The following is a 72,089-nucleotide window of genomic DNA, read 5'->3' on the forward strand; positions in this document are numbered from 1 at the left end:
ATATGTCGAAGATGACCATGGGCAGTAGAGTTAAGAGCAGACATTCCAACTGCTACGAAAACTTGTAGTATTGACACTTGCGTGGCTGCGTTTACTCAGGGTGCTAGATCGTTACTTGCTGTTACGCAGTATACGTCATTGTCAGTGTAAAACTTACATACTTAAAGTGGGTTAAAGTTTAAATGCTGTGTGTTTTCTTCTGAGCAGAAGGTCATACATAATTTTATTTTTTTAGTAGCTCATGTTGTACTGCACCATCAGAAGTGTGCGTGTCACAGATTATACTTCTCTAGCGTAGATTATTTGAGGACTAACTGTTCCGTGGAAGTTAATCATTCTGCTTTCTTAGATGATTGAGAACACCTTGCGTAAGATGAGAGTTGCGGTAGACACCTTTTACTTTCCGATGCCTTTTATGAAAAACGGATCATTAGGTCCACGCAATATACGGAAGTTAGTAGTAAGATGGTATACTTTATTGTTACTTGCATTTGCAGTAAAATTCCATATAAAAATTTTGAAGAAAGTCATTAAATATTAGACAACGACACTTGGTTAGTACAGAGGCATCACATGTGGCTTGTTCTAGATGTACCATACCGCAAGGGTCTCCCAAACCGTATTCAGTATATCTGCGGGAAATTTATTTTCTTCCGTCAAGGATACACTTGGCCTTCATAAACTGCTAACGATCGTTTTGCCAAGGTAAAACATAGTATTCTAATTTTCTGTTGTAGAGAGGGGAATAAATGTATCTACTATTTATTTCACTAATGGGAGGATGCAGACTCTTACTGAGAGTATATCCAACTCTTCGCCACAGTGAAATGATGTATTCACGATAAAAGAAGATTGCATTCCGTATTTTACATATGTTCTGTTCACCTTTGTGCTTAGTCCTTATAGCGTGGTAGATACATTGCCGTAGATGACAGCAGACAGTCATATACGATGAAAATTTCTTTTAACGAAAAGTATTACAACAGAAGTTTTTGCTTTCTTCAGTATACAAATTTCATCCATGAAGTGTTTAATACGTTCTCAAGATTTAATGAGACTCTCCTTCGTTGTTGAAATCTAATGCCACTCTTTACGATATACACTCCTGGAAATGGAAAAAAGAACACATTGACACCGGTGTGTCAGACCCACCATACTTGCTCCGGACACTGCGAGAGGGCTGTACAAGCAATGATCACACGCACGGCACAGCGGACACACCAGGAACCGCGGTGTTGGCCGTCGAATGGCGCTAGCTGCGCAGCATTTGTGCACCGCCGCCATCAGTGTCAGCCAGTTTGCCGTGGCATACGGAGCTCCATCGCAGTCTTTAACACTGGTAGCATGCCGCGACAGCGTGGACGTGAACCGTATGTGCAGTTGACGGACTTTGAGCGAGAGCGTATAGTGGGCATGCGGGAGGCCGGGTGGACGTACCGCCGAATTGCTCAACACGTGGGGCGTGAGGTCTCCACAGTACATCGATGTTGTCGCCAGTGGTCGGCGGAAGGTGCACGTGCCCGTCGACCTGGGACCGGACCGCAGCGACGCACGGATGCACGCCAAGACCGTAGGATCCTACGCAGTGCCGTAGGGGACCGCACCGCCACTTCCCAGCAAATTAGGGACACTGTTGCTCCTGGGGTATCGGCGAGGACCATTCGCAACCGTCTCCATGACGCTGGGCTACGGTCCCGCACACCGTTAGGCCGTCTTCCGCTCACGCCCCAACATCGTGCAGCCCGCCTCCAGTGGTGTCGCGACAGGCGTGAATGGAGGGACGAATGGAGACGTGTCGTCTTCAGCGATGAGAGTCGCTTCTGCCTTGGTGCCAATGATGGTCGTATGCGTGTTTGGCGCCGTGCAGGTGAGCGCCACAATCAGGACTGCATACGACCGAGGCACACAGGGCCAACACCCGGCATCATGGTGTGGGGAGCGATCTCCTACACTGGCCGTACACCACTGGTGATCGTCGAGGGGACACTGAATAGTGCACGGTACATCCAAACCGTCATCGAACCCATCGTTGTACCATTCCTAGACCGTCAAGGGAACTTGCTGTTCCAACGGGACAATGCACGTCCGCATGTATCCCGTGCCACCCAACGTGCTCTAGAAGGTGTAAGTCAACTACCCTGGCCAGCAAGATCTCCGGATCTGTCCCCCATTGAGCATGTTTGGGACTGGATGAAGCGTCGTCTCACGCGGTCTGCACGTCCAGCACGAACGCTGGTCCAACTGAGGCGCCAGGTGGAAATGGCATGGCAAGCCGTTCCACAGGACTACATCCAGCATCTCTACGATCGTCTCCATGGGAGAATAGCAGCCTGCATTGCTGCGAAAGGTGGATATACACTGTACTAGTGCCGACATTGTGCATGCTCTGTTGCCTGTGTCTATGTGCCTGTGGTTCTGTCAGTGTGATCATGTGATGTATCTGACCCCAGGAATGTGTCAATAAAGTTTCCCCTTCCTGGGACAATGAATTCACGGTGTTCTTATTTCAATTTCCAGGAGTGTAGATCTCTTAAACTCATGACTGCAATTTTGACGGTGCAGTTATTATATGGCTTGAAAAGTAGATCGAATATCTCCGTTATTAACACTGCACTAAGCTTCTCAGTGTACTTAGTTGCATCAAAGAAAGACCGAAGAGAGAGAGAGAGAGAGAGAGAGAGAGAGAGAGAGGGAGACTACACTAGAGAGATTTCTGCTTGATAATGTCTGCTTTTCCTTATTTTAGTTGCTGTACACAAATGTGCAAGTCAGTTTTTGTTCCTTAAATTACATAGGGAAACAAAAAGGACTTTTATGAACAAACTGCTGTCTCAGAATAAAATTAAACGTATTCGTATCTACACATGGTTTTGTATTTCATATTGGTTTATAGCCCGTATATTCGCTCTATGGACGACCTCCATGTGAAACGTGGTGCTTTAACAGCAAAAAAATACCTGCTCCTCGGACAGAGTTATATTATATGGCGCAAGGCTATATTTTGGTACGTTTCATTGCACGAGTGTGAAGAGACAGATAAATGTTTTAACCATGTTCGTGCTTTCTCTTACACTCCTCTGTGGAAGTATTTGCGTGTGCGTGAATTCGTCTCTCTCTCTCACTCTCTGTCTGTTTCTCTGCTACTCTCTCTCTCTCTCTCTCTCTCTCTCTATCACTGATTGTGTGTGTGTGTGTGTGTACGCTCGCGTACTGGCAAGTTTTATTGCTCTGGCGCAGATTTCGTGTTAGTGAAAAATTTCAGGAAATGGAGGTTTTACTGAGCAACTGTAATAACAAACAGAATTATTGTGCTTGTAAACAGCAGTTACTAAAAATGATAAGTGTAGAAGAACGAGAAAATTCTACTTTAAATTTATTTTCTAGCTAATGGGTTAATTGGAACGTGCAATTTGGCATATGACGCTTAGGATGACACACTTTACATTATGTAGGTAGACGCGCATACATTTACACGATAGTAAGAAAATATAGGAGTATCTGTTTAACGATATAATTATAATGATTGTAATACAAACAGAGAACTACGAGAAGGATTATTAATATTAACAAAACGTGACAGATTCTATGACTTTTGTAAGAAGCTGACACTGTTCTCTCGCATTGCTGATTATGGTTTGTAGGTAATCAGTGAGAAGTAACTGCAAAGATCTCACTATTTCATGAGTTGAGACATTATTTTATTTATGAATCGTGAAAATTGTATCTAGTCCGATATTTACGAACACGTTACTCAACAGACGACTGATTGCGAAACATAAGAAAATCGAGTACACCATTGATCATAACCTGCGCTAGAATTACTTTAGAATGCATGTTATAAGTATTATTGATTTAGGAATACTATATATGAGGACGGATACTTGAGAATTGTTCGAAGAGGAATGTTTGATCAAATACTGTGAGTGGATACTGTGTTTTCGCACAGTGCTTAGGCAGTATAGTACAGCGGGGAAGTGTAATGTGACCAAAAAGTATTGAGTCGTTAAAAATCTCAGACAAGAATTAGTGTCGAGAACTAAGTGCTTGGTAAATCAAGCCTCAGAAACGGAGTACAGGAATGTTATAAATACGCCTAGTTAGAAAGTAACGCGCATGGCCAGCATTAAGTATGTAGAATGAACATTTGGTTTATTAAAGATAAGATACTTGGACACAATCTGCTTAATGAGACATTAAATAATTAGTCACATCCATAATGAATTTTGTTAAAATTCGCGTTATTGAATTAAAGGTTGTTAAGGGAGTCCATAACCCGACAGAAATACCTAAAAATCTTTATTATTTCTTCGATATTAACGGTTTTGAAAACTACACGCATTCTCAGATGTCTGAAATGGTGCCGTTACTTTGTCAGAGTTTTAAGTGATAAGTCGTCAGCGTGTACAACGCACTAGAGTGGTCGATGTTTTGTTCCTTCTTTGACAAAACGATTTGTATGAGTATGCAAGAAATGGTTGATGGTAAACATTACGCATCGAATACAGCACGCCAACATCTTACAATAATCCTCGCAACGATTATACTGCCAGACAGGCGCCTTAAAGGCTTTATTTATTAAAATGATTTATTTATTTGCTTCTAAAGTGTGTATCTGACGCTATGACTGTTGAGAGCATTATTATGATGATGTGCTCGTGTCCCATATTCGGTTACAGGGTGTATACACGGTGTGCGTGTGCATGGTGTGCTGCTCGGACTTACTACAAAGAATTCTTACATCCAGAAAACGAAGAAACAATCGATCACTGGAGCAAATTGTCTTTGGAGCACATAGCAAGAGCAGACAAGATGTTATTGAAGATACTGACAATATAACAAAATATTCTAACCACATGCAAATGAATACAGTTTTCCTAGACCTGTAAAGGCAATAAAATACGAGGCGTGTTTTTTTAAGTAAGTACCGTTTTGAAATTAAAAAAAGACGCGCTAAGATGTCTTAGTAATTTTATTTTTACATGAAAGCCTGTAGCTTAATCTACGCACTGACGCCATTACAGTCTGATTCTTCCTTGTTTACGTTGTGTACTGAGTGTTTAAGATGCCTCCGATAATCGTAAGTCCCGCCGACTGTGAAGTACGGGCTGTTATAAGATTTCTTAGTGCTATAGGCCTAAAAGCGATCGATAGTAATCGTGAGATCTGTGCAGTTTACGGAGAAAACATCATGAGTCATGGAATGATAAGAAAGTGTGTGAGAGCATTTAAAGATGGCCGCACAAATCTGCATGATGAACAACGGAGTGGGCGTCCTTCGGTCGTTAATGAAAGTTTGGTGCAGTTGAGGGAAAACAGACGCTTTACGATTTCTTCCTTGCGGGATGACTTTCCTCATGTTTCTCGTAGTGTTTTGTATGGCGTTGTGACCGAGTACTTGAATTACCGAAAATTGTGTGCACGTTGGGCACCGAAAATGTTGACGGATGTGCACAAAACCAAACGTTTAGACAGTGCATTGACTTTCCTTGAGCGGTACCACAACGAGAGTGATGATTTCTTAAGCCAAATTGTTACGGGCGATGAAACATGGGTGGCCTACGTCACACCAGAATCAACGCAACAGCCCATGAAAGTTGAGAAAGGGCATCGTTTTGCTGCAAGACAATGCCCGTCCGCATGTGGCGAATCAGACCAAAGACCTCATTGCATCTTTTCGTTGGGAAACTATAGATAATCCTCCGTACAGCCCCGATCTTGCGCCCAATGACTGCCATCTGTTCCTGCACTTGAAGAAACATCTGGGTGGTCAGCGTCTTCAAGACGATGACGAAGTCAAAACAATGGTGATGCAGTGGTTAACAAGTCAGGCGGCAGACTTCTATGAGGGGGGTATTCAAAAACTGGTACAACGTTATGACAAGTGCCTCAATATTGACGGAAAATATGGAGAAAAGTAGATTAAGGTACAGGCTTTCACGTAAAAATAAAATTATTGAAATATCTTAGCACGTCTTTTTTTAATTTGAAAAAGGAACATACTTAAAAAACACGCCTCGTATATATTTTTTAATTTTTTTAAAAGTATTTTTCGGTGGTTGTGGTGTCCTTCACAATCTTACGTTTAATAACAGTAGAAACAAGTCAAAATTATTATGTAATAAATGTCGTGTGACTAGTGACTCCCGTCGGTTAGACCGTTCGCCGGGTGCAAGTCTTTCGATTTGACGCCACTTCGGCGATTTGCATGTCGATGGGGATGAAATGATAATGATTAGGGCAACACAACACCCAGTCCCTCAGCGAAGAAAATCCCCGACCCAGCCGGAAATCGAACCCGGGCGCTTAGAATTGACGTTCTGTCGCGCTGACCACTCAGCTACCGGGGGCGGACAAAAATTCTTATGAATTGTTACTCTAATTTACTAGTAATCTATCTTTATTTTTTAATCGAAATCAACATATCATGTTTAATGAAGTACAATGGAAGAAAAATGTCATGATTCTCCTATCGTGATCACATTCTACTGATTTATTAAGCAGGCGATATTCGCATATTTTTACGTTGAGTGGTGTAAACTAGAGAGATTCAGCTTGCCTTAGTAAAACGTACAGGGCAGCTGTTAAGAATAATTAACTTTGTAGAAACTCAATCTTGATTTTCGTCTGCAGTGTTCCTTCCAAGCGCGTTTCACGAACAGAATAAAAGGTTTGATCTGCAGAGTCAATTTTCAGTTAGACGTATCCTGTCCCACGAACCTTACGACGATATTTTTCGTTCTTTCTTCGCTAGGCTGATTGTAGTGATGATTTATAGGTATCTCTATTTTCGTCCTCCGCTACTCGCTGCAGCGCCGCTTATGGATAAAGGCTGTAGGCAGAATCGAAAGTTTCATGCACGAAGTTGATTAGACTCTCCGGCGCCGCGACGTTATAATTTATAAAATCATACGCCTCAGGCCAACGCGGCCTGGCATTATTTTCTACACGCAACACTGCGTGCCGCCCGGAGTCGGCTGATACATCTCGGCGCTTTCCTCCTTTTCGTTGTTAACTGTAGGCCTGTGTAGGCCAGTACGTCTTATATCACTACTACCATCACCTACAAGGAATTTCATTCCGTAGGCAGTGGTTTATATTTTTACTTGACAAATTCAGCTTGTTACACCATTAGTAGTGCGCTTCCTGGTTTCCTCGGAAACAACAAATCGGCTGAACAGCCCTGAAGCACACCGTTAATTAGTCACCGACAAAACCTGCTAGATCATAGTTAGACAACAATTTGGCATTATTAGTGTAGTGCTGATGTGTGCAGTGAATACTGATCTGAAATCTATACCCTCATATAGGTTAACAAGGTGTCATCAGCGCTCTGGATCCGAAGTCTCTCAATTGCGACAAAACAGCACGTTTCCACTTCATTTACCTGTCGTGTTCGTTAGTTCTCGTGTAGTACCACTTCACAGTATCACCAAATAACCAACATATAAGTTCAGAATCGGTCATTTGTGTACAATTAGATGAGCATGTAAATGAGCCACATAAATTTCATGCCCTATAAGGGGCGTTCAAACAAAAACAAGACAGATCGAAAAGAAGTAAGTAAGCTCTTTAATATTTCAAAAGTAATCGCCATATCCGTTACTAAATTTATCCCTCTCTTAGACAAGACGGCCAGTGCCTTCATGGAAAAATCCGCTATTTCGACTAGACTGCAGAAGTTTCGCTAGAGCGCTCTTACACATCCTCCTTACAGTCCTGATCCCTCTCCATGCTATTCACATACATTTGGAGCGCTGAACAAAGACATTCGCAACCGTCGATTTTCTTCGGAAGAAGAGGTGCACATTTGGGTACAGTCATGATTCCGGAGGCAGCTGTAAACATTTTTCGATGAAGGCACTGACCTTGTCTCACAGTGGGAAAAATGTATCAGAAATTGTGGCGATTACTGTGAAATAACAGAGAGTTTACTTACTTGTAGCCCCATATGTACCGCTTTCATTTGACTTAACGTTATAGTATGACGAACTGTTTTAGAATCTAGTCCCTGGAAACTGATCTTGAACCTCGAAAAATACAATCTGCATCATCTAAGAAATTTTTCTTTCTGTAATTCTTGATGCGCAAAAAACATTTTACTAGGAAGTGAGAAACCATCCTACACAGGGTACATCAAAAATAATGATGACAGCTGACACGAATGGAAGTAAACAATAACAGAAGGAAAAACTTTCCACTAAACACGGGTACACAAATGAACATTGTTCGTGATAATTTCAAATTTGTTTCCCTTAGAGCTCCTACTAATATGAGTACGAAATGTTGGGCAAAGGTTTGTGAAATGTAAACTCTTCGATTACGTCCCTATGTGACTGAGATCGAACATCACACGTGGCAACGGTAGTTGAAACCTGTAAATTGAGGCACTGGCACATTTTGCTGTTGATACAAGACGATTTTTATTACTGGACTTACCGAGTAGGGCCTGTATCTTGCCATCCTAGATTATCTTACCTCCATTCTCTGGATTATCCTGTCAGGGGAGTCACGAAAGTGTATTCTACAGTTCTACCGTTGATACATTTGAAGAACCGAAGCACAGAATCGTGAGATCTCATCAAGCTTTATAAATTAATTCGAAAGAATTTTTAGCTCACTGCAGAGAGCATTATTGCATCCAGATGTAAGGAAGACGCATGGTACACCTGCTTTAACAGGTACCAGTGTACAGTAAACTGGGATACGTGACGTGCTGAAATAGTATCGTATTTCTGGTTAAAGCAGGTTACGGGTGTAATTTGAGCCCAATTAGATGGGATTTGATGTAAAACTTAACATTCAAAATACATTTGCAGTACGTGGAACAGTCTCTCTTACTAAAATCGGTGTCGGCTTGCAACCACTTGTTTGAGAGCCCACTTTTACACGGCAGTTTCTATTGCTGTATACTTCCGCCTATGTCAGTTTTCGCTGTATACAATGTAAAAAAGTCAGTTGTTTCCTCCATGTACCATTCCAAATTATTTCATTACGGTATCCCCAGAAATTTACAGATCATTTTGGAGGGAAGAATAAGTGCAATGTGTTATGATGCTCTAGATATTTGCATAACGTAGCCGGCGGAGTGGCCGAGCAGTTCTAGGCGCTACAGTCTGGAACCGCGCGACCGCTACGGTCGTAGGTTCGAATCCTGCCTCGGGCATGGCTGTGTGTGATGTCCTTAGGTTAGTTAGGTTTAACTAGTTCTAAGTTCTAGGGGACTGATGACCTCAGCAGTTAAGTCCCATAGTGCTCAGAGCCACTTGAATCATTTTTTTGCATAACGTAATCTGACTGCAACTTGAAACCAAGTCCAAAAAAGTCGCTTTCATTCAACAAATTTATGAGTATGGTGCCCACTGCCAAGAATATCTCTATATTTTCCTTTATAACGGTGTTCTGTTCGTTGCAGAATGCGCGAGTTAGTAATGAACCTAACAACATCAACAGATAACGCTCTTGAGTGGTATTGTGTCGGTAGCTCATAGAGCCAATCTTCCGACCAGATGGGCGTTTCAGACGCCGATCTCCTATTCCAGAGGAACGGGGTTCAAATCACTGACATTCCAGATCTAGGTTTTCCGTGGTTCCCTAAACCGAATAAAGCGAATCCTAGTATGCTTTCTTTTAAAAGGACAAGATAGATTTCCGTCCCTATCATTGTTCAAGTCAATGACCTGGTTGCGTCAGGACATAGCTCCTAACCTTCCCTTATTTTAAAACCAAACAAATTGCAGTGAATCTGGATTTGCCTCCAGTGTAAATAGTTCAGATCCCGGTTAGCCTAACATGATTTAGTTACAACAGGTTTGAGTAAACAAATCACTGAAGATTCTGAGTGCAAGATTAGATAGCTTCAGGAGATATATGGAAGTACAATAACACACCACTGAAAGTTTACTGGTTTTTCTTTTCTTTCCTGTGATTCTTACCACACTAAAATGTATGGAACTGGAAAGTTATTCAAATATCTATTTGTAAATCGATTATTGGAGTTTTGAATATAGTTTCTTCCATTCACGATTGCGTCTTTGATTTTGTATCTCTGTTCTTCCTTTCCGTCTTCCTTTATTTCCGCAAGATAGTTGATACCATGTTTGCCAGTTTAGTAGCGTACTCACACTTCTTAGAAGGTGACCAACTCTGTTTACCACTGCCACTATCGAACAGGAATGTGCGACCCTACTCCCCTCGCTGACAACTTCCCAGACTTACCAGTTCCGTGCCTCTGAGCTAACATCTCATGGAGTCTGTAATCGTTAATATTACAGTGTGAATTTAGCAAAACCGTTGTGAAAATTATTTACACAGAGTGTAACGGGTATAAGTGGAGAAGTTTTTATATGTCGTACCCCAATATGTTAACACAACAGCTGTTTTATTATTTTTTTCCCTGAGTCGAAGATCACAAACCTTATAAACTGATGTTTTCTGCACTGTCGTAATTGCATCACTAAGTTGACTACGCCTGTCAGTATAGACTAACCATTTTGCGTCCTCACGTCCACACCATCTGATCTGCTACCCACGGGAAATAAGTATTAATGGCTTGTTCTTGTTACATGTAATAGAAATGCCCTGTGGCTAGGGCCTTCGTCGGATAGACCATTCGCCTGGTGCAAGTCTTCCAAGTTGACGCCACTTCGGCGACTTGCGTGTCGATGGGGATGAAATGATGATGATAAGGACAACACAACACCCAGCCCCTGAGCTGAGAAAAATCTCCGACCCAGCCGGGAATCCAACCCGGGCCGTTAGGTATGACAGTCCATCGCGCTGACCACTCAGTTAGCAGGGGCGGACGTTACATGTAATTGGAGATACCAAACAAACTAAAAGCATACTATTCCTAATAGCAGTAATTATTAGTCTGCAAATGAAATAAATACTGGTATAATGTTGTTCAGTACTCTTAACTCAGTCACTAATAGAAAGTATCTGCACTTAAACCCGTTAATACTGTATATGTCCTATGAAATTTCCAGTATACTTTATGAGATCACAATATGACATTGCTGTTGTAATAACAGTCAAAAACAAAATCAAAAAGATCGCATGGAAATAGGCGGATGGTACATTTTCCCAAGTTCACACAAGCAACTTCCATTTTGCTAAGTTACAGAAATATTTGCCATTTAGAACAGTTGCTACAACACCTCTAGGCTGTACGATATTTTACCAGTCAAGGAAAGGTCGGAATGAAACCACACTATTTTGAAGACAGACCGTAACATATAAAACCAAACTAACTGAAACAAACAGACGTAGTTACGAGTGTTTTAAAATACCGAAAGAACGAATAACAGACTAACTATAACCTATGTTGTTGGTTATGTAACATTTAAACGAAAATAAGTTAACACCTCTGACGCTTGACGTAGGCTACAATCTTCTAACACAATCATACTTCGAAAAATAACTCAACGACTGAACTATAGTAGCTGTTAGCTAAAAATTATTGATAAACACTTTTGAATATTAAGTGAAAGATAACTCTCATGAAAAATTTTGTTAATAAAGAAGGTAATACGTCGACTTTATGTGGAACAGGCGTGTGTATTGTTTTCCCATAGAAGTCCAAGTTGTGGGTTCGTAATCAGTAAATACACAAAGCTTTGAACTTTACCCTAAGTTAATTCCAGCGAATATTCGCTACAGGAAGAACAATGAAAATGAGATACAAAAATGTTCGATACGTTCGCTACGAGAGAAACTTAAAATAGGAAATAACTTAGAAAAATATTAATAATAAAAGCAGAGAAGCCGACCATACCTCATCCATACGCTTTCTGGATGCAGGAGCATGACAGAATCCTCTCGAGAATTGAGGCGAACAAAGTGATCAACGAAATACTAAGTTTCAGAGCTCTTCTACTTTTCAGCCGAGCCAGTATTCAGGATGTAATCAAATTCCCGAAACGTGACTCAGTGACGCTTTAATCAAGCCGATCGCTCGAGCATGATTCGCTACACAAGAGCTGTGTTGAAACATGAAATGCTAAACTTGTGGGAATGAAAATCGTTTTAAACTGAAAACAGCTGCGCCAACGCACTTGTTGTTGTTGTTGTGATCTTCAGTCCTGAGACAGGTTTGATACAGCTCTCCATGCTACTCTATCCTGTGCAAGCTTCTTCATCTCCCAGTACCTACTGCAACCTACATCCTTCTGAATCTGCTTAGTGTATTCATCTCTTGGTCTCCCTCTACGATTTTTACCCTCCACGCTGCCCTCCAATACTAAATTGGTGATCCCTTGATGCCTCAGAACATGTCCAACCAACCGATCCCTTCTTCTGGTCAAGTTGTGCCACAAACTTCTCTTCTCCCCAATCCTATTCAATATTTCCTCATTAGTTATGTGATCTACCCATCTAATCTTCAGCACTCTTCTGTAGCACCACATTTCGAAAGCTTCTATTCTCTTCTTGTCCAAACTAGTTATCGTCCATGTTTCACTTCCATACGAATACTTTCAGAAATGACATCCTGACAGTTAAATCTATACTCGATGTTAACAAATTTCTCTTCTTCAGAAACGCTTTCCTTGCCATTGCCAGTCTACATTTTATATCCTCTCTACTGCGACCATCATCAGTTATTTTGCTCCCCAAATAGCAAAACTCCTTTACTACTTTAAGTGTCTCATTTCCTAATCTAATTCCCTCCGCATCACCCGACTTAATTTGTCTACATTCCATTATCCTCGTTTTGCTTTTGTTGATGTTCATCTTATATCCTCCTTTCAAGACGCTATCCATTCCATTCAACTGCTCTTCCAAGTCACTTACCTGAAATTATAGCGTTAATTAGTGGCAAACAAGTTAAAATTGTTGTTGTCATTAGAAAAAGTTTTATTGAATATTGTAGTTCAGTTTTGAAATATTGTAAGAGAGACATCTTCATACGTGGAAAAAATTTGTGCTTGCGACTGTCGGCATGTGTGCGACAGCATGCGCATACCAAAACGCTGCGTATAAAAACGTGGGCTCCATTGCTGATAGAAAGGTAGGCTCAAATTTTGACGATAGCCCATAGGCTACGGACCATTTTCACACCCGACAGGAGAACCGTGTTGGTGTCACCAACCTACAGTACAGTACTGTTTAGGCAAATGGAACAAACCGGGTGGTCTTTTTGCATTAGATGTGATCTACGGTGGGCCTTAAAAGGCTTATGGAGGTACCATTAGTTCTTGGTCAGTTTCTTAGAAAACCCTCAAACAATGGTTTTCTTTTACATTTTTTCGTAGCAAAACAGTGCCGCTGAATCCGAGACGGCTACGCACAGCAAATGCCAGAAATTTTTACAATATAATCCTAAGATCCCGATCTCAATCAAATTTGAACATTTTCTTGTTATCTTTATCCGATTCAGAGATACAGAAGTTCAGAGCTTTCCTGGTTGTTCATGTAAAGTGCGCACGTAAAATCCGGTAGTTTATAAAGTGACGTAAGACGGAAAAATATGCTACAAAGTGTTTTCGGTATCATTCGAAGGATTCTTTTCATACGAGTGAGAAGCTCTGCTCTGACAGAGAAAAAGAAGGGAACCAAGGGAAAAATACTCGTGTCGGAGGGCAAAAAACAAGCGAATATGCTTGTGCTCAAAAAACTCTGACTGAAAAGAGGGGTACAAGCTACCTCATCCTTCCTTTCCCAGAACCTTTAAAAATTTTCCCAAAACTTTTGGCATGCGAATATATTCGCAGATCATTATGCTGAGAAAGATGTAGGTGGTGGCAGTGGTAAAGAGACGGAAAAGTAATAAATACTAGACGGTTGTAGAAAGTGGTTGCGGTATAGAAAGAGCGAAGAAGACAATGGAAGTGTCAGAGAAAGATAGGATCACAGTGGCTGTGGAATATAGATGACAGTAATAGAGCAGTGGTAGGAAAAGAGTAAAGGAGACAGTGCCAGTGGGAGAGGAATAAACAGAAGGAGAAAGTGGAAGCAGGTGAAAGCCTATTATAATGAGAGACATTCTGTATGACAGTGACAGCGAGGATGAGAGAGAGAGTGAAGAATAGACAGAAGCAATGGAAAAGGAATGAATGAAGTGGAGACAGCGAGGGGAGACAGTAATAGTAGCATGTGAGGTGTGAGGCAATGACAGAGTGGCACTTAGAGATAAAGACAATGAACTGCACTGAATGTGTGAGTGAGAATGGCCGAGGATTGGTATGGCGACTTACGGCGATGAACTAGTGGATGTTAGCGAGTTACAGTTAGGGAAGCTTGTGGGAGTAAGAGGCGAACTGCATGTTTAAAAGAATACGAATATGTTCGCATGCCAAAATTATTGGGAAAATTTTTAAAGGTGCTGAAGAAGGTAGAGTGAGGCAGATGGTACTTTGCTTTTCAGAGTATTTTAAACAGGAGCACATTCGCATTTTTTGTACTCTGATAGGAGCATTTCTCCGTTAGTTGTACATTATGTGTGAATAATTGTGCTTCTACCATTATGCTTCAGAAAGAAGTAGGAGCTTGAATACTAGCTTTGTGTTACGTGATCTGCTTGAGACAGATGTATTATAAATGGCAGGGGATACTTAAATTGATTAAATCGCACGCTCTTATGCATTCAGAGAAGGATATCTGAGTAGAATAACGGTTTTAGCGTTAGTGGAAAGAAGATACGGATCGCACATCTTGGCATTGCAATGGTATAGCGAAACTGCCACATTTAATATAGTTTCTTGCTGGACGGAAGTAGCCACTCGTGTCACACAGTGCTCTTCTGATAATAAACTGAGCAGTTATTCGTGAAAGCACGTACTTCGAGACCCACTTCACCAAATCGTGAAGGCCCTCTCAGTTTGCAAGACGAAGAAATTTTGGAGTTAGTGCTGAGGATCGTACAAGTTGGAAGCAGTGTTGGTGGATGATTTACGGCGTAAGTTGTGCCTGCAGGAACGGGCCAGCGCTAAGTGATGAGGGGTATGGGGGAGGGAGGAGGGTGTGGGGAAGGGGTGCTACGCAGAAAGGCTTTCTGCTGGCTGGTGGGCGTGGCTCCTGCTGAGAGTTTCTCTCACTGTCCGTGCTGAAGCCCGCAGGTACACCAATAACGCCTGTAGAGCGCTCCGACGCCAACATTTATAGGAGCGACAAAACTGGGTAGACCTTTCACATTTGCTGTCATGAGTCCTAAAATTGGCACTGCAGTGAGGAAAACATGTAGTCATAGGTTTTATTCGCAAATGAACATATACGTCGCGGTTATTAAACATGGAGCAATACTTCTAAATTTATAAGAGGGAGGGTGGAAATGTTTGATGTTTTCTTTTCTTTTTCTTTTTCTTCGTGTATACGGAGTCATCCTGACTTTCGAGTCAAATTATAGTAAAGCATATTAACTTAACGACAGGTTTCTTCATATTTTTTTATACTTAGATATGTTGCATGTGTCGCAAAATAGCAGGGTTAAATCCAACACCAAAATAGCATACCTGCGACTAAACATATCTTTGTAACGCAAAATTAGACGCACAACAATACACAAGTAGCTAGGATGGTATAACTGTGTGTGATCCTCGCTTTTGATAATTCATTGTTATGTAAAGCCAATACACGATGAGGTCGAAGCACCTAAACATTGTAGCTATCCGAGAAAGAGGCTGTGACCATCCTGTTTCTTCAAATGTCGCAGATGTCTTCATATCGAGCCGTAAAGTATCGATAATTATGTAACAATAGCCGGTTAAATTACATCCAGCAGTAAAATACAATCTTTGCCTATACCGATAATGTTTTATGAATTATAATTGTTCGAGTTGTGCGCGCACTGGCTGTAAGATGAGCATTTCAACAAGAAACAGTTGGTCGACAGCAATGTCAAGAGTGAAACGTGTGTTACGAGACAACGGAAATAAAACTGCAGTGCTTTCGAGACGGTGTCCAGTTGAATCATCGCAGTAGCGTTTACAGTAGAGTTGAACGCTCAGTGTGATGCAGTTCATTATGTATTATGGCACATAGGACTTTCCTGAATTGAGCTGTAGCTTGAGGTTATTGGAGATAGAGCCCTTTGAACAGTAAATAATACACTAGTGATCCGGAATTACGTATTATCGATTGCACCTATCATCCGCTTCTTAAGGAATTTGTAAAACATAATTCGACTGAGTCAATCAATTGAATGAATCTAGTTATAGATTAATTTAAGAATAATAAGTGCGAGACGAGGTTGAAGAGAAGGGCATGAGTAATATAGCACCGTTGCTAACATTAAACTCTCGTCGTGTTAAAAAAGTCTGGATGGATTCTTGTACGAACTCTCTCCCCTCTACGTTGTTTGTGTGCGAGTTGGGCAAAATAATGACAGTAGTTATTGGAGTAACAGTTAGGAACAAATTGGGGATCAACCGCACCAACCACACATCCCAAACAGGTTCAATAAGACGTTTAAGCCTTGGAAGTAATGGTACCTGTATTCTACTACGAAGGCTTGCAAATAGTACACGGCAGGTGTCCGGGCATTGCCCAGCCGAAAAACGGCACATAGCAGAAGATGCAATTTTTTGGGCTTTAAAACGTTCCCGATGCGGCACTAACGTGCAGATTACCTGAGGTAGAGGTCGCGTTTAATATTCAGTCGCGCTCGAATTCACTATACTCGACGTCTGTCTGCTGTGCTCGGCAACAAAGGTACTTTATGTTTTATGAATTATAATTGTTCGAGTTGTGCGCGCACTGGCTGTAAGATGAGCATTTCAACAAGAAACAGTTTACTTTATGTGCTGAAAAAAATCAACAAAGCAGACTGGTAGATTGCGATCACCATGGTTCCGAACAATACGTAAGAGGCCAGCACTTTATGCCAGGCTAAAGTGGCAATCGTCCAGGAAACACCTCATTTTCCACTCAGTTCTCCAGCGACGACGTTGAGATGCCTTTCGTAGTGCTGAGGAATTTTTGGTTTCTGGACAATGCGAACCGTCATAGTGAGACAGTGCGAAAAGAAAATATAACCATCGCTATTTGTATATATTTTTCACTGCACTTTATGGTATTTCCGGATCTCTGTTGTAATGAAATATACTGCAACGCGTAGCGCAAAGGTTTCGTAGCTTCATAGTTAAAGGCAATGCAAGTTTTCCGAAAAACATCGAGTTTGGGGCTACGACATGCAGAAAATCAGTGACGCGTTTGTCTGTTATTTTTGTCGATTTATTTTCATCATGTTTTTTTTATAATAGATAAGCGCACAGTAATATTTAACACTTGAAGTTTTTATTTTGCCCATTTTATGCACACGTGTCCATTACATTTTAAAATAAATATTACGCGATAGTACTTAAGGAGTTGAACAGAAGTACATCAAAGCAACAAAGGTCTACTGATAATTATTGGTGCTTCAGGGAGAGAGAGAGAGAGTACAATGGTACAAGCTATTCGGACTTCTTAGAGAAACGGGTAAAAAATATAGGAAAAGACAGGTAATAAACAATAGGTACAAGAACCAAGAGGGAACAATAAGAATGGAAGGCCAAGAACGAAGTGCCCATGTGAAAAAAAATTGGGAGACAAGGATACAGTCTTTGTCCCCGAATGTTCATCGGTACATCGAAGAAGTACTGATAGAAATAAAAGGTGAGTCCAGTAATGCAATAAAATTCACAGTTAAACGATATCAATGACATGATTAGCTGATGAGGCTACTGACCTTAGTGAAAGGGAAGAACAATAAAAAAACATAGTGAATGGAATGAGTAGTCTAGTGAGCTGACAATGAACCGAAGATATATGAAATTAATGAGTAAAAGCATAGATGACAATAGTGATCAACTTAAAATAAAAATTGAGAACGAATTCCGACACTTACGGAAGCAAGCTAGCATGACGGATGGAGCAAGGAGGACATACAAAGTAGACTAACATAGGAAAAGTGGGTATTCATGTCCAAAAGAAGCCCACTGGTAAAAAAAAAATTGGAGCTAATTTGAGAAAGAAATTTCTGAGGATATACAACTGGAGTACAGACAGCTATGTATTGAAGTGAGTTATAGAGAGCGCAGAATCCGGGAAAGAAGAAAATGCGTTTGTGATGAGATGCTGTAGATGGATGTTGATAGTTGGTTGGACTGATAAGATAAGGAATGGGGAGGTTCTCCGCAGATTCGATGAGGAAAGAAATATATGGAAACACTGATTGGAACAAGGGCAGCAAGACAGGGCAGTGTGTCGGAGGAAGTAAAATATTCACGACATACATTCTCCACGTCCTAGATGTCTTTACAACTTTCAGTGTCACATTCTTATAATAAACATAGTGATTTGGAAATCTGGCTGAAGACCTTCATATGCAGATCTGATCTCAACACGGATACTGTTTTAAATGTATAGACATGAAACGAGTTGGCTGACAGTACAAACTCACATTACATACCGAATGTATCCAGCGCTTTCCTCATAAATATATGACCTTAAATTCACGTGAATTAATCCTAACTCTATTGCACTTTATGTAGATATTTTGCCACAGATAAAATGCTTCTTACTAGTATAATAACTGTACATAGACCTTTATTGCTCTCATCTACGAAAAGTAACTTCTCTTCCTTCGAAGTATTTCGATTTTCGCCTATAGCTACAACAATTGTGAACCATAGCTGTTACTAGTACATAAATATGTAAAAACAAGGTAAATACGTTTAATACTACCGTTTAGAACCAAATGCAGGAAGTGCACAAGCAAAATTATATTGAAGTCATGTGAAAGTCGCAGATTAATGTAGACATGCGCAGTGCGCTGCTCTCACGCCATACATATTCCTACCCTTTTCCAGAGAGCTACCATACTGCTCATTCGAATTCCGATGTTTTGACTGGGATCCTTCATGGCGATGGGACGTGCTTGCTCATTTAATTTATTCACCGAATTTAACGGCTCTTCGGTAAACGGTCATGGCAAAATTCAATCAATTTTGTTCACACAAGAAAGGGAGTTGGTGAGTACACATAATTTATTTGCCTGCAATCCTGTTCACGTACGGTATGAAGCATTCTCATTAGGTTTTCTAAATTGTCAGAGATGACAGTGGATTTAATATTATTATTTAATGTTGATTTGTTGACAGATTATCGTCCTTCGTTCCAGTATTATTACAAATTCGCCTACGCAGGTTATATTGGGATGTACTGTTGGTTTTCTTTGCCCTGTCCACGTAAATGAATCATTCTAGACTGTAGACTGGCTTTTCTAGAATGTTATAGAATATTTCAATTGTATTCAATACTTCTCGTGTTTCAGTCTGTAGTACACACCGGTTGTGTCAGTCATAGAGTGTTGATTTTTCTGTAATATTTCACTTGAACCTAAATCTATAACGAGCATGGGAGATCACGTTGTTAGCTAATATCCAAAATTAATGTTAATAGAGTTTATCGTTATATTTGTTGATGTAATTACTGAAAGCTACACAAAGAAAAGAAAAAAATTCTACAAAATACCGTAATTAAAGAAAACCAAGGAAAATCAGAACAGCTGTACGGGATTTGAATAACGTTCCTCAGGGATAGGATTTTAGATCTTTAACCAGTGCTACTCCTAATTCGCTTGTTAATACTGTTAAATAAATACTTTATTTGGTTGTTTTTTAAAATGTGCCTTACTTTCACATCACAACAAGGATACAAAATTGCAAACAAATAATACACCAAATGTTTATGCAAGGCTTGCATTAAGTAAATTATGGAAAATAAGTATGCCATATATAGAACCCGTAATTTATATGAGTCATCGGTGTAGCAGGAAGCGTCTTCCATTTTTTTTTTTTTTTGGTTTTTCAAAGAAGAGTCCATATGTATTGGTAACAAACGTAATTATCTTGAAAAATTTTATTTTTTTCACTGTAGGATGAGCTATAATCAGAAGTTATATGTGACCGGGAAGAAAAACCCCCCTATCAACGTCATCGTCACCCTGAGTGGATAATGTTGTCGATATTACTTGGTGACAAAACGTCGTAGATCTGTTGGAATCATGTCGTGCGTTAGGCTGTCCAAGCAGTCAAAACCGCATTACAATTGACAGAAACGTTGAAGAATTATAAGAACTGAAACTTTTGCCGAAAAGATTCCATTCATTATTTTAGTCTAAACGTGTTACTAAACTGTTGATTCACAATAATAAATTTTCGATCTTACCGCTTCCATCCAATAAAAAAGGAAAACATATAGCACAAAAATTGCCATGTTATTTATGTGTTTGGTACGTGCTTCCTGCAGTAAAAGATTGTATTAATGTTGTCTATGGAGTGTGTAATAAACTGTAACACGAAGAACAAGTTTTCCTCAAATTTTCACATGCCATATTTCAATTTCAGTAGTTTACGTCACCACACGACACTAGAACTACAGGTAGTTAACCCACACATGCTCGTACAGTACTCCAGCAATGAGTAGTCACACATTAAAAGAAGCCTGTTTGGTGAAATGTGCTTCTATATTTGTCTTCAGCCAACTCACATTCAAATAAGCTTCATTGATGGCTGTGTATTAAAATACCACAATTAAGAGTAGATGTTTTTAAATACCGAAACCGTGACCACTGAGCATTCAGGGTAACATTTACCATTCAGCTGCTATCACTTCCAATTGTCGGATGCAACAACGAATATCTTCTGTGAGCTTCGCTTCGGTTCTCGTGGAACAAAAATTTTCATGTTTACACACCTCAGGGTACCAGAAAAGTTGGTGTCAAGATAATATGAGGAAAATAATCCAGCAGTCTGTTTATAGAGAAATAGTAAGTTGGCAATAGTTATCCGGCATTACGAAGCTTGTACAGAATGCAGTAGCATGGACAGATGTATCAAAATTGTCTTCAGACTGAAGATCACAACAATAACAGCAACAACAGCACACCATGCCTACAGAAAATTGATATGAGAAGCTGATTTTATTATCAACTACTGAACTAAGTCGGCTCTGTTTAACTCAGAGAGAAAGGACGCTGTTCCAATGGCGTGATCAGTGCTCCTCGTTACTGAAAACCCAGTTTTGCAGATATCTTTGAGAACACAGAATACACGACCAAGGAAGCAACTCATCAAGAATTTCATAAACCAAATGTAGCAACACAGGCAATTTTAAATATCTGGGTGGAAATACACACATAAAAGTGAAAGAGAATCCATCACAATCATAACCGAAAAAGAACGTTCATGAAAGTGACAAATCTATACAATTAAAAATGTTTGTCTAAAGTCATTGTGATGCAGTTGTAACACAAGAACTCCGCTGTGGGTCGGAAACGCTACCTTTATGTGGATGGAGAATGGCATTAGAAGATTTAGAAAAGAAAGATGGAAGGATCGCAAGAAAAACAATATGATCAATCAAGAAAAAGAATAGCAGTTGTGGTTTGAGGGCAAGTATGGACATATACTCTTTCTACCCTAAAATAACATCTGAGATCAGGAAAAGGCACGCTCGCTTTTTGGACATTTATTGAAAATTAAAGAACTACATAAACAGGGAAAATCCACACAGTTTTTGGAAAACAGGAAAACAAACAAAGAAAATTGGTGGGGAGGCAATAGAAAAAAGAGCCTATAAGAAATGCAGAGTGCAGAGGAAGCCTTACTCAACATAGACTAAAAGTAACAAATTCAAAGGCTTTCAGGAAAACAACTGGCATCAAATGGTCAGATGAGAGGTAAAGTGCTCAATCTAAAAAATAAATAGGATATAAAGGAGGAGATTTTGTACTAATTTTATACGTGACGTACCACTGGAGACTTCATATTGTAATAACCAACTAGTGCATAAACTATAAATTATGACCTTTAAATGAAATATGGAGTAGAAATATTTCCGATGGTTTAGTAACAATGTTGCATTTTCCCCACTTTAATGTTCTACGGTTAAGAAATCTCTTCATTACGAGAAGTTCAAAGTTCAAAGAAAGTCCATCGTTTCAAAGGAATAAATGCCATTCTCTGATTCCAATCGGGCGATATTCTTCATCTCAATGAAAATCCTGCATAGCATTTAATAAACTGAAAATCCACACATTCACTCATACTCTATCAAAATATTATGAAAGCGATGAAATATTGGGAAATCGCACTTCGAAGTGTGTTCTTGAAACTAAATGTTACATGCACTGCAGCTGCTAATTTACTTGCTAACTTTTAAATATTTCAGTCAGTATGAAAAAACATTCAAATAAAGAGGATTTGCGCAGGCAGTATCATTACGCTAGCAGGTTCTTACTCAATGCAATAACCGACTCATATATAGATTAGATCAAATCTTCATAAAACGGTGTTAGCCTCCGGACGTTGTTGTCCCGTAGATTTTACTGTACACTTATGGACGACGTCCCTACATGGATGATAGGGAGTGTCTCAATAACGTACACGAGATACGGAGACGAAAACAGTTTTTGCACAAATGGAAACAATGTTTATCCCCCACTTGTAACTTAATTCTGTTGCTCAGCAACATTATTTTTTCCCACATCGTCCTAGCGTTAGCGGTAGGGAATAAAAAGTCGCCTGTTCGAACAATATAGGCGGACGCTCACAATTTCTATAAGATTGTGAAGAACAATGGTGCAAAAATGGTTAGAGGTAACACGTAATCTTGAAGCCTGAAAAGGTTGTCAAACATTTTCAGAAAAAAACTTCGCATCGTCGTTCCTACAGCGTAATATAATGTTATAAACACGTACATGGTCTCTGTTGACCCACTTCGTTCTTCAGCGTTTAATTTATTTCGTTTACTGAATGCAGCCAAAGGATGAAACGGGTTGAGTCTCTCATCAGCTATTTCGGTGTTCATCAGGGACGATTCGCACACAGTTAAAGTTACAGCTTCATGGATACTAACAGCTAATAGCGACAATATTTTACGAAGACGAATAAATTTCGGAACCTAATTAGGATGACGCATAAAATATATCGTTTCATTGTGGAGTAGTACAAAAAGGTTTTGTTGTCTGTTTTACTACGAGATAGTGGTGTAATAAAATCCACCTCTTGTTTGGGAAACATCACTTTGGTTTCCTGTAAAGATTCCTTGTGACGCTTCCAGTGTTTTTAGACTTCTTCCAAACGACGATAATAAATTTAGTTTCTTCTTTTAGTGCGCCAGATATCGCTTTCGTCTGACAGACAGGCCATTACTTCAGCCCTAAAACTTCATGATGCGCCATTCGGAGCGATATATGGATCAATTATGGGACGTAATTATGAATAAACGGTCGTTTACGGCTCCAAATACAAAATGCTTTAAGACTTTTTTACGTTCAGCTAAGGAATAGAAGCTCTCATGTGAGTCCTAGCTGGCAGGATTAAATATGGAGTTTCTTTGTATGCGAGGATACTGGTACTGGGAATTTATCGTTGAAAAATCCTACAGCTGCATTCATTATTGACTTAAAACATCTTCAACTGATTCTTAGTACTCTTCACGAATTTAAAACCCGATTACTGTCTCAAATGCCAACTGTTGTTGTTTTAAAAGGGATGAAAAAATTAGCAATACGACTGTTTTGTATTGTACTGTTAACGTTCGTAATCAGTTTTTTCAGCGACTTACCATACTTTTGCTCCTCGGTCGAGACCTACGTATGATTAATATTATAAATCTGCAGCTTTTTCTGTTGCAGCAGACTTTTACTAGCTTCAGTCATACCACTGTTACTGAATTTCGTAAGAAGTTCTCAATTTTTTTCATTTACTTTGCTTCAGAGAGAGATGTGTACATGAAAAACTAATTACGTTTAACGTAAATTTGTGCAATCTTCGTGGGTGAACCATGTGCAAGTCGAAAATTTCCAACCATCAATTTCCTCAGCAGGTCTGCAATTCAGAACCATTCGGCATTATTATTAAAAAGAGTCTGTCTTGAAAACAATTTCTATTTTTCACGATGAAAATCGCAGAATAACATTAAATATACAATATAAATAGACTGGTTTTGAAGACGCATGAAAAATTAATGTAGTCTGCCAATGTTGTATGCACTATTCATTTTAATATTTCTAAGAAGTAACATCAGTTTGGAGGAGGTGTACGACGGGATTAAACCAGCCAAAATTTAAATAAAAAAATGCTGTCCATGGAGTTAAATGTACTGAGAAGTGTCAAAATTTGCGTATTCCAGGATATAATTTTGTGCAGTAAATACGTTACTGGTCAAATCCTAGACAGTAAGTATATAAAGCGGTAACGGAACTTAAATTTGTATTTAATAATTTACTATCAAAAACAGTCTTGATCACAAACTATATATTCCGGTGACCGGTTTCGACCACAAGTCCACTAAATCACTACTTTACCACCAGAAGGAGGTTCTTACTCATTGGTCTGAAGATGACGACAGATTCAGCTATAACCGTTACAGACTGTACCGCTATTAGTTCTCAAACATCGACCAGACCACCATGCATTCAAAGCAACGATATATACGCACTCTCGTGAAACAGCGGTGAAAATATTCACTGGTATCCAATCCAATCACCAAAAGGTGTCGGAAGTATTTTATGTCTATTAGAAACAAACAGTCCATGCCTATTAGCCCCGGGAGCACCCGGATTATGTTATAGAGGTGAGGGTGAGATCTATTCAAACTTCGTGTTATATATACAGGGTGAGTCACCTAACATTACCGCTGGATATATATATAGCTCCAGTAGACTTTGAAATTGACACCTCCCTTGGATATACATGTCTTCTGATCGTTGCTTTGTCTAAGGCTGCAAGCCCACGGCTTCAATGTACGTATGAGATAATGTTTAATTTATAGATCACGAATAAAAACTTTTACAATGTTTGTTTACGATGGAACTCTACAGTAGAAAGACATAGTCCTCCATTTGCACCTTGCGTAGTCACTGCTGCCACCGTATTATGGGACCGAATAGAATCATCAGAATCACTATGGTAGTAGCTGGCCTTATTAACTGAACACTTTCCAGATTTGCCCAAAACCCTCCACCTCAGCTGAGATGACTTCTTTCGTTGTGGTAGCTTGTGACCTGAAACAAGCCTTATGACAAAAATTATTAAGTGTCGTATTAGTTAGACGTAAATTTTTACAATTTCCAGTGAAACTGAAGGCTAATATACCGTAGGATTGAGCGGATTAATATACACTACCGTGCAAAACGTTACGACGAAAGTAACTTGCGCATTATGCATCACTGCCAAGTAACATAGCTCGACGAAAATTGGACCATACATGGAAAGAAGTGCTACAGTATAGCACAAAACGTAACTGGAATAAATACATAATGATACGAATAGGAAGAACTTCTCTTCACGGACAATGATTGCGCTGAAGTCGCTGTGATTTATAATGAACCGCTGGACATTACAAAAGTCCAGACATGGTTCTTAATGGGGTGTATGATCACCAAGGACGACAATGTACACTGTGTAAAGTGCTCCCATGCCGCAGGGTCGAAATCAGCGGCATCCCGTCTTTTATCATATCCAGGGGACCATAATAAATCGCTTTAACTTCAGTGTAATCATTGTCTTCGACTAAAAGGGTCGTTTCTGTTCGTCTCATTTCGTATTTATTTCAATTACGTCCTGTAATGCACTGTAGAAGTTATTTCTGCGAGGGTTGGAACTTAAATAGTGGCAACTATTTATTCACAACTAATACAAAACAGTTACATTTTTGCACCTGTTACTGTCCTTCAAAATAGTCACCAGTATTGCAGTGTTGTTTACAACCCGTTGCCAGCGTTGTGGAAGGCATAGTATACCGTTAGCAGAGCCTGTTTTGTTGACAGTGCGAATGGAGCGGTCTACTGCCTGTTGAATCTCTGGAACAGTTCTGAAGCGAATACTACGAAGTGGTTCATCATCTTTGGAATCAAACAACGTCACAAGGACTTAAGTTCGGGGAGTATGGTATATAGTACAGTACTTCCCAGTCCCATCGACTGTTATAGTACCCACAGCTTGCGCTGTATGCGCCAGCGCATTTTCGTGCAAAATGATGGGTGGTTGGCCCAGAAAGAGTCGCCGCTTGTTTCACAAAGCTGGTCGCAGGCGATGCTCCAAAAACGAACAGTAATGCTGCGCATTGACGGTCTGCCGTGGAGGAACGTAATGCGTTAGGATAACACCATCATAATCGTACACGAGAATCACCATAACTTTCACCATACTGTGCCACTGACGCACTTTCGACTTTCGTGGCGACCCATAATGACGCTATTCGCTGGACTGGCGTTTCAGCTTTGGCTCGTACGATGTGCTCCATGTCTTATTCAGTGTTACGATACTGCGTAAGAAAGCCACTCCTTAGCCCATCATAGAACTCCAAGTGCGTCTGAGCACCGTCGTAACGCATCCATTTCTGCATTTCCGTCAGGTCATGCGAAACACATCGTGATGCAATTTTTCGCATGACCAGACGTTCCTTCAGGAAGGACAGTCGTATGAGCTAATTCGGTTTCGTGGGCGATCTCACGAATCGTATGGCGTCGATCACTGTCCACTAACGCGCCAACGGCATGCACTTCTTCTTCAGAGACGCTAGGACGACCTGCTCGATGCATGTCTGCCACAGTTCGCCGACCTTCGTTGAAGGCTTATACCCAACGTGCCACTGTTGTGTACGGTAATGCCGATTCCCCGCACGCCTCTTGAAGACCTTGGATGACACTGTCGTGCTGTATGACCTCTGGCACACTCAATCTTGATCCAACTCCGTTGTTCCTGTTTCGAAAACATAGTGACACCGTTGCGTTAGACCGCTCGCTCACAAGTGACTGTGTTCCCCTCGATTGTGCGCATTCCGGTGACGTGGGACTGGCGAGTCCATTCGCTCTGAGGTAAGGTAGGTATGTCAACAACATGCGCTATCAGCGACAATAGTACAGTCCACTGCTTAGTGTCTCCACAGCAGTGTTGCCACTATTTAAGTTCCAATATACGTATATGTGGTCCAAGTTTTATCGAGATATGTTACTCGGCAGTTGCACATCACGCGTCAATAAATTTAGTTCTTAAGTTTTGCGCACCAGCGTGATAATCAGGTATACTCGGAACGAAAATCACTACAAAAATATCAGAATCAAAAGCACACGAAATGTGGCACATCAAAAGATTGCACTTTAATCATAGCTCACTAACCACGACTTTCCAGGGTAAAGTATCTCGTAAGTTTCGATGCATTTGAATCAGTGTTTTGATTAATTAATATTAATTAGATCATTTGCGAACGACATTTCCACTGTCGAAACACCGGTTACCGCCATATCACCCTTGTTAAACGCTGTCGGGCTTGGTTAGCACTTGGACTGGATGGTGACAGTCCGGGTCTGCGAAGCGCTGTTGGCAAGCAGGGTGCACTCAGCCCTCGTGAGGCCAGTTGAGGAGCTACCTGATTGAGAATTAGCGCTTCTGGACACGAAAACTGATAAGAGCGTTGTGCCGACCTCATGCCCCTCCATATCTGCATCCAGTGACGTCTATGGAGTGAGGTGACACGGCGATCCGTCGGTACCGGTGGGCCTTCCGAGGCTTGTTGGGAATTCAATTCAATTAGAGCGTTGTCTTTTCGATAAAATAAATTACCTGTATCGAGGTATCTCTTCTCTTCATATCGACTGTGATACTTCAGTTACTTCAGAATACTTTTCAAAGAAGCCGTCGAAAACAGAGTAGTGCTTTCAACATGTTAGTTATTCTGAGCGTAATTAAAAAAAAAAACCAAATGTGTAATCCTGATTCAGACAAACATAATTGAGATAGTAAATAGCAGTAAAAAGATCGATACGGGAAGGGACGGACAATTTCAGGAAATTTTACGTAGTAGCCGAAAGTGCCTGTCACGTTACATCAAAGTCAAATTATAATACGCGAAAATTTACGTTATCTTGAATAAACAACCTTCTTTCTGAAGCACTCACTTATAAATTGATTCAGTGCTTTCTCTCGCTCTTTGATTAGCGAAAAGAGTGGATAATTCAGAAGAATTGTATCATATTTATTCCTAATTGCGGAAGATTGTACTTACCATTCTAGTACAATATTTGTAAGCAGTTAATAACATCCTATATGGAGTGCTTGTAGGTTGTATGTGGTGTAAATTAGACACGCTAGAAGAGCGAAATTAAAAAAAAATCGTTGCTTGTGCAAATTACGTATAGACTGTCCTGTCACGTTAACATGATCATCTGGAAAAGGCCTGAATAACCACGCTTTTGCAGCGTGTACTGTTGTAAGACGTGCGGGAAGTGAGTCAGTGAGGCTCTGGAAGGTACCGACAGCCATGAGGAGCCAAGAAGACTCAAATGCCGTGGCCAGCTGCGCCAGAATTCTCGGCTGAGGATCCAGGGCGCGAACATTCCTATCGATGTGGTCCCACAGATTCTCGATTCGTATTAAAGTCATGGAGTTGGGCATCCAGAGGGTACGGTAAATTCAGCCTTATACTCTTCGAGCCACGCACATACACTGCCAGCTGTATTACACGTTGCATGGTCCCGTTGGTAGATCCATCGTACGAGGAAAAACAAATTTCATGTAGGGGCCGACATGATCCCCAAGGGTAGTCGCATACTTGTGATGATCCTTCGTGTATTCTAGAATGACGACACCCTGGGAATACCACGAAAACATTCGCCAAACCATGACGCTCCCTCCCTGTTTGCTTTCAAACGTTGCACGCCGTACACGCCAACGGCCATCTGCCCGACGGAGCATAACACGGGATTTATCTGAACAGCCACCTGTCCTCATTATGTGTACGTACAGTTGCCACAATGGCGTGAAAATTCCAGGCTAAGTCACCGACGAACAGAGGGCAGCCTGGGTGCGTGAACCCGGCTTCTCTGCACAGGCCCATTCGTAGCAACGTTCGCTGTACGGTCATTGAGGAGACATTGTTGGTAGACCCGTGGTTCATCAGGCCGATCAATCGCTTTACCGTTGCATGACTATTCGCGCATACAAATCTCCACAGCTTTCGCTCACCCCTATCACCTATAGCCCATGGTGCACCACAGTTGCCTCTGTGCCAGTTTTGGATAGCGCCATTTCGCATGCAAGATATTCTTTAACCAGGGCGGCACGCGAGCTGTTTACAAACTTAGCCGTTCCGAAAATGCTTCCACCCTTCGCACGAAACCAGTGATTACGCATTTTTGGAAGTCAGATAAATTGCTCCGTTTCCGGATTGTGAGAACGACTGAACTCTTTCCCACGTGCCCCTGATACGCTTTATTTAGCCTCCACTGCAAGCGCTGCCAGCGTTGGGAGTGGTTATAGTAGATTGACCGAGCGAGGTGGCGCAGTGGTTAGCACACTGGACTCGCATTCGGGAGGACGACGGTTCAATCCCGTCTCCGGCCATCCTGATTTAGGTTTTCCGTGATTTCCCTAAATCGTTTCAGGCAAATGCCGGGATGGTTCCTTTGAAAGGGCACGGCCGATTTCCTTCCCCATCCTTCCCTAACCCGAGCTTGCGCTCCGTCTCTAATGACCTCGTTGTCGACGGGACGTTAAACACCACTAACCTAACCTAACCTATAGTAGATTGACGTCCAGCATAGGTGGTGGTCAGTGATGACGGACCCAAATACATCCCCTGATGTAATATTCACCAGGGTCTAGGATAGTTCTTCAAAATCTAAGAAATAATGCTTCCACCGACGTAAACCGTTGACTGCGGTGATCACAAGTGTTGAAGAATGGACGTTACGTCACTTCTGCAGACACATACGGGGCGATCGGGCGTCTGCTGTCGCCTCCTATTTGACTATTGAGCGCCAGTAACCCATTTCAACGAGGACGGTATGGTTGAAAAAACACCACATAAGCCTTAGCAAAGGGGACCGATACCTCATCCAGTTCATTTTCGTGGCTCTAGGACACTCCGTATATAATGACTTTCCTAGAGAGATGAGCACGAATTCTTAAACTTCATTCGTGTGAAACACATGTAGTCAGTTTCCACGCGCAATATTTTTTCAATGTTTATAAGCTGAAAGGTAGTCTGGACTTGTCGTTCCTGACTTGAGGGTAAATGCTTCAGGAATAGAGACAAAAGAATGCCACGCCTGTAAATTGATCTTCTTTTTTGATGTAAACTCTGCCATCAGTATTTCATTAGGCTTAAATGCTTACTAGACGCTCCACGCCCGTCTTTGACATCAACTACTCGATAAAGGTATCGTCCAGACGTTTCTATGTTGTGTGGTCTACAGCGATATGCATCTTCGCTACTGTTCCGTATTTTCCAGTTCGCTCTTCCCAGGCTGCGTTAGCTCGTCGCTTTGGCTTCTCTTTATCTCCTGCAGCTCTAGCGGAGAACATCCTTGTCCCATCTACTGTCGTTTCGTTTGGCTACATGCACCTCACACCTCCGTCTCATTTGCTTTACTCTCATAGTTACATCTTCCACTGCATTTTGCTCTCCAGTTTATTTATTAGTTTTTATGCCTGTCCTAAAAATTCTCCACATGCACCTATCCATGGCTATGGATTTTTATTTGAATTATTTGCACATTAGAAATCCTGGTGTCACACTCACAAGACGATACACACACTGATTGGAAACCTTCGGTTTCAGCCACACTGACGGTTTCGTTTCGAGAACTCTATTTACTTGACTGAAAGCTCTCCATTCCACTTTTATTCTGCATTTTTTAGGATCCCGTACCTCAATAGGCGAAAAACGTAACCCTTACAACGTCACTTTGTTGTCTGTCTGTATCTCCGACTGTTAAAAACCCGTTTTCTCAGGAACAGGTAGATGTATCAAGGTGAAAGCTCTGTCACATATTAAGGTCTACGGTCCGTTGGCTGTGTAATAACTTCAAATTTTTAAGTCAATGCAATAAAAAGATATGGCCATTTATTTCACGTATTTTGATATCGGTAAACACACTCCTCAAAACCTATAGGGTGCTCCCCGGTGATCTAGAATCACAGTACAAGTAAATGAAAAAATCCTAAAATTTTTAATCTGTAGTTAGATCATACAAAAATTATTTTTGGTCGTTTGTTATCTGGTTGTCTGTATTGTTAATACCCCTTTCTCTCAGGAATCGGTAGACGTTTATCTTGAATTATCGATATCGATAACAGGCAAAATCGTTGAGATGCTCGGTTCCTGAGATGGATGAACTGTGTATAAACGTAATTAAGTTTGTACCGAACTCTCAGTGCTCGAATCCTACTCGTACTTACCCGTTTTTTTTTTTCGTTTTCTGTGCATCCAGACATAATAATCAGAATTTGTCATCAGTAATAAATTTTATTAGCATCTGCTTCCAGTTTTGGAAAACTGACAAGTACAACAGAGTTGGACAACAGAGAAATGACAACATTCTGACTAAAGTTTAATGGTGAGAATTAATACCGGAAAAATTGAAGAATATTCGTATAATTCTCTATAAATTACAGGTGTAAAAGTGAGTTATCGATCCACTGTGGTAGCAAGGGAAAACAGGAGCGTTGAACATGACATAGGACAAGCGTTGTCGTACACCAATGAGAATGTTAAAAAGATCGCTAGGAATAAGTAGTATTAACCATCGGGTTGACTCCTTTTTTATTAGCTCAGTAGAATACCTGCTAGGACACGTAAGTTTTGTTCGTACGAACATTAAGTATCATTGACCTTCCATCATTTCAAAGATATGTCTTACTTTTGCCAGCCGCAGTGGCCGAGCGCTTCTAGGCGCTTCAGTCCGGAACCACGCGGCTGCTGCGGTTGCAGGTTCGAATCCTGCCTCGGGCATGGATGTGTGTGACGTCCTTAGGTTAGTTAGGTTGAATTAGTTCTCAGTTTAGGGGACTGATGACCTCAGATGTTAAGTACCATACTACTTAGAGCCATTTGAAGCATTGTGAGTTACTTTTTTTAACTGGGTGTGTTAATTGAGGGCGATATGAAGAGGAATAATAACATGGGCGCAGTCGTTGGTAAAACAAGTGGCAGATTTCAATTCATTGGTAGAATGCTGTTACGATACTTCGGCGGCATAACTCGCTGTCTTCTACAGGTGCTACCCAAGAGTGGTCATTCTCGGCTAGCATCTGAAGAAGACAGTGAGTTACGTCTTCGAAATATTGTGCGAGAATGACGCGAAAAATCGGCAGAAATCCCAATAATTCAACGTATCATCCTAAAATGTTGTTCAAAAATGCAGTACACACACCGTAGGGCACTGAACGTACACTGGAGGGCAGCACGAATGGTGTCAGGTTTGTTTGATCCACGGGATGGATCGTAAGGAAATGCAGAAAGCCCTCAACTGGAAGACGCTTGATAATCACCGAGAAAGCCTACTTCCAAAATGTCGGAAGCAGTAGTCAGGAATCTATGAATATGCTGCGTACCACACCCGTAGCGACCGCGAGGACGAGGTCAGATTACTTACATCGTGCACAGACGCTTTTACGCACTATTCCAACGCTCTGTAGAACAGAAAGAGATCCTGTAGCGTGATGCTATGGTAAGTAACCTGCTGTTCACAGTCGTTAACGGAGTATGATGTGGATGGAAATGCTTACTAAAATTTCGGTAGTACCTAGAAGTACTGTCTGATGTTTGGCCTCCTACGAGGTCATGACCCAGAAAGGTTGGGACTTCCTGCAGTCATAAAGAAGTCCGTCTCTAATTACCTCGAAGTCGAGAGGGCGTTAAATCCAACTCTCATTTCCTTTAGACGGTGGGTGTTCATTGTAAACAAAAATAATATGTGCCACACTAAATCGTGATAGCACTGCCACAGTAAAGCAGATTCCTCACCCTGCGAATGGAAAGATCTACACTGGGGTGACAAGTCATATGATAGCGACATGCACACATACAGATGGTAGTATTATCGTGTATACGAGTTATAAAATTGCACTGCATTGGTGGAGCTGTCATCGATACTCAGGTGATTCAAGTGAAAGGGTTTCGTCGTGATTGTGGCCGCACGACGGACATTGATAGACTTTGAACGCGAAATGGTAGTTGCAGCTGGACGCATGGGACATTCCATTTTTTGAAATCGTCAGGCAATTCAATATTCTACGATCCACAGTGTCACGAGTGTGCCGGAATTATCAAATTTGAGGAATTCCTTTTCACCATGGACAACGCAGTGGCCGACGTCCTTCACGTAACGGCCGAGAGCAGAGGCGTTTGCGTGAAGTTGTCATTGCTAACAGATAAGCAACACTGCGTGAAATAACCGCAGAAATCAATGAGGGACGTACGGAGAGCGTATCCGTTAGTCCAGTGCGGCGACATTGTTCTAGTGACCATATAAGTTGGACCCTAGACGACTGGAACACCATGGCGTAGCCAGATGAGTCCCGATGTATGTTACTAAACGGTTAAACGCATCACCCGGTCCCAGTTGCAGTTTGCCTATTTAACAGCTTCCAGGGCAACAAAAATTTTCAGTATTTCATGTAATTGTTGGCCGGATTTAAAAATGTAAAATGCTGTCATAATCTACTGATAAGAGGTGTGACCTTGCATTCACCGCAACAAGTAAAATATTAAATTTGGGAAATGCGTACATATCGTGAGGCAGCTTAATTGTCAGTGCTAAAATCACCCTGACTATATTCATCCAGTATTGGAGAGTGGGAATACAGTGAATTACGTAATTTCAAACCTTTTCCAAACTTCCTCTCGCTGACACCCCTCTACAATATAATGAAAGGGAAAAAAGTTTATCGCTTGCTACATTTACGCTGTGCTTGCAATAGAACGTCAGCATCAGGCATTTTGCAGACAGTATCCACATATACTAGTGAATGTACCTGCATATTTATGTGGTTCTACAGCACGTAGCTCAGAAGATATAATATCATAAGCACTGAGACGCATGAATAACTACATTTTCTTAAACCAGAGTGCCATTTACCAACATAAATAGGGATTTGCGCCTTCAGTCATAAGGGTTTTACATGTTTCACGTCAAATATTTAACAAATTAACTCATTTGCGAAATGATCAGTCATTTGAATCTATTTTATGTGTGGTAGACAGCACATTTGCCAAGGGCCTTGCTGCAGTGGCAAGACCGGTTGCCGTCAGATTACCGAAATTAAATGCTGTTGGGTTTGGCTAACACTCGGATGGGTGACCGTCCTGGTCTGCCGAATGCTGTTGGCAATCGGGGTGCACTCAGCCCTTGTGGGGCCAATTGATGAGCTACTTGATGGGGAGGTAGCGACTCCGGTCACGAAAACTGACGACAGCTGGGAGAGTGGGGTGTTGAGCACATGCTCTCCATATCCGCATCCAGTAACGTCTATCGGCTGAGGATGACACGGCGGTCGGTCGGTACCATTGTGCCTTTCAAGGCCTATTCGGACGGAGTTTTAGTTAGACACTATTAAGAATCGGAGTGGCTTGTGGTTACTGGTACACTACAAAACCACATACGAGTACTTGTCGTGCCGTACTGCTGTACATATGAGCCTCTGAATACCGTAGGTAGCATGGCAGAGAGATTAACATGGGCTGGAGGTTGAAAGCGTAAAAAAAAGAAGACCGCACTACACGTGTGCGCACTTACGTCAGGCTATGGCCATGTGGTGGCTAAATAAGATGGCTGGTACGTCTGTGTTATTGCGAACAATAAGGGAACCTACTGATAGTGTGCATCCGTTCTTTCCACGTTCAGCGCACTGCGGTAGACATGTGATTTGAACAAAATATGCACCATGAGACTGCAGTAGGATCGTGAGGGACATTTTTATGGACATTATTATTCTTGACTTGCTGTCAGATTTACTGGTTTCAGTTGAGATGAGAACATAACAGACTCCAGGATGTGTGTACCTTCTGCACAGCTGCGTGAGTTGTGGGCGGTGACTGACAGGTCATGGATGAAGATGACTCCTCAGCGCTTTCAGTGTCTCGTGGAGACTCTAAAGGACACAACACGCCTTCATCAGTAAGAGAGAAACGAAGGAAGATCAGGGTCTAACGTTACGTCGACAACGAAGTCATGAGTCGGAGCACAAGCTCTGAAATGATTCAGGGATGGGGAAGGAAATCAACCGTGTCCTTTCAAAGGAATTGAACCATCGCCTCCTGAATGCGAGTCTAGTGTGTTAGCCACTGCGCCACCTCGAACGGTTTGATCACTATGGAACGAGTTGCTACGTACTGCACGTAGGTGTCTGTAATTCCACTGCACATGAATGCACAGCCTACAAGTACTGGTATATATGTGTGTGTGTGCACGCACGTGCATGCCTGTTTGTGTGTGTGTGTGTGTGTGTGTGTGTGTGTGTCTGCGGTCGCGCACGCTCGCTCACTCGTGTGCAATTATGAACCAATTTCGTTCCTTGGTCGAAATGTGTAAAGTGAATGTGAGTGTTAGGACGTATCTTCACTTTCATTACACTTTTCTACCAATGCCATTGACAACTTACTGTATCCAATATTCATGGGTAAGAGAAGTGGTTCAAATGAACTACACTCCTGGAAATTGAAATAAGAACACCGTGAATTCATTGTCCCAGGAGGGGGAAACTTTATTGACACATTCCTGGGGTCAGATACATCACATGATCACACTGACAGAACCACAGGCATATAGACACAGGCAACAGAGCATGCACAATGTCGGCACTAGTACAGTGTATATCCACCTTTCGCAGCAATGCAGGTTGCTATTCTCCCATGGAGACGATCGTAGAGATGCTGGATGTAGTCCTGTGGAACGGCTTGCCATGCCATTTCCACCTGGCGCCTCAGTTGGAACAGCGTTCGTGCTGGACGTGCAGACCGCGTGAGACGACGCTTCATCCAGTCCCAAACATGCTCAATGGGGGACAGATCCGGAGATCTTGCCGGCCAGGGTAGTTGACTTACACCTTCTAGAGCACTTTGGGTGGCACGGGATACATGCGGACGTGCATTGTCCTGTTGGAACAGCAAGTTCCCTTGCCGGTCTAGGAATGGTAGAACGATGGGTTCGATGACGGTTTGGATGTACCGTGCACTATTCAGTGTCCCCTCGACGATCACCAGTGGTGTACGGCCAGTGTAGGAGATCGCTCCCCACACCATGATGCCGGGTGTTGGCCCTGTGTGCCTCGGTCGTATGCAGTCCTGATTGTGGCGCTCACCTGCACGGCGCCAAACACGCATACGACCATCATTGGCACCAAGGCAGAAGCGACTCTCATCGCTGAAGACGACACGTCTCCATTCGTCCCTCCATTCACGCCTGTCGCGACACCACTGGAGGCGGGCTGCACGATGTTGGGGCGTGAGCGGAAGACGGCCTAACGGTGTGCGGGACCGTAGCCCAGCTTCATGGAGACGGTTGCGAATGGTCCTCGCCGATACCCCAGGAGCAACAGTGTCCCTAATTTGCTGGGAAGTGGCGGTGCGGTCCCCTACAGCACTGCGTAGGATCCTACGGTCTTGGCGTGCATCCGTGCGTCGCTGCGGTCCGGTCCCAGGTCGACGGGCACGTGCACCTTCCGCCGACCACTGGCGACAACATCGATGTACTGTGGAGACCTCACGCCCCACGTGTTGAGCAATTCGGCGGTACGTCCACCCGGCCTCCCGCATGCCCACTATACGCCCTCGCTCAAAGTCCGTCAACTGCACATACGGTTCACGTCCACGCTGTCGCGGCATGCTACCAGTGTTAAAGACTGCGATGGAGCTCCGTATGCCACGGCAAACTGGCTGACACTGACGGCGGCGGTGCACAAATGCTGCGCAGCTAGCGCCATTCGACGGCCAACACCGCGGGTCCTGGTGTGTCCGCTGTGCCGTGCGTGTGATCATTGCTTGTACAGCCCTCTCGCAGTGTCCGGAGCAAGTATGGTGGGTCTGACACACCGGTGTCAATGTGTTCTTTTTTCCATTTCCAGGAGTGTATTACTTGGACGATAATTTATTCATCTGTTACTGTAGATCTCAAGAAAAGTTGCTCGTTGATCACGTAATATGACATGTTTTATTTGAAGAATGTGCACAGCACGTTGGTTCACACTTTAGATTTATTTCTTTCAAATCTTGCCAGCCTTGATTTGCATGTTTTCACATAGATTGACATCAAGATGGTACATGGTAACCACAGATGATCACTATGTAAAAGTTTTCACATATTCTTACTAAACAATATCGAAAAATCACTGCTTGTACATAGAAGTGTCAATCCGTACACATTTTTTTTTTTAAAGAAGAAAAAGCGTATGAACTGATTTCAAGGATGGAACTAAGTTCTGTCTCGGGGTGTGAATTGCCAACTATGAACTGTTCTCTGGGATGGACTGCATAGTACTAACTTCTGGTGTGCTTTTGCTTAATAAAAAAATGGTTCAAATGGCTCTGAGCACTATGGGACTCAACTGCTGAGGTCATTAGTCCCCTAGAACTTAGAACTAGTTAAACCTAACTAACCTAAGGACATCACAAACATCCATGCCCGAGGCAGGATTCGAACCTGCGACCGTAGCGGTCATGCGGTTCCAGACTGCAGCGCCTTTAACCGCACGGCCACTTCGGCCGGCTTTTGCTTAATATTTACAGTATGTATGTGCTCGTCAGAATATAGTGAAAACATCCATTTTCATACTAATTATTAATTTAACATCCGATTTTCATATGAGTGAAAATTTATATAAAATTTTGTTTTTTTGTGAGTAGAAAAATCTAAGAGCCAAATAATTACAAAAATATGTTAAATAACCACGAAATATAATAGAAACTTCTCTAATATCAGACTTGTGAAAGGCTGAATACATTCTGTAGTTTGTGATTTTGTACAAATGAAATTGTAAGGTTAGCTACATTCTTGTAAAAGAATGGTGGCTGTTTAAGTAATGAACAACAAATTACAGTCTGGGAGAACTTAAATAAAATTTCAAGGTTTCCTAACTACATGTGGTATTTATTATTTCATGAGTGACGTATATTGTGACAATTACAATATTTTCAGATGATATTTATTTTCAAAATCATGTTCCCATTTTCTTTTCTGTGTTTTAAGGTGAAGTTCTTCTCTCTTGGGGTTTCATTTTACGAGTTGTAACGTGTAAAAACCCTCTCGTCATTTAAATAAATGAGGAAAATGTAATAGTTGAAATTGCTCCAATGATGGCGGACTGGCGTAAAAACCTTGAATCTGAGGAAAAGTGCTATCGAACGATTCATTTTGCCTAACTGGGTTGAATCTTCATTCTTTACATACAGCGACAGGATTTTTAATATTTTGGGTCCTTTCATAGGAATCTGTTTTTCATCAACACTGTATCATACGTTTTTAGTCATAATTCTGTGACCATGTTATAGACCATTTTTTGATTTAAATTCTGAGGAAGGTACTGCTAGCAGTGTTGAAACCCGGTTAATTCGTTAAAAATAGTGACCGAGGGCTGTTTTCTTTCAGTTGTATTCCATATATATCTTTCACCTCATGATCCGTTGTATGGAGATGTACCGATTGAATTCTTCGGGGCACTACACCCATTAGTCTACTAAATTTCGGGCTTGCAGCAGCGGAAATAAAATTTCTTCCGTCACTCTTGCGACTCACTCTGAGGATGGCCGGACAATACGCGGTCGAAACATCATTGGAAGAAATTTTGTTTGCGCGGCTACATGCCCGATATTTAATGGGCTATTCATTACACCATGACAAGTTGAAAATGCACAATGACCCCTTGTTCCTCTTCGTGGGGGACTTAAGCGTACACGAAGTGCTGTGGGGCTCGATTACCACTTGCTCTATGGTTCGAATTATCGAGCGACTCATCCATTCAGACAATATCTGCCTTCTGAGCTTTGATCAGATGACACACTTTTCCACAGCTATAGGGACTCCTTTAGCCATAGACCTTTGTTTTTGCACCAAACTATTGCAGACTTAGTTAAGTGGGGAGTTGTCACAGATTTGCATTCCAGTGACCACTTTCTGGTGTGGATTCGTCTGCTGACTCTGACGGTGGCCGCCAGGAGACCACGGAGTTGAACGTTTCAAAGGACACATTGGTTACGAAACAATCAGCAGGCCATCTTCGAACAACGGGATTGTGCCCAAGGTGTATTTACCGTTCTGTTCCGAATTCGGTTTTGGCGGATACAATCCACGTGTTCACAATGTTATGCTTTTCGAGGAATTTGAATGGCTAAGATGGCGGCCTTATGCATCTATATCGAACGAGCTGCCGCAGATTCCATTTCGCAGTCTAGTAAGCGCCTCCGATGTCGGTCTGTCCCTTGGTGGAACTACAAATGTCGGTCGACCATCAGACCCAAGCATGCAGCTTTGCGGATGTTCAAACACTATCCAACAGAGCTGCGAGAGCATAAGCGAGACGAATGATAAAAGAACGGAAAGGGAACTCCCGGAAGGAATTCGTGACTTCCAGTAATCAATCCATTTCCACTTTTCGAGTTTGAGATTCCATAAGGCGAATTTCGGGCTAAAGCAATACGCCTTCCCTTAAGGCCTTGTTGAGAAATGGGGTGTTGGTGAATGCTCCAAAAGACATGTTCCAGGCTTTAGCTGAACACTTTATTTACCGTCACTGCGTCATACATACTCCAGCGGTCTAGATGTTTCGTGGACTATGGATTTGAGGCGTCTCCGCTGCTTTTTGTGTAATGAAGAGGCCTACAATCTTCCGTCTCCACGTGGGAATTGGAATCAGCCTCGTCCATGGCCAAGACACTAGTCCAGGGCCAGAGCAGATTCGTTATGTCATGCTCCATCATCTATGTCCTGAAGTCAAAGAAAACTCCCAACTTGTTTTAATCAGATCTGATTCGATGGACAATACCGAACGACTAGCTAGGAGGTAATACTAACTCCATTAAGGAAAGCAGACAAGGCTAGTACCAACAATTCATTTACTGGAGTGCAATCCTTGCAGTTGCATAGGTAAGACTCTCGAGCACATGGTCAACTGTCGCCTCGTCTCGCTCCTCGAATCTCAAGGTCACCCAAGCCGCTCCTAGCGCGGCTTTAGACGCAACCGTTATATCCTCGACACCTCAATTCTACTGGTGGCAGCAATACCGGATTCCTTCTTATGCCACGCCGAAACGATTTGGCTGGTATGTATTTTTTTGAACTCGAAAACCCATACCACACCACATGGAGGTACAACATCCTTCGCTAACTTCACGAATGGGGCTTATGTATCCGTCTGCCACTCGTTATCCAAGCCTTACTCGAGGACCCCAGTTTTCGATAGCTCGTTGGTGATGTCATATCCAACTGCTGTGTTCAGAAGAATGGGATCCTTCAAAGTCAATGTACTCAGTGTCACATTATTTGCTCTGACTTTCAATGGCATCTCCTCCAGAATCCTATTAAATGCTCTTTGGTTGTAGGTGACTTCGCAATTTTCTACTCTTCCTCCGATCTTGCAACGATAACGAGGCATCTATAGCTGACCATCAGTAGGGTAAATGTCTTACCACAGAAGACTGCGTGCGTCAGTTTTAACAGTGTTCGCCCGAAGTTTTAACCAACCAGAACTCACAATGGGGGACAATAGTTTACGTTTTAAGGCAATGGTGCGCTTTTAGACCATTTTGACTCGGAATTAACTTAGTTCCGGCATCTATTTTGATGTGCCGCAGTAGAAAAGCATGGGAAGGTGACAGGGGCCGCTTCTTGCAGATTTACGGGGTATTTGTCAGATCATGGTCAGATGACGGCAGCGTAGCTCATGGATCAGCCCATACTACCTGACTGAAGATGCTAGATGGTTTCCTCAGTGTAGAATTCGGACATCGACTTGAGCCTTTCAGATCAGCCCAGTTCAGAGTCTGCCTGCAGAGGCTCCTGGACCATCACTCTGGATTCGGCGGCGCCTCCTTCTGGCTCGTCAGGCTCTCAAAATCTCAGCGTTGCCTCAGTCATTGCCATTTAGTGCTGCGGGCCACCCCAGTTTTCAGTGATTGTTCAGAATCGGTCCCATGCAACTAAGCCATTCAGGACACTTGTTACTGACTGTCTCAAAAACCTGGATATGTCAGACTTCCGAACACACAGCTACGGATGCAACAAATTGCCACCTTGGCTTCTTCAGAGGCCCAAAGCGATTTTAAGCTTGATGCAGTACAAGAAAACGTGTCATCCAAGTTATGTTTTCACAACTCCGTTTTCTTCAATTTTAAGTACGTACCACATTATTATCGTTGTTTATGCGGATAGATCCACACTCGAGAACGCCCTCGGGTATTAAGCTGTTTTCCCTGATAAGGTTTCCACAATTTACATTCGGAAACAATTTAAAAATTGTGACGCGGAGTTACAGGGCATTAAGGCGGCACTGGAGTGGATTCACAGGCATCGTAATAATCGTAATACAAGGTTTCTCGTCTGTTCTGTCTCGTACAGTGGGCTACAAGCGGTCTAACAGAATGTATGCAGTAGCTCGTCCATGACACCTTAGGCGCCTCAAACACCGTGGGCAGGAGGTTATCTGTTGTTGGGTAATTGGACACAACAGAATACAGGGAAACGACAAAGGCGATGACCGGATGACGGGATGGTGTTGTAAATCGATGTGCCGTCCCCTTGCACGCCGCCAACTCATTATCTGATAGACATATCACGCGTTAGTGGGAAACTGAATGTAGCGGGAAACGAACTGCTGTCACTCAGATCGACCATACAGGCATGGTGGACTTCATGTCTCCTGCACGCTGGACAGGGCATACGACGTAGCCCTTTACCACACGGTTTCCTCTTCCGGCAGGAGGATTCACCACTCTGAAGATTGTGAAGTGCCACTTTTGGTTCAGCATATTTTGGCTACGTGTGTTATACACTGACATCAGGGTAGCCCTTGCTTTGGCTGGAGATCTGCCCACCATTCTCACCAACACTGATACCAGTGTTCCACGGAATTTGAAATTTCGTCAGGGCGCTGATGACCATGATTTTGATTGCCCCACATCCAAAATGATCATCACCACCATCATCATCAACCAATACTTTAATGCTTACTCCATACATATCACACTATAAGGAGAAAACAATACTGTGGATTAACTATTTGTAAAATTAAATGCCGGCTTTTGTTGGCCGAGCGATTCTAGGCGCTTCAGTCTGGAACCGCGAGGCCGCTACGGTTTCAGGTTCGAATCCTGCCTCGGGTATGGATGTGTGTGATGTCCTTAGGTTAGTTAGGTTTAAGTAGTTCTAAGTTCTAGGGGACTGATGACCTGAGATGTTAAGTCCCATAGTGTTCAGGGCCATTTGAACCATTTGTAAAATTAAATAAAAAAACAAATTTTTAGTTTTATTTTAACAAAATAAAGACGAATGAACCCAATGTGAATAACACACAGTCGTTTACAAATGTATTTGTTAACAGGTGTTTAGTTAATTACTGACTGTTAATTACACTTTTATGGCAAATACGGAAATGTGCAACATCTGCAATACTCAGAAGTGCCTCAAGGATATTTTCCTCTGTGTTAACAGTAATTTTTTTTACTGAAAACTGTTCTTTTTTAAGTATGGACATGTATTTGCAGTATCAGAAACATTTGATTAGTTAATATTAGGTGTTGAGTGCTAGAATATCGGACGCCTCATCTTTTATTTATGTAGGTGTTCATTCAGGAGCAGCGTAACAGGCTGCACTGTTCCTTTCAAGCGAAGGTATTAGATTGATCTCCCTTGTATTCTCTCGTTGTAATAGAAATTCCTTTCTCCGTTGTCTCATGTTTTGCTAATAGAGACATGTTATCTGCCATGTTATTTTTATACCCGTATTTAGACGTTGGGAGCCGCTATTCCTACACCCACGTGGGTGATAAAATACTTACTCTTCTGTCTCTAATTATACTGAGAACATCACCTGATATTAAGCTCTTCTTTCTCCTAGTTGTATGCAGAATGTAGTTATCGGGGAAGGAAAAGAGATTTAGAGAGCACTTTTATGCCTGAAATACATTCCTATTTCTTATTAAGCTCATTACATACCTAGCGGATTAATGTGGAAATGTTAACAAATATTTAACATAAATGAAAATCACTACAGCGGGACTTTTATAAGAATTAATTTTTTCTGATTAGCTGGCTTTCGGCTTACAAGACCATTACAGTCTTTAAATGTCTATCGGCCTCAAAGAAGTTACGAAGTTTGTAAACAACAATGTAAACTATGTTATTCATCTATACCGAGGCACCACTACACAGTAAATGTCATCTTCGACAGCGCGGTGGTAATGCAATTCAAAAGATAAAAAATCGAACAATAAATAGATATAAGAGGGAAAACCAGGAAAAAAATTAACACTAAAACTCGAAAACAGTACCCATAAAGCAGCTTACGTTAAATAAACAAACCTAACAAAATAACAAAATTAGTACTAGTCATGACTACTTCAATAGATCTTACGAATGGAAAGTGGTAGAGAAACCAAGTAAAATAAGGAATAAATAATGGTAGCAACAGAATGTAGAGAACTTCCAATGAATTATTTCAGGAAACTGCAAACAGTTTAATTAGTAGTGCTTCTTCCTTACTGCAAGCTTATTTCAGCTATAGCGACAGTCTCAAGCAAACACGTAGATGTTACAGTTGGTGAATCTACATACGTTTATAAAAGTTGTATATATCTGGGTATTGTAGGCAAAAATCGAATATACAGAATACAAAATTATGTGTGACGTCTGCACTAAGTTATATATCGGTCAAAGGGGACAAAACTGCAGTGTTAGATTTAAAGAAGGCACATGAAATAGTGACAACAATTAATCAAGCTTCTACTTATATAAAAAAAAACCATAGTCACAGAGCAGAGCATATCGAAAATGCATCACAAGTTATACATAAAATACGAAAAGAACATGCTATGAACTATTTGGCAGAATTACATTAAATACGCACACTAAAAGTTATCCAAACGGTACTTTCAATAAACAAATGGATCTTAATCATAAAAATTATCTAGAAAATTTTATTGACATTTTGGGAAACGACAACGGATAAAAACACACAGTAAATAACAACAAAAGAAAACCAAAGATTCAAATAATAACAATATTATAATATCAATGAAACACAACTAACATCACTGATTAGCATAGATTACCCTGAAAACATAAAGCATAAATGAGAATAAACTGTCAATTTAACTGTTAAAAGTACTTCCCGGAAAAAGTTCTACACAAATAGAAATTAGGTGAATTATAACATGTTAGCAAACAAATAGATAGTTGACAGTTTACTCACTCATGCAATGTGAGCGTGTATTCCAACTAGACGTAAGTGTGTATATACATACATATGAAGTGATCTTTATGTACCACTATTATAACCGTAAGCAGGCCCACCAACTATGACATCTACAGGTTTGCTTGAGAATGTCGCTTAAGTCGAAACAAGCTCCTATTAAGGAACAAGCACTACTAATTAAGCTATGTGCAACTTATTGGAAAAATTCATTATAAGAGTCACATTATGACGTAATCTATGCTGTGGGCGCTGCCAAAAAGAGAATATAGAGAGTACATACGCAGTTACAACAAAATAAAAAGACGTGAATAATACAGAAAAATGGGGGAATAGACAGTGTGTGAAGTATTTGAATGCTGGGAGGGTACGTAAAATTTGGAAGAGGTGAAGTGTTTTCGGTCGTACCCACATCAAAAAAAGTTTTGCATCATCTCGGTTTCGAGAGTTCGGGAACTTGTACAGAAAATTAGAATGGAGATAAACATAAACATCATTTCTGCACTTTGTATTGCTCATGAAAACCACACATTGCCTGTTGTACCACCATACAGAGAGACCTTCAGACAAAAGGTCCAGATTTTGTAGCACGTCCTGTTGCATTGATACATGCCTGTATTCGTCGTGGCATACTATCCACAAGTGCATCAAAGCACTGTTGGTCCAGATTGTTCCACTTCTCAACGGCAATTCGGCGTAGATCCCTTAGAGTGATTGGTGGGTCACGTCGTCCACAAACAGCCCTTTTCAATCTATCCCAGGCATGTTCGACAGGGTTCATGTCTAGAGAAAATGCTGGCCACTCTAGTCGAGCGACGTCGCTATCCTAGAGGAAGTCATTCACAAGATGTACACGATGGGGGCGCGAATTGTGGTCCATGCAGACGAATCCCTTGCCAATATGCTGCCGATATGGTTGCACTATCGGTCGGAGGATGGCATTCACGTATCGTACAGCCGTTGCGGCGCCTACCATGACCACCAGCGGCGTACGTCGGCCCCACAGAATGCCACCCTGAAACAGCAGGGAACCTCCACCTTGCTGCACTCGCAGGACAGTGCGACTAAGGCCTTCAGCCTGACCGGGTTGCCTCCAAACACGTTTCCGACATTGTCTGTTTGCAGTCATATGCGGCAGTCATCGGTGAAGAGAACGTGATGCCAATCCTGAGCTGTCCATTTGGCATGTTGTTGGGCCCATGTGTACGGCGCTGCATGGTGTCGTGGTTGCAAAGATTGACCTCGCCATGGACGTCGGGAGTGAAGGTGCGCATCATGCAGCCTATTGCGCACAGTCAGAGTCGTAAAATGACGTCCTCTGTCTGTACGAAATATATTATTCAACATGGTGGTATTGATGTGAGGGTTCCTCCGAGCCATGATCCATAGGTAGCAGTCATCCAGTGCAGTATTAGCCCTTGGGCGGCCTGATCGAGGCATGTCATCGTCAGTTCCTGTCTCTCTGTTTCTCCACCATATCCGAACAACATCGCTTTGGTTCACTCCGAGACGCCCGGACACTCCCCTTGTTGAGAAGCTTTCCCGGCATAAAGTAACAATGCGGACGCGATCAAACCGCGGTATTGAACGTCTAGATGTAGTTGAACTACAGACAACACGAGCCATGTACCTCCTTCCTGGTGGAATAACTGAAACTGATCGGCTGTCGGACCCCCTCCGTCTAATAGTCGCTGCTCGTACAAGGTTGTTAACATCTTTGGGCGGGTTTAGTGACGTCTCTGAACAGTCAAAGGGACTGTGTCTGAGATACAATATCCACAGTTTACGTCTATCTTCAGGAGTCCTGGGAACCAGGGTGATGCAAAACTTTTTTTGATGTCTGTATGTGATTAAATCGGAAGTGTGGCCTAGATATTTGTTGATTTACCGGGCATCCGACAGGTCGAGCTTTTGGCCTTTGCTACGTAATAGACTTATTACTATTGGTGGTATTTGTTCCCTTCATTCAGTACATAGTCAGCAAATGTAGATAATAATTCTGCGTCATACAGTACAGTTCATGTTCAGCCAAGGTAGTTGCTGTGTCTCTGCCTGATTGAACAATATAAAACTTATCACAATCAGGGTAAGTAATTTTATATACCTCGCTGCTGGCTATAGTCGAGTCATTACTTTTGCAGTGGGCTGGGAGCAGCAGCCTCGCGCCCAACGTAAACAAACGTCTCTATGGCAGTGCCGCAATTGAAATCTAGCAACAGCGCTCTTAGCTGTTAGGGATCATCGTACACCGACTCGACTATAGTAATTGCTTCTTATCTTTGTTACTGAAAATTGGAAACATTTCTGCAAACGCACTTTATTGTAGCTATCAATGAGAAACCTCTGGCTATAAGAGGCCTTCGAATATCTTTAAAAACAGCATTCGTCAGGAGCTTAAGTAAAGAGCTGCATACAATAATAGAACTTCAGGAACGAGTAACTGTGTAGCTATATTTTTAAATGAAAATATTTGTACGAAACATACCTTGTAGCAACAAAATTAACACATAAAAAGTGCACCTAGCACGTAACAGTTTATCATAGTAATGTCACAAATTTAGATGTCATATAATACCAAATTTTATTTTGAGCTCGTTTCCAAGGCTGAAATTTCTCGTAATTATATGATAAATACGCATAAATGACCCGAATATATGCATATAGAACACTATTACCATTAAAAACAGTGGTTATAACGAACTGTCGAGACTGTCATTCATAGAACACAGCGTTTAACAAAATACTAATAATTATAATTATAATAATAATTACAGTTTTAATATAGTGGTACTTTACAGGTCTGTGAGCAATCTAATTTAAAATATTCATCTTAACGACCGTCGCGCATCGGTGTTTGTATGAACTTTGGCACATTAATAAATGAAATATCACCAATGATTGGTTAATGCTTGTACAAAGTGAAGTTACTTGTTACGTCATGTGATAATGTTGAATTTCACTGAGGATATCAATATTGTATAATGTATATCAATGATAAGATTCTCTGACAACATTTATTAGCCTCAGTGAAAGAGTGAAAGAAATGGAAGATATATTGCAGAGAATGAATAGTGTAACGTTCACATAATATGGATCGAAGGTAAATCGAAGAAAGGCGGTAGTAATGACGAATAACAGAAATGAAGTTAGCGATAAACATAGAAAATTGGAGACCGCACGTACAGGAAGTGAAGGAATTCTGATACCTTACACGCAAAACAACAGGAAACGAATGGCTCAAGGAGGACATACTCGCAGATTATCACAGGCAAGAGAAGGGATTCATGGTCATAAGAAGTCTACTACTATCAAACATCGGACTTAATCTGAACCCCTCCCAGAGATGATGGTATCTTGGGACACACAATTTCTCGGATTTCGCGTTATACGGCAAGCAGCTGCCCCACCCTTCTCAGACGACGGGCGTTCTTATAATTTTGGTTCACAGAGCAAATAGTATCGGTGATTGGAGCTGTCTGTGGGGTGAGATTCTACACATAAAAGGAGTTTTCGAAGCAAGTGGGTACTCTTCAGAACGGAATGCGTAAGGCGCTAAGGATGAAACCGGAGATCAAATTAAGTGGGGTGGAAGGTGACAGAGAGAGAGAGAGAGAGAGAGAGAGATAGAGAGAGAGAGAGAGATTCACACTCCTGGCGTTCCCACTGTATGTGGGAAGCATGCCATCAAAAACAGATCGGATCCTAAAGAAGCAGAAAGGTAAAGTGATTTTTCGTTCTCCACCCAAAACAGCAGAGACTGCTGCTCCGCGAAGCTGGGTTCTACACGAAACCCTGTGAGTGTGACCTTCATACACCGTGCGGAGTACGCTTACAGCTGAGGCGGAGCACTGCATTGATACCAGTCACTCTATGCGGTTTGTAAATGCCGAAATTCTAGCGTGCACTTCGTCATTTTGGGATGGTTGTGTAGGAAGCTGTAGAAAATTTTTCTGACGAAGAGTTTAATTAATAGAAATAGCGATTTCAGTCTGGACGAAAATCACGCGCCTTTTTAATAAATTCACAAAGACCCTACTAAAGTGCAGTTGTTTGTGATACATCGATAACCCATTGTGGAACGTCCAGCTAACCATAGATGTAGTTTCCACATAGTTCTTTCTGCCGAACGACCTCTCTAGCGCTTGTCCGCGGCGAGTGTTATAGCAACAGTCAGTCGACTCAATTGTAGGATGGTCGAAAGACATACCACCAAAATATCAGATGAAGAATACTGCGTTAGCACGCCCGAAATCTAACGGAGTGCGGTAAATTTTTTCTCATCTTTTCAATAGGTTTTACCATTGTACGCTGAAACCTAATACTGAAAATATTAATAATGAGGTATCTGTAAATAAGTTGAATTATTGTTTTACAAAAGAACTTAAGACAATAAGTGTCGCTGTAGAGAACGTGCAGCATTATCCCCTATCTTGTTTCAGTCATACTGGTTGGAGCATGAAATCTTCCACCTCGAGCAGGGTGCGCCGGAAATGTTGTCACCAGATGCCGCCTAAGTTGTGCCAAGTTTCCCAGTGTGCGAGTCTGCGTGGGACAGCCACCCCCGAGCTTTCTTGCACACTCCTCCCCCTAGCACTAACACTCTGGCTCCGACTACGCCGCGCGTCTCTCTGTTGTGGGAGCTGTTCACCGTTTCCTTCCTGCTGATTGTAGTATACCTTTTCCGGTGAAAAGAAATTATTGCATAAGGTTTTAATTTTTTTTTCTAGATGCATGGCTGCAGTCCTGCCGCACATAGCTTTCCACGCGCCACACTCGCGTAGTACATTGCGCTAGAAGAGCGAAAACCAGATGGATCAGCCCATTAATAAAATGGACGTGGGTTTGTCCATTTTGTTTTGCCTCATCCAGCGACGTGCTACGATAAAGTGGCACTGAAAAGCAGTGTGTACCAGGACCGCAGACAAACATCCGCAAACTTACAGAGATACTCAATGTTGTAACTTCATTTTTTCGGTGTGTTAATTAAACTCTGACTACGCCTCGTACTAGGAGAAACGAGAAATTACGATCACTAATTAAAATAACTCTATTTTCATGTAGCATTGCAATTGGTGGGGGAGGGTGGGGATGGAGGTTTGGACAGTACAGTTGCTATACTGACTCATGCAGCAATTCAGCGGGTGTAGAGCTGCGATAGCAAGAAAGCCACAATGATTCTCGTTCGCCTACAGTATTCCTTCAAATTTAGCTTTGTAACTGAAATTCACGCGAAATGTCACCACCATTCTGCAAGTTTGTGATGTATGAGGAGGAGGAGATTAGAGTTTAACGTCCCGTCAATAAGGAAATCATTAAAGACAGAGCAAAAGCTCGGATTGGGAAATGGAAGGAAATCGGCTGTGCCCTTCCAAAGGAACCATCCCGGCCTTTGCCTCAAGCGATTTGGAGAAATTTCGGAAACCTAAATCAAGATGGCAGGACACAGGCTGGAACCGTCGTCCTCTCGAATGCGAGTCCATTGTGCTGACTACTGCGCCACTTCGCTCAGTGTGATGTACACAGTCCGACTGTGATGAGTGATGGTGTTCTGCGTCAGTGCAGCCATTTGACTGAAAATGGAAGAAAGGATGTACGGCATACTGACAGAAGTGGCCGACCGTCCGCAGTCAGAAGACACACGAAGCGGAAAAATTGACGAAAGATTTCTCCAGAATCGGCTTTTCAGTGTCTCTCAACCTTTGGATAATTTTCCGCAAATTTCTTGGAGTATTTCTGCTGTTAGGTAGTTCACATGGCAGAGGTGTAGGCCAGCAGTTGCAGGAAGTGCTGGGAAGTGAGTACCAGGTCACCAGCATTGTGAAGCCTAATGCAGGGTTGGCTCAGGTGACTGTTAACATAGGGGGGTTATGTAGGGATTTTACTAAAGAGGATCAGGTAGTGATTGTGGGTGGGGCTGGTAATAGTATTGGTAGGGATGGGGAGTATAACATAGATGGTGACCTGGAAAAGATAGCCACTCAGACTGGCAACACGAATGTGCATTTCGTGGAACTGTTTCAGCGTCACGATCGGCCTCATCTTAATACAGCCGTCAGGCGTAATAACATGAGACTTGGGGGTGCGCTGATGACAGAAAGCATGGGTCACATTTCAGTGGTGTCGGTGGAGTCTATCAGCAGGACGGGTTTCACTAGACACGGCCTGCACCTCAACAGGTATGGGAAGGGGAGGTTGGCAAAGCTTATAGGTGACAGCATAGGTGGGGTTGGTGGGATCACTCATGGGAAAATTCCTGCAGTAGTGTGTGTTAGAGCTGCACCTTTTTTAGATTGAAGTCAGCTGATAGGTATTCCTGCTTAAGGGAAGTCTCTCTAACAAGGGAATCACTTTTGACAAAGCTTAGGTATCCGAGTAATGAGGGAATTAGTATATTTCATCAAAATATACAAGGTATTAGGGATAAAGTTAGTGAACTGCTTATAGATGTTGACTCTGAAATTATTGGTATATCTGAACACTTCTTAAATAAGGAGATAATTCAGAGGCTTCCTTTACCAGGATACAGGTTGGCTGGCTGCTTTTCGAGGAGCTCTTTGCGGTGTGGGGGAGTAGCCATGTATGTGAAAAACGGCATCGCATTTGAGTCAATTGATGTTTCAAAGTACTGCACTGAAAAGGTGTTTGAATGTTGTGCAGGTGTGGTTAAATTTAACGGAGTTAAACTTGTAACTGTTGTTATTTATAGATCCCCAGACTCCGATTTCACAGCATTTTTGCTAAAGCTAGAGGAGGTTCTTGGTTCACTTTATAGGAAATACAAATAGTTATATGTGGTGACTTCAATATTAATTGTATAAGTGATTGTGCAAGGAAGAGGATGCTGGTAGACCTCTTTAATTCATATAATCTTATGCAAACCGTATTCTTTCCAACGAGAGTGCAAGGGAACAGTAGAACAACCATAGACAACATTTTTGTTCATTCCTCATTACTAGAAGGGCATTCTGTTAGAAAAAAGGTGAATGGCCTTTCAGATCATGATGCGCAAATTTTAACTTTAAAAGATTTTTATGCTGCAACTCGTGTTAAATATAGTCATCAGCTGTTCAGGAAAGCTGATCCGGTTGCTGTAGAGACCTTTGTAAACCTTATAAAGGAACAAGAGTGGCAAGATGTTTATAGCGCTGAGACAGTAAACGATAAATATAATGCTTTTCTAAAGACCTTTCTCATGCTCTTTGAAAGTTGCTTTCCGTTACAACGTTTAAAACAGGGTACTAGCACAAACAGGCAGCCTGGGTGGCTGACTAGAGGGATAAGAATATCTTGTAGAACAAAGTGGCAATTATATCAAAACGTTAGAAACAGTCAAAATCTAAATGCAGCAGCCCATTACAAACAGTATTGTAAGGTGCTTAAAAATGTTATTAGGAAGGCAAAAAGTATGTGGTATGCAGATAGAATAGCTAAGTCTCAGGATAAAATTAAAACCATATGGTCAGTCGTAAAGGAAGTTGCTGGTCTGCAGAGACAGGTCGAGGATATAGAATCAGTGCGTAGTGGGAATGTCCGTGTTACTGATAAGTCGCATATATGTACAGTATTTAATAATCACTTTCTGAATATAGCAGGTGAACTAAATAGAAACCTAATTCCAACAGGGAATCATATAGCGCTCTTAGAAAAAAGTGTTCCGAGACTGTTACCTGAAATGCTCCTCCATGATAGTGACAAGAGGGAGATTGAGTTAATAATTAAATCACTAAAGACCAAGAACTCTCATGGATATGACGGGGTATCTAGCAGAATACTGAAGTATTGTTCTATGTATGTTAGCCCAGTACTTAGCCATATCTGTAACTTTTCCTTTAGGAGTGGTCGGTTTCCTGATCGATTAAAATACTCGGTAGTGAAGCCACTTTATAAAAAGGGAGACATTGATAATGTTGACAATTTTAGACCTATTTCTATGCCATCGGTGTTTGCTAAAGTTATCGAGAAGGTTGTATATACAAGGTTACTGGAGCATTTAAATTCACATAATTTGCTGTCAAATGTTCAGTTTGGTTTTAGAAATGGTTTAACAACTGAAAATGCTATATTCTCTTTTCTCTGTGAGGTTTTCGACGGATTAAATAAAAGGTTGCGAACGCTAGGTGTTTTCTTTGATTTAACGAAGGCTTTTGACTGTGTTGACCACAAAATATTACTGCAGAAGTTGGACCATTATGGAGTAAGGGGAGTAGCTTACAATTGGTTCGCCTCTTACTTTAAGAACAGAAAGCAGAGGGTAATTCTCCGCAATATTGAGAGTGGTAGTGATGTTCAGTCCCAATGGGGCACTGTTAAGTGGGGCGTTCCCCAAGGGTCGGTGCTGGGGCCACTGCTGTTTCTTATTTATATAAATGATATGCCTTCTAGTATTACAGGTGATTCAAAAATATTTCTGTTTGCTGATGACACCAGCTTGATAGTGAAGGATCTTGTGTGTAATATTGAAACAGTAACAAATAATTTAGTTCATGAAATAAGTTCGTGGCTTGTGGAAAATAATTTGATGCTAAATCACAGTAAGACTCAGTTTTTACAGTTTCTAACTCACAATTCAACAAGAACTGACATTTTAATCAGACAGAATGGGCATGTTATAAGCGAGACGGAACAGTTCAAGTTCCTAGGCGTACGGATAGATAGTAAGCTGTTGTGGAAAGCCCATGTTCAGGATCTTGTTCAGAAACTAAATGCTGCTTTATTTACCATTAGAACAGTATCTGAAATAAGTGACACTTCAACACGAAAAGTAGTCTACTTCGCATATTTTCATACGCTTATGTCGTATGGTATTATTTTTTGGGGTAATTCTTCTGATTCGAAAAGGGTATTTTTGGCTCAAAAACGGGCTGTTCGAGCTATATGTGGTGTAAGTTCGAGAACCTCTTGTCGACCCCTATTCAAAAATCTGGGAATTCTGACATTGCCCTCACAGTATATATTTTCTTTAATGTCGTTTGTTGTTAGCAATATTAGCCTATTCCCAAGAGTTAGCAGCTTTCACTCAGTTAATACTAGGCAGAAATCAAATCTGCATGTAGAATGCAGTTCCTTGACTCTTGTGCAGAAAGGAGTGCAGTATTCTGCTGCATCCATTTTCAATAAGCTACCACAAGAACTCAAAAATGTTAGCAGTAGCCCAAACTCTTTTAAGTCTAAACTGAAGAGTTTCCTCATGGCTCACTCCTTCTATTCTGTCGAGGAGCTCCTGGAAGAGCTAAAAAATTAAGCAAATTCCAGTGTTACATTGTTGATTGTCTTCATTTAAACTTATGACTTGTCACCTGAATATGTTTTTTTTTCTATATTTCATGTTATCTGTTTCTAATATCGTGTTATAATTTCATGTATTGACTCGTTCCATGACCATGGAGATTTCTCCTTAATTTGGTCCCACGGAACAATAAATAAATAAATAAATAAATAAAATATCTTCAATAAACAAAGAGTTATCACAATTTCTGTTCTCGTTTGGTTGCAACAACCTCTACTATCAGAATTTTATACAAATTGAATTTATCAACTCGCTAAAATGTATGATGATTGCTTGCCTCTGATACATGATTAATTTATGTTCTAATTATATTTCTCTAACTCCTCCAGTGTTTCATTTATAGAGTAAAAGAGTTTAACTTTCGAACAGCCGTCACACGAAACCATTAATGTTTTACATCCTATATACGTGATGTTAGAGGTGTAAGTGTAGATACTGCGGTCATTTGTATCTTCATATGCATCCATTTCAGTGTGTTAGCTGGTTTTCTTCTGCATCTAACAATCTTCTCGAAAACACATCACATAGTTTACTACCTCATGTTTTCTGCACAGTCGTAACAGCACCACTAAGTGGACTACCCCTTTCAGCAGAGAGTAACCGTTTTGCGTCCACGTGTCCAGACTTCAACATCTGACCGGCTGACTGGCTGCTTAGGGTAAAATGAGTGTTAATGCCATGCTCTTGCCACATGTTCTTGGAGGTAATAACCAATCTAAAAACATGCTGCATCTAATAGTTGCAATTATTAGTCTGCAAATGAAGTAAAGAATGACACAGTGTTTTTCAGCATGTTCTTGCCACATATACTTGGAAGTAATAACCAACCTACAAACATTCTACATCTAATAGCTATAGTTATTAATCTGCACCCTCCCGCCAGAGGTTCGAGTCCTCCCTCGGGCATGGTTGTGTGTGTTATTCTTAGCATAAGTTAGTTTAAGTAGTTTGGTCCTTTAGGAATTCACACACATTGGGACATTACTAGGCTGCAAATGAAGTAAATACTGGTTTAATGTTCTCACTACACTGTTCTTAGTCACCAGTATAAATATCTACACTTATACCCCAAACATGCTACATAAAAGTGAATTCTGTGTGGAAACCACGAAAAAAACTCGGGAGGATTTTAAACAGTCAAAATGATAATCTATAAATGAGGGGAGGATAAAAAGTTTGAAATGTATTTACAAGAATGGTATGATAGACTGATAATGTGAAATTGCCAATAAGAGGGGCACGTGTCTGAATACTGAGTGGGGTAGCGCAGTGGTCAGTACACTGGACTCGCATTAGCGAGGACGGTGGTTCAAAGGGGTGTCCTGCCATCATGACTGAGGATTTCCGTGATTTTCCTAAATAGCTTAAGGCAAATGCCGGGGTGGTTCCTTCGAAATGGCAGAGCCGCTTTCCTTCTCCAACCTTCTTTAATCCGAGTTTGTGGTCCGTCTCTAACGACCTCGTTGTCGACGAGAAGTTAAATGCTAATTTCCTCCTCTTCCTCCACACGCCTGCGTGATGAGCTGGGTGAAGTGGTGCTTGTGATTAACATGCAAGCGTAGATGAGTTTATACTGGGCCTAATACAAACACTTTCACAAACATCAAGGGAAAATATATAACACCAAAAGGAGAAATCAGCCCTCAAGTAATCAATTCATAATAAATAATATCAATGACTTCGAAAGCGCTTGGCAAGCAGAAGCAATTGAGGGAGCATCCCTTTGCTGCTATTACACAATGCCTAACCATACATCCTTTGTGAACTATTTTCCACTGTAAATACTGAAAATAACCGAATTTAACGTAGGAACAGCAGTAGGAAATATTACGTAAAAAAAATAAAGGACGACATATGGGTCAAGGTGTGAAAACTGTGCCTGAATCAACTTCCTGAGGAAATAAAATTGTATATTCATGTAACGAAGGGTTATTGCATCGCTGCTGTCATGAAAGCACATTACAATCAACAGATTGTTCGCTAACTATACTGCTGACTTCAGGAAAGCGCTGTCGTTGGTTGATCGTAAGGAAATGTAGAACAACTTAGTATTTCTACAAGCTGTACCAGTAATAATGGACAGCTGCCTTTAAATGTGTGAAATTTGAAGATAATTCCCAGTGAAACGGAAAGAACTTCAAAATATCAGAGTAAAATTAGGAGTTTAACTTCTGTACTGCCCCTCTTCGTTTATTGTTCAAATATTTGCGGATTATAGCGCCATAACACACGTTTGTTAGGATGCTGTGGTAGAAGTGTGGTGCATTTGCAAAGAAAAAAAATTGAATAGATGTCAGTGAATTCATTTCCGGAGCACTGCTTCAGCGTGCCTTTCTCAAGTAGCGTTGTCAGCAGACATTGAGCGATTTCAAAAACACTGTTATGCAATCGTAACGTGTCAGAATAGCTCATACAAATTGTGACTGATAAGCTCAGTGAACATGAATGAAAGAAAAGCTACGGTGTTGTAGCGAAACCCTGTTGTGAAAATTAAGAGAACTTGTATTCCAGAGAGATTGTCCGACAATATGCTTCCCTCATCGTGACAAACAGACCGCCACTTCCCCCTTGCTTCATAAGTAAGAACGTCCCCACTACGAACAACGTATGCTCTGAAATGTGCAATGAATTGCGGAATATATAGCACGATATAACAGAGGCTTATACGAGACACCTCAGCGCTGATTGTGCTTGAGAATACTTAATACCTCGCAGACCCAGTTCATCAGAAGAAAAAAATGCCGTCTTTTTATTCAGCGCCATATACGTGACTCACAGCACTGGCGGATTAATGATATAACATTTAGAATTGACTGTCATCGAAATTTGTAGCAGCAAGAAACATCCGGCCAAGAATGAGTGCGACACGCAACGTAAGCTGGAATGGGGCCGTAAAACGTGCAAAATATTTATAAGTTGTTTACAGAGATCCAGAGTATGCTGTTAAGAATGTTGACAACTGTTCTACAAGCGTATGCGATGTAAACAAATAACGCTTCGTGTTGTAAGCTACGTCCCCAAAGCCGTATATTTCTCCTGATCTCTTAATCCTGTGTGAAATGCTACTGTATCTCTACTGACAAGTCTATATGTACCTCGTAATCCTCTGACGCTTCCGTACCTTTTTAAACTGTCTTTATTGCATCCTCGAGTTTTCTTCAAGGACTTAACACCGTTCACATAAATTGTTAGATGTTTCACGAACTTCAAAGATGACGATGCACATATATTCTACTACAAATGCCTTGCCAGATCCTCGTCGCCAAATGGAATTGCAGCCAACATCGCACTTATATATACATACCGAGCGTCCCTCTTAACAGTCGTTAGGCGCATTTTCTCTGGGTTTTCGGCAGATATTTGCAGTTTCGTATTCGTGATATTTAGTTGCAATCACCACAAACAAATACCGCTCATCGCGTCTTTCATGTGACGCCCAGTGTTGATGGAAAGTGTGGGTTTGTTTCTCTTTGTGATTACAATGACGTTTAGTGTTGAATTTTTCGTGTCCATTCGATAGAGCGATCCCATATTACTCTAGTTCGACGTACGTTTTATCGGTATGCACTAACAGTGTCTAAGCAGGAAGAATAACCAGTACCCCAACAACGAGTGACTAGCGCTGTGGCCCGCGTTGACTGCAGCCCCCATGAAGCGGCATGTATCTGCCGAAACAGCAGAGAAAATGCGCCTGACGACTCTTACGAAGAACGCCCAGAACGCATATTATTCAGCGAGAAAAATAGGATCCGGTAATGAATAAAATATGCGTACAGTCACCAACCTAGAATCTCATTAGGGAGGACGACGATTCAAATACCCGTCCCACCATCCAGATTTAGGTTTTCCGTGATGTCCCTAATTCGCTCCATATACACTACTGGCTACTGGCTACTATACACTACACTAAGCAGATTCAGAAGGATGTAGGTTGCAGTAGGTACTGGGAGATGAAGAAGCTTGCACAGGATAGAGTAGCATGGAGAGCTGCATCAAACCAGTCTCAGGACTGAAGACCACAACAACAAAAGCACTACTGGCCATTAAAATTGCTACACCAAGAAGAAATGCAGATGATAAACGGTATTCATTGGACAACTATATTATACTACAACTGATATGTGATTACATTTTCACGCAATTTGGGTGCATAGATCCTGAGAAATCAGTACCCAGAACAACCACCTCTGGCCGTAATAACGGCCTTGGTACGCCTGGGCGTTTAGTCAAACAGAGCTTGGATGGCGTTTACAGGTACAGCTTCCCATGCAGCTTCAACACGATACCAGAGTTTATCAAGAGTAGTGACTGGCGTATTGTGACGAGCCAGTTGCTCGGCCACCATTGACCAGACGTTTTCAATTGGTGAGAGATCTGAGAATGTGCTGGCCAGGGCAGCAGTCGAACATTTTCTGTATCCAGAAAGGACCGTACAGGACCTGTAACATTCGGTCGTGCATTATCCTGCTGAAATGTAGGGTTTCGCAGGGATCGAATGAAGGACAGAGCCACGGGTCGTAACACATCTCAGATGTAACGTCCACTGTTTAAAGTGACGTCAATGCGAACAAGAGGTGACCGAGACGTGTAACCAATGGCACCCCATACCATCACGCCGGGTGATACGCCAGTATGGTGATGATGAATACACGCTTCCAATGTGCGTTCACCGCGATGTCGCCAAACACGGATGCGACCATCATGATGCTGTAAACAGAACCTGGATTCATCCGAAAAAATGACGTATTGCCATTCGTGCACCCAGGTTCGTCGTTGAGTACACCATCGCAGTCGCTCCTGTCTGTGATGCAGCGTCAAGGGTAACCGCAGCCATGGTTTCCAAGCTGATAGTCCATGCTGCTGCAAACGTCTTCGAACTGTTCGTGCAGATGGTTGTTGTCTTGCAATCGCTCCCATCTGTTGACTCAGGGATCGAGACGTGGCTGCTCGATCCGTTACAGCCATGCGGATAAAATGCCTGTCATCTCGACTGCTAGTGATACAAGGCCGTTGGGATCCAGCACGGCGTTCCGTATTACCCTCCTGAACCCACCGATTCCATATTCTGCTAACAGTCATTGGATCTCGACCAACGCGAGTAGCAATGTCGCGATACGATGAATAGAAATCGCTATGGGCTACATTCCGACCTTTATCAAAGTCGGAAACCGAGATGGTACGCATTTCACCCCCTTATACGAGGCATCACGACAACGTTTCACCGGGCAACGCCGGTCAACTGCAGTTTGTGTATGAGAAATCGGTTGGAAACTTTCCTCATGCCAGCACGTTGTAGGTGTTACCACCGGCGCCAACCTTGTGTAAATATTCTGAGAAGTTAATCATCTGCATATCACAGCATCTTCTTCCTGTCGGTTAAATTTCGGGTCTGTAGCACGTCATCTTCTTGGTGTAGCAATTTTAATGGTCAGTAGTGTAAATGTCGGGATGGTTCCTCTTAAAGGGCACACGCGATTTCCTTACCCATCCTTCCCTAATCAGAGCTTATGCTCTGTCTCTAACGACTTCACTATCGACATCTTCATTTCATCTAGATTCTGCTGTAGTTGCGTTGATATTCCTTTCAAGGTTATGATCGTCGGAGAAAATAAAAATGTGACTTGAGTTGGTGCATAAGTTCGTAGTGCTTTTGTTTTCCATGTTGGTATTACGTTTGCTATGAGTTTGTTTATCGATTGTCATTGTTTATTTGTAGTTCGCTGCCGTTTGAGTTTACATGTTGTCATTTTGTCATTCAAAGGATCTGTGGACGCTAGAAAACGGAGGGCCAAATGGAAAAATCGGGACATTTCCTACATACTCTCCTGTTTGAATTCAGTAGAGGGATGACAACAACGGAGATAGTCACGAACATTTGCGACGTGTACGGGGATAATGCCATAGGACACAGTACGGCGAGATAATGGTTTTCTCGTTTTAAGGAGGATCGTTTTGACATTAGTGTTCCTCTACTATCAGGAATACCTTCGAGATTTGATGGAGGTCGTTTAAACGCATTAATCCACGATGACCCACGTCTTTGTACTACACAACTGGAAAATCGGATGAACTATGATCATTCCACCACTTCCGTGCGGCGTGGAAGGTTCAAAAACTGGGTGTATGACTACCGCATGCTCTTAAGCCAAAATCACAAAAAGCAGTTGGTGGCCATAAGTGCATCTCTGTTTGCTCGTTATCAACTGCTCCGTGAGCAACACCGACCATTCCTATCATGTATCTTACCGATGACAAGGACCGATGTCTTTATGCGAATATAAGGAAAAGAAGAAAGGAATGGTTGAGCCCAAACAAATCGGCAACACCACGTACAAAAACCTGAGAGCATCCACAAAAGATAACGTTATGCATCTGGTGGAAGAGCGACGGTGTGGTGTACTGCAAAATGCTTCCCCAAGGTGTAACCATTACTGCTAATATTTTCTGTCAACAACTGAGAAGTCTTGCAGACGCAATTTCAGAACAGTGACCAGGAAGATTGCATGAAGTGATGCTACTCCGCTATAACGCCAGCTTGCATTCTACTTGCCTGACGAAAAACACTGGGTTGGTAAGTCAATCCGCTCCCACCTCGATTACCTTATCATGTGCCCTGAGATACTCGCCTATTCCGCTCTCTGTCGAACAGCCTTCAAGAAACTTCCTTTTTGGATGAAAATGGGCTCCGAACATAGCTCGACGAGTACTTCTCCTCAAAACCACGTGATTTCTACAGTCGTGGAATCGAAAGTTACCCCACCGCTGCCAGGCCGTTCCAAATAGTGAATGACAATAAATTATTGATGGCTAAAGTCTCTGTTGTGTGTATCTTTTGGGAAAAAGCTACGAACTTATGCACTAACCCAATATTTCCTCAGAGTTTATCTTGTCATGGTAAGGGTAACAACCGGCCAGGAATGATTTAGATTCTATTTAAATCTGTGGTTGGATGCTTTTTCTCTCCCTGTAATCCTCAAATGGCCTAACAGAAATAACTCTTGCTTGGTATTTTTCATATATATTCATTTTTTAACTTTATGAATTTCTTAATGTTCAGAGATACAGCTAAAATTTGAATATGTAAATTACTGTAGTTATTCGTTTGCAGAGTTTTCAGGAGCTCAGATGGTAAGCCAGTACTAAGTAAAGAAGAGAAGGCTGAAAATGAGGAGTAGTGCATAGAACGGCTACAAACAGAAAAAATTTGAAAATTTTTCCGTATTTCATTCGCAACTCATTACATCATGGCGAGCTAATGTAGAATTTCTAAAATACGTGATTGAAATGGGGCAGAAGGAATATAGTTGGAAATCTTGAGGCGGTATTTCTAGTTCCAGAATTAGCTTGAAGACCCAGGCAAAAGTCCTAAAAACGTAGGTCCAACTGGGCGAAGCAACTATTTTGACTCAAAATTTTAAACACAGTGGGGAGAGGAAGTAAATACAGATAAGTCGATCGCTGTGATACTGTAAAGAGAATTTGACAGTGTACTGAAAGAACTAAGTGGCAGCATTTTGAGTAGACGGCATCCCTCAGAATTAGTGACATCCGTAGGAGAACCAGCCATTACACAATTATTCTACATGTTATGAGAGATATGAGTGAGGATTAGACAGGATTCAAGAAGAATATAATCTTTCTAATTTCAAAACAGGTGCTGACAGATGCGAATCCTATCAAACAATCAGTTCAGAAAGTCATAGTTGCAAAATAGTAACACGAAATATTCGTATTTACAGGAGAATAGGAAAAGTGATAAGAATCTGACATTTAAGAAGACCAGTTTGGGTTCCAGAGAAATACTGAAGCGTTCAAGATAAAACTGATCATACAGATTATCTTATCTTAGAAGACAAAGGCAGACCAACATTTGTAACTATGCAGCTTTGAAACAAAGGTTTTTACAATATTGACTGGAGTACACTCTTCCGTATGTTGAGTGATAAAAGGGATCAAATACAGGCGTGAAAGGTTACGTAAAACTTGTTTGGAAACTAGTCTTCAGTTAAGAACTCAAGAGCATGACATGAAAGGGAGGTAGTAGTTGATATATGGTAGTAGACTATTTATCATGTTACTCGTGAAATTTGAACAACCAGTAAAGAAAAATATGTTCAAATTTTGAAAATGAATTAATGTTGACGGGAAATAAATACAAATTAACGTTTTGACAATATCGTTGCAAAGAACCCTGCGGTGTGTGTCAAATGGTTACCCTGATCCAGAAAATTAAGTAAGAGTTGGAAACACTTTTAAGACAAAAGTTGAATTACTGTGCACATTCTGATTAACTAATGTGAAGAATTTATGGCCCTAGTAGTAGATCTTGAAGTGGGGAACTCCATAATATTAAAATGAGATTAATTCAATGTGTTAACAAGAAGTAGTTTTAAACGTATACATTAATTTATTATGTTAAAAATACAGACATGAAGTGCATCTGACTAATAACTTCAGTTAATGTTACAAAGCTGCACTGCATGGATTACATGAAATGAACCTGCTGGTTCTCAGGGTTACCTGGAAGTCTCGAGAACACGCCCTTTAGATGCATCTGGCGTTCTAAAAATGACCTACGAGCTTCTAACTGAAAAAAAATTGAGACAGATAACTGCAGTGTTGTGATTAAATTATGACCGAAGTATGTCCTAAAATGCCATTGCCGCTAGTTATGTTAACCGTGAGGCATGCAGAGCGTTGCCACCATCAGTGTCACTCTGAGGTACCAGGGGAGGGTTGTGCTCCCACTGACACGAACTCTGGACCCGTGACTGGCTGCTCATTTGGAGATGGCAAATACAGCGATCCGTTTTACCCCAAGATATGCGTCAAATTCTTAAATCCGCACTCGCTTCCATCCCCCAACGAACTCTAATCTTCTAGCTGAATCGTATAGCCTGCTCTTTCCTTCCCACAAAACAAGACATGACCTCCAATTGTTGTAAAAGAACACTCAGCCAACCAATGGTGTGATTGTCTCTTCCGCAAAAATCCCGTCAAGGAAAACGTGTCGCGTTAAAACCCTAATGACTTTTCGACCCACCCCTCTCTTCCATAAATCTTCTTCCAATGATCCATCTTCCTGATATCACATTTTTGTCAATCATGCGTTTTCACACACAGCATCTAGCCTCACATCACAGTTCCTTAGAATGTAAAAAGCTTCACTTGAGGCTAGGCCATGTTTCTTTAGGAAACCGCTAGATTGATGTCTGCTGAAGGCACTCGTCAGAACGCAGCAGATTGTCGGTCTCCAAGCGACAGAACTTCCTCCCCTTGGCACCGCTTGGCTGCTAGGCTGAAGACAAGTCGTAAATGAACAACATCAATAGTCCCACTGGGCTCGAGCGTCAATACAGCTTTCACAGTCAGCACTTCACGTTATCTGCCCTGTGCGAATGCCAGAGTCCCTGCTGGCTGCTTGGGTCGGGCTTTTTCGTTACGTCGGATAGTGTCTTGTCTGTCTCTGATCCAGCGTACGCTCTGTTCCCATCCACCCTCGAAAAGCAGAGAAAAATAAGGCTCGCGTCATGTTACATGTAATTAAAATATGACGTCAATTAGAAGTCAATACGTCCAGTCTCTTCATTCCAGTTCGTTTTCTTATAAACCATCATTGTATTGTACAACCACCACATATACTCTGAATAGACACGTCCAATCTCTTAATTCCAGTTCGTTTTTTATAAACCATCATTGTATTGTACATCCACCGCATATACCCTTAATAGACAGCAATTCTCATACTAACAAAAATGTTCGTGCCAAATGGCTTGATACTTTTCGACATTATAATTCTCTTAGGGAGAACCAATGACTTGAAAGATTAGTTGAACGGAATGGGAAGTATCTCGAAAAGAGGTTGTCAAATGAATCTCAACAAAATTAAACAAAGGGAATGGAAGGTAGCCAAATTATGCATGCGCTGCAGAGGGACTCATTTTAGGATATGAGGCTCTGAAAGTAGTTAACATATTTTGGTAAATGGGCAGCAAAATAACTGACAATGGATGAACTATAGACGAAATGAAATTTAGACTGACATCGGCGAGAAAAGTATTTATGAAAAATAGAAATATTTCAAAATCCAACAGATATTTAAACATCGGAAAGCCTTTCCTGAAATCATTTGTCTTGACTGTAGACTTACATAGAACTGAAACGTGGGGCATCCATAATTCAGAGAAGAAGGGAATAGAAGGTTTGTAATATGGTGCTACAACAGCATGTTGCAGTGATTATGAGTAATTCATCTGAATCAAGAGGTACGGAACCGAACAGAGGTAGAAATAGAGTGGACAGCTAAATCAGTTCAGTCCTTTGATTGATGATATATCATGATCATGATCATGATGTTTGGTTTGGTTTGTGGGGCGTTCAACTGCGCGGTTATCAGCGCGATGATGATGATGGTCATCATCACCAACAACGACGACGATGACAACATTAAATGAATTTCTGAAGTTCAGATCGGAAAACTGCCTGACAGCTGAATAGACGAAACTCTAAATCAAGAGTGGCTGAGTGCTTATAAATTTTTACGGTAGCAAGAATAGAGATTATTAACATATAAACATATAAACAGCAAAGATCTTCAGTCTCCTATTCACTCCCCAGGACAGAAGCAGTGTAACCCAGCATGCTACGTGTAAAGTAAATTCTGTGTGCAAGTGTGAGAAAGCGTTCTGTATGTTATATAGCGTGTATCTGAGACGGATGATGGGACCCAGCCAATTATTCATCCAATGGGCTGTGGGGAACCTCCTAAACACCATATGCAAGCTGACCAGCACAACGACCCATCTTGATTAACCTTCTGGACGAATTCGATCTGTGGCCACCATACATCCCGTCCCAAAAGTGGTCACGTTAACACTCGCGGATATGCGGACGGGTTGACCAGACGCAAGGGAAGCGTTTTACAGAGGTTTTATGGCACAAACCCGCCGCAAAAAACTTCGTGGTTAATTTGATTTTATTGACAACTATAGCACGGTGAACATCCACGAATGTGATTCTTGTCACTTACTCCAACGAGTAATATCTGCTAATGCGACATCGATAGACTGCTAACGAAAAGCCCGGAATCTTGAGTAGCTTTCCTTCTATCCAGTTCCTTGACTTAGTGGCGAACATCTACGGGTGTCATTGAGTCACTGAGTCTATTGCAAAAGAAAGGGAAGTGTGATATGTATTGCAGGAGTACTTATGGTTCAAATGGTTCTGAGCACAATGGGACTGAACATCTGTGGTCATCAGTCCCCTAGAACTTAAAACTTCTTAAACCTAACTAACCTAAGGACATCGCACATATCCATGCCCGAGGCAGGATTCGAACCTGCGACCGTAGCAGTCGCGCGGTTCCGGACTGAGCGCCTAGAACCGCTCGGCCACCACGGCCGGCAGGGGTACTTAGATAGCATACATCAACATACAGGGCATTTCATAACATATAGAAAGAATCATTTCTGTAAACGATAACAGGCTAACTCTGTTCACATACAGACGTATTGGAGAACGTGTGGAATTTGAATCTGAAGTTTGTGCTTCGCAATAACATTAAGGACCTTCAGAAAGATGAGATAATTATATAAACCGAATTAAAATTTCCAGTGAAAAATTTCGCATTAAGAGTTGGAAACTGAGCTGAATATGGAGACAGTGATTCCCGACAGCCGTTACACCACCTTTGCCACATCATGCGATGCGGCGACACCTGTGCGATACATGCAATATGGCCATCACACTTGCCACAGTTCTCGATTTTTACTGGGAAAGAGTTCACTGGAAACGTCGTAACATGTTTTCAAAGGATCTCGTAAACAGCCAAGAAAAGCGTATATCTCGGAAATAAAATTTAAGATCCATAATATAAACACTGAAATACTCATTTTTCATTCCATCACATTTTGATGGATTTGTTTATTATTAGGGGTGTCCACATCTACGATCGATGTCTGGACATTACTCACCACAAGACATCCAGCTTAACAAATTAATTACTAATTCTTTTATCGACTTCGACGCTAGTGAATCCCAGAACAGGCCAGCTAATTTTGGCTGTCCTATCTTCCATACATTCCACGTAACTTCATTTCTACCGGTGTAGAGTAATACTTCATCTACTGAAAAATCCTTGATTTAAATGTTGAGGCATTTATTGTTTCCCTTTTTTCGGCATCTTATTACTTTTGTGTTCGGTTTCTGAATTCATTACATGAGTTCCATTACAAACTGCCTGTCAACAGCTGCTTTAAGGCTTCAGTGATTTCTATCACTTGAGCGACACAATTCGAAAAATTATGCGTCAGTTTTATCTACGCATTGTTTTTTTTAATTAGGTATGAATGGTTTTTTTACTTAGTTTTTCGATGTACGATAGCAGTTATGGTAAAGTGCCACTCCTCCTGTGCTGTTTAGGACATGCCAAGATGCAGCAGTGGAGACGTTCTGTTGCCCTGACTGTCGGTTTTGTACTATGCCTTCGAATATGCGTCTGTGACCACTGTTGCAGTACACATTTCAGGCAACTCGTTCTGCTACAGACCAAAGCGACAATTTACTCTCTCACAGACAAATTATCCTCTTACTCTGAACCAGTGTCTTTTGGGCGTGTCGTAGGATCATACTATAGCAAACCCACAATTTGTCAAGAGTAAATCGTCGAAGACATGTGGTACATCAGTGATTTGCTTGGTCTCTTTAAGAGTTCTTAAAATGGCAGTGTGCTTTCCTGAGCTGTCGTGTATATGACTGAAATCGATTGCAATAACAACACAATGTGACTACGTATGTTGATAAACCTATTCTGAAGTGGATAACTTTCTATCGCTGATGCACTCACAGGCATCGCAACTAAGTTTTAGAGCTACTTCAGCTCATCTGTCGAATGTCGGCAAACCTGTGCTGAACCTTGCTTATCGTTGAACTGTGTAAAGACTCCAATAGCATAGCTCTAGCGTCACCTACGTACCGACGCCGATACACATTCTCAAATTCAATATAAATGACCAATTCCGTCATGGTGCTGCAACTGACAGTTCCCTTATTGCAATTCATTATCGTCTCTCCCCAGGTTTACACATTGCCATCAGGCGTCTGTAGCTACTCGTTGTACGGTGAGTAAATACAAAGTTCTTGTGAGTGAGTAAGCAACAGTCCACATAAATTTCTGTTTCCGAGGACGTAATTTGGTCATCAGTTACAGATTTTTTCCCATTATTGTGAAATCGTCTGTTTTAAGGAGCCTGTCACCAGCCTTTCGCGCTCTCCGGTTTTCTGGACCCTAGAAGGAGTGTATAAATAGAATGTTTCCAGACCTTTATCAAAATCACAGGCCGGCCGGTGTGGCCGTGTGGTTCTAGGGGCTTCAGTTTGGAACCGCGTGACCGCTACGGTCGCAGGTTCGAATCCTGCCTCGGGCGTGGATGTGTGTGATGTCCTTAGGTTAGTTAGGTTTAAGTAGTTCTAAGTTCCAGGGGACTGATGACCTCAGATGTTAAGTCCCATAGTGCTCAGAGCCATTTGAACCATTTTTGAACAAAATCACAGTCGAATTTCTTAAACCTTTTATTCTTTATTCCGCTTACGTGATTTCCGTCTTGAGACCAATATACCGACAAAACTCCCGAATACAGAGGAAATGATCTGCATCAGAACAGGTATCAAATGATGTGCATCAGACTAGGTATCAATCTAGCTTACCATGGCTCTTAGCTGCGTTTTCTGGAATAATAACACATCTTTTGTGTCCCCTGGTTTTTGTCTCACACCGAACAACCTTCTAGACCCTACATCCAAAAGTGACCACCTAACTGAAAATACATCCGCTGTGACATGACAAAACATGTTAAATAAATATGATAAAATGCTTGATGTTTTTCTTATGTACATGACGTGGCTGCCGCTAAGTACCTTGAAGCCCCTATGTTTTCTCCAAGGCAGCGTATCCCCAATCCTTTAAAGGAAAGATGACTCAGCCATAAGTGAATACGAAAAGTGGCGTCGGCGCCGCAAGTGATAATCATGCTTATTGTTATTATACGCGTGAATAGATGATGGGGTCGTTTTTCACGAGATACAATGTATCGCTGAATCAATGGGACAGAGGAATTTTCTTATGCGAGTGTTGCTCAAACGCTGTGATTAGAACGATGTTTATAACTCATCCGCGGGGATCTTACACCTCACGCCGCGACACGTTCATTGACGTCCCGTCGCCATCATGAATCACTCCGTAATAGCAGCCTGTCGTCCTGCGTCTGCATTAAAATTCCAATCAGAGTCGCTCTGCCCCTGGCTGTCTGAAAAACCATCAGGCTGTTTGCGGATGTGCTGTTGTGAGTAGAGAAGTCGCGACGTATAACGCTCGTATCGATATTACCTATAATGGTCTTATCTAAGTTCTTTGTCTCCTTTCACTTAATGTGACATCGTGTAATCAAGCTCTTTGACGTAACATCGATGTCAATATTTTATTCGTTATTTAAGATAATTTATATAATTGTAATTAATCGATGGATATAATTTCAAAAGTAATGCACCGTACAAGAATGAATATGTTAATACTTTACTTGTAGTAGTGGTTCATGCATAGGGACAGTAGGTTCGTAATCAGGTAAAACATGAAAGGAAGTCCCTCTGAAACGGAACTGGCTAGGAGGGAATAGAAAAGTGGATCTGGCGGTCGAACTGCAGGGCTTCTGCTTGGCATGAGTCAGCGTCTGGCTAGCGGGCAAAGGGTGCGCATCTTGTGAACTGAAAGAGGCGACAAGAACTGCAAGATTATATAATATAGCCTCGGATGCGGAAGTTATTCTGCTTATTATTCACGGCATACTTTGGTTAGCTCAGCACTACGAAAATCCGACGTTAAGAAGTGAATTTTCAGAGCTTGTTACAAAGGAAGACGGCATGGATGCATTTTCTGCCTTTTATAAATAGCACCACCTTCATCTAAAATTATCAGCTGAGTAGTGTATAACTGCACAGACCACTTATGTGGTTTCGTTTTCAGTATTATGCTTGTGTTCTGTGAACTTTGTGTTGAGCTACAGTATTTTATCCTTAGTCGTTTACCTAGACAGGGTCCTATCGCAAGTGCTATGATAAATCTGAGTACCCAGTTTTACTGGACGGAAAAGCAGTTATATTCCTTAACAAAAATTAATAAACTTTGTGGTGTTGCAAAGTGTACGTAGTTTTCATAAATGAACAATTAAAGTTTCATGAAAATACAATTACTAAGAGAAAATTTGAAAATTTCAATTCAAAGATTCTTCTGATTGAAATAATAGTGTTCACAATTTCTCGTGTTACGTAGTTATCAGTGTTTCCCCTATTGCGTTGTGACTTAAGTCCCAACACAAATATATAGACAACACAGAAACGGATGGATGACAAAATTAAAACAACCCGGGTCAAATGATGGAAATGGAAAATGATGCCTCGTGAGACACCAATCCGATATTTACCGGAATTCTTAGAGCTGTTAATCACAAGAACGTAATTAGTTACTAAACCTCGATTCTATTCAGAAACGATATCCGTCTCTTACATCAGTGGAAGGTATAATCCCCACAGGCAAGAACACGCACTTCTATCCGTTGTGGCATGAAACAGCCTCCGAATGTGATCTTGAGGAATTTATTGTCCTGCCTCAAACACATGCTGTAACAATTCCTGAATTTTTCTGGCAGCAGGCTGGTATGAAAATATACGTCATATCTCATTCCATACATTCTCCATTTGTAACAAATCGCGGTGTCGGTCTGGACATTCTGGGATCCATACATTCCTTAAGCGTTTGTTGTGTCATCTGCTGTATGGGGTTTGCATTGTCCTAGTGGAATATGCCATTTGGTGTCCTGATCTTTAAAGGTATGACAAAAGGGGTTATCACCCTTGCCACATACTAGTAAGAGTGAAGTCATTCAGCCTCCCTTCCATATTTACCAAATCAGTCCTGTTCTCCATATCGAACAGCTCCTCACACTGTGAATGCAGGAGTGGGAAAGGTGGGGTCTCGACAATTGTTGTTTCCTATGATCTTTTGCCAGTTTGGCAATCTAGTGCCGAGGAAAGAAACTGAACATGACTGAATGTCACTCAGTGTCCAATTGACTCCCGTACCATGCCGTGCAAGACTCTGTTGTCTGTCGTATGGTGTTGGTTGTAAACGACACATAGCAACTAGAGATCTCAACCCAGATACGCAACGGTTCATTGTGACTTTCTATAAGGTCAGCCCGTATTTCAGCTGTCATCTGTCAGAGCCAGTAGAACAGTGCAACAATAATTTCGTGGTGTCGTTCTTATGGAAGGACCTGTGTTTACTGCTCTTGCCGTAGTATTGTCCTGAGTGCATCTCACCAATCTTTCAACAGTCATTGTCCTACAGTCTGTGCAGCCGTCGCTATGATCCTGCCACGTCGGTAATGTCAATGATCTGATAATTCTCGAAGTCCGAAGGAGAGCGATGATCGACAGTATTCATCCTCTGGGAATGTTATGTTGCGGTTTCCAAATGAACCATTCATCATCAGTAGGGATGCCTTGTACTGACAAGAACCTTGCATAAGGAGTGATTATCCTACACTTTTTACAACAGTCTTCCAACGCAGGGGAAACTTTTCGATTGCATGTCTGTAGAAATCATTTGGCTTTGAGGCGATGAACACATCGAGCCATGATCGAAGCACAGTTTCATCCGGAAAGAAAGTTCCTTGAAAACTGTTCGATAGAGAGCGTAAAAAGAGAAAATTTGAGAGCGTAAGAGCAGGTGAATAAGGTGCTTGTAGAATGACTTCCCAGCTCAGCTCCATTGTTGTGTTTGTTGTCAGTCTAGCAGAATGCCTGCGAAAGTTATGGGGGAGTAGCTTCACATCACACAGTCTTCTAGTCGTTGTTCTGGGATTGCGTCTGCAAGGCGTCTCAGTTGTTGACAATAAATTTCAGCGGTGATGATTAGACCTCGGAGAAGCAATTCGTAGAACATCACGCCGTCACTCTTCCACCAGATGTGTAACATTAGCTGTAGTGGATCCACACAGGTCTTTGTACTGGGAGCTGCTGGTTAGTTTAGGCTCAACCGTTACTTTCTTCACCTTATGTTAAAATAAAGACATCAATTCTCGCCACCAGAAGTGGAATCGCAGGAATTGTTCACGACCCAGCTGACGACGAGCAAGCAGAGCTGCACATGTGACCACCCGCTGATTTTTGTGATTTTAGTTTAGAGCATACGCCCGATTTTCAAACCTTCCCTATTGCGTGCTGATGTCGTACGATGGTTGGATGATCATAGTTCATCACATCTGGCAGGTCTCGAGTACACTGACATGGATCATTGTGGGTTAATGTGTTTAAACGAACTTCATCAAACCCCGAAGGTCTTTCTCAGCGTGGAGGGTCAATATTGTCAAAACGATCCTCCTTAAGACGAGAAATCCATTTTGTTGCCATGTTCCGTCCAGCGCTATTATCTCCATACATGACGCAAATGTTTCTCGCTGCCTCCGCTGTTGTCACCCCTCTATTGAACTCAAACAGAGGAATATACCGGAAATGTACCGATTTATCTACCTGGTACTCCAATCATTAACTGCAAACGACAAAACGATCATATGTAAACTCAAATATCAACAGGGAGCTGCAGATGAAAAATGACCACAGATAAATGAACCCATAGCAACGGGAATACCAACATGCAAAACCAAAACGCTACGAACTTTTGCACCAACTTAATGCCGGGTGATCAAAAAGTCAGTATAAATTTGAAAACTTAATAAACCACGGAATAATGTAGATAGAGAGGTAAAAATTGACACATATGCTTGGAATGACATGGGGTTTTATTAGAACCAATAAAAAAAACAAAGTTCACAAAATGTCCGACAGATGGCGCTGGACAGCAAAACGGCAGTGACCGCGCATGACAATCGTGTATAAAAGGAGCTGTAATGAGAGAGAGAATCAGATGCACCAGCAGTCGCAGCATGTTGACGTTACCTGAAGAGGCGCTTTTAGTGAAGTTGTATTATCAGAATGGGGAATCTGCTAGCTCAGCGTTACGATCCTATCGCCATAGGAAGGGGATTCGAACGGGTAAAGGTCCGCTGAAAAGTGCAGCTGTCGCGAGTATGATTTCGAAGTTCGAAGCCACGGGTTGTTTACACGATAGACACCGTTGTGGCCGACCGAGCACAAGGCGTATTGCTGCAGAGACAGTTCAGGAAGGAATGGAGACTGTAGCGGGTTCGTCTATGCACGGGGAAGTCAGCGCTCGTGCAGTCGCACGTCGCACCGGCATTCCATACACTACTGTTTGGATGGCACTTAGGCGTACCCTCCGATGCTATCCGTACAAAATCCATCGGTATCATGAACCATTACCTGGCGATTTAGTGAAGCGGAGAGCATTTGCGGCTTGGGCGTTTCAAAAGATGGCGGAAGATGACGATTGGTTGAGTAACGTGTTGTGGACCGTCGAAGCACATTTCACGCTCCGAGGGTCTGTCAACGCCCACAACTGCAGAATTTGGGCTACCGAAAATCCTATAACTGTCGTGGAGACTCCATTGCACGACGAGAAAGTCACGGTATGGGTTGGATTTACCACATCTACCGTTATCGGGTCT

The sequence above is a fragment of the Schistocerca nitens genome, chromosome 2, assembly GCF_023898315.1.
Source record: "Schistocerca nitens isolate TAMUIC-IGC-003100 chromosome 2, iqSchNite1.1, whole genome shotgun sequence".
Lineage (NCBI taxonomy): Eukaryota > Metazoa > Arthropoda > Insecta > Orthoptera > Acrididae > Schistocerca > Schistocerca nitens.